The sequence below is a fragment of the Ursus arctos genome, unplaced genomic scaffold, assembly GCF_023065955.2.
Source record: "Ursus arctos isolate Adak ecotype North America unplaced genomic scaffold, UrsArc2.0 scaffold_18, whole genome shotgun sequence".
Taxonomy (NCBI): Eukaryota; Metazoa; Chordata; class Mammalia; order Carnivora; family Ursidae; genus Ursus; species Ursus arctos.
Window position 1 is genome coordinate 59,072,112 of NW_026622852.1, and position 60,948 is coordinate 59,133,059.

Here is a 60,948-nt window from a genome sequence, read left to right on the forward strand (position 1 = left end):
GTTTTCACGTATGAGATGCTTTCTCGACGCCAAGCGACTTTCCCCTGCATCCCGTTCCAGGCTTCTCCTCCGGGTGGGGCCTCGAGGTGGGGGGGTCTCATGTTCGCGCAGCCTGGCCCGAGCACCTGGGTTCCAGCACCGACCCCTCCAGGCCAGGCCCGCGTCCCCAGGTCCCTGCCACGTGTCCTTTCTCATGCCAAACCCCAGGGCTCCCGTGGCTGCGGCTTTTAGTCCCAACAGCTCCAAGGCCTGTCTGGGCTCTTGTTGCACATTTATTTTTCGGTCTGAATTTCGGAAACAATTTGTCACATTTTGAGAAATTGACCATGTGTGTTGATGGGAACTAATTGCCACTTTGTCTAGAGAATGGACTGCTGAGCTGTGGGGAGCACGACCTCCGCATCCCGCTAGAGATGGCTTTCAGCCAGTGTCCGGGTGCTGTGCAGGTCCCCCCCCCCCCCCCCGTGATCCCATCGGCTCCGTGGCAAGTGCAGCTCTGGGGGCTTGGGTCTGTGGCCACCACGAGCAGGAATTGCCTGAGACGCTTACACTGTTGTTCCTGCTCCTGGCTGGTGGGATGTGCTCAGGTGGGGCCCGGTCAGGAGATGCTTTCATTTGTTCTAATAGTTTTTCAATTGATTCTCTTGGGTTTTCTAGGTAAGTGGTTGTGCCGGCTGCACGCCATTAGACCTGCGTTTTTTTTCAGCATTTGCTCTTCTTGCTCTTTCCTTTGTCTCCGAGCTGGCCGGGACTCCCATCATGGCGGGCAGACCGGCGTCCCAGGTTGAGAGGGGACGGCTTGCTTGTTTGGCACAGGCACCACATTGGCCTCGATTTCTGGAAGATTCCTTTTGTTGTCGTTAATTAAGTTGGGGCTGTTTCTTCCTGTGTCTAACGTATCAGTGGATTTTGAATCTTAACAAATGTTTTTTTGTATCTGCCAACCTGATCCAAATGGATTTCCTCCTTGAATGGCTTAGTATAATGAAGTACGTTGTACTTTTTTAGGTAAACTCTATTTCATTGTGGTCATGGGGTGCTAACAGGCTACTGGATCCCATTTGCTAACGGTTTATTCGGGTAGTTCGTACTTAGAGCCTGAAGGGAGCCGGCCTAATGTCAGCGTTGGTTCTGTGCGGGTGTGATTTCAGGGACGGGTTTGGGCCAGCCTTGGTGAATAAGGAGAGAAGCTTCCTTTTCTTTCTGGGCTCTGAAGTGGTTTGACTGAGGGGGCAGAACTTGAGTGTAAAACCTTCGGGCCTGGTGCCTTCAGTGGGAGGAGCGGGTCTTTGACTCTTTCCCGTCGTCCTGCCGATCGACTCCTTGAGCACCAAGGGGGTGATGTGAGCAGGACAGAGAAGCAGAAACCCCCGACTCCCGGGGGTTCCCCTCACCGCCCGGAGGCAGCGAGCACATCTGCTGGTATACAGGAAGGCTTCGGCATCCGGCCAACCTGGCTTCCCACCCTGGGGGCCTCTTCCTAAGCTTCAGAACCTCAGTGAAGACCCTCCAGCTCCATGAGCCCGTGGGTCCTCATCTCAGATGATAGGCATAGCGAGTCCTGGCTCCGTGCAGTTGGTTTTCCGGACCCTGTGCCACCACCCCGCAGCGCGGCTGAGGCTCTTCCTCCACGGGGTTGGAGGCTCAGGGTACGTGGTGACGTGTGCACCAGACTGCTGACGGGGACTTCTCTTGCTGTGGGCCAGGCTGCACACTTCCATTACCATCCGTGGCCTCCCCAGCTGGATCCTACAGGTCAGCATCACAAATCCCAGTTCCCCAAGGGGCCTCTCGCTGACCTGGAGAGGGCAGGATGGGGGTTTGACCATCCCAGGAACACTTGGGGTCAGAGCCTTATCCACCGGCACTTGGCCAGATGCTGGCCAGCCAGCCCAGAATTAAACACTGATGCAGACTGAGCCGCCTTCTGCCAGGGGTTACCCTGAATGTCTCACACTCACCTCCTTTTTACCCCTTTACAATTAGCCCGGGAGTATGGAAGTCACCCTCACTTACGGATGAGGAAGCTGAGGCTCAGAGAGGGGTGGTGACTCCCCTGGGGCCACACAGCATGAACTGATGGGACAGGCCTGAACCACACTCGAGTCCTCAGGACCTTTGGCTGCTGCCTGGGCCTCATGCTTTTGTGCCCATGGGCCCTGAGGGTCCCCAGAAGGAGCAGGGACGCAGCCCACCCTGCCCGGGGGCTGGGGGACTGCTCTGCCCTGGCTCCAAGGGTTGGCAGGTCCCACGGAGGGGGCTCCATGTCTTGTCCTGAGGGAACATGAGGACTGGGCAGATGGATGCCTTCCTTGGGCCACCAGAACACACAGTTCTTGTAGAAATCAGCCATCGTTTGGTGCGGCCATCACAGGAGAAGTAAAGATAATGGGCATGGTCTTGGGCTTCCCAGCCTTCCTCCCCAGGTCCCTCAGGTCAGGCGGGGAGAGGGGAGTGGGAAGGGGGGTATACTCTGTGTCTGGGCAGCCAAGCCAGGGCCTTATTCCTGCCCCACCCAGACCACCTCAGCTTCGGCAGGGACAGGACAGCACGCCACTCCCGTGTGCCCGGAAGCTCTGAGGGACATGCGCCCTGGGGCTTAGGGAAAGGTCTCAACCAGACCCCGATGCCTTGGGAAGCAGGGCTCAGCCATGGGCACCTTTCCAGGAGACCCCAGGGGCCCCGGCCCTCAGCTAGCACAACAACCGGTCCCGGGCTTTCAGCTCTGTGGGGGGAACAGGGCAGGATGCCAGGAGGCCTCTGGGGTGTCTGTTCACTCCCTCGAGTGTCCAGCGTCACAGCGGCCCCTTCGGGGTTGAGGGGTAGCACACCCTTATCACCCACCCCAGGGTTGGGGGGCCAGGCCTCCCAACTCCTGGTGCACTTCCTGTCCCCCCCCCCCCCCTGCAGCAGAACTTCCACCCTCTGAGCTCTTCCATGGACCCTGCCAGTTCTGGGCCTTGAGGCTGGGAGAGAGAGAAAACCCAAAGCAGCTCAAACCGGGGACGGAATCAGGGGCAGCCATGCCTGGGGAGCCAGCAGTGTCTCGGGATTCTGCTATTGAAAGAGGCTTTCAGCAAGAGAGGGGCAAGACAGAGAAATTACAGCCCCCAGCCTCCGGCCACGTGGTCCTCCTGCTTGCCCGCACCTCCCCACAGCCCAGCCAGCTTGTGACTAAGGAAAAACATGCAGCCACACTGATGCAATTAGGAAAATGTTATTTTTCAAACGCTGCCAGATCCTCGGGGTTGACCTTGTAACCTGGGAAAATAGCACGTGGGCGTGTCAGGCCTGCGCCTGCCACTTGCAGCTTTGGCCTGGGACAGTCCTTGAGCAGCTCTGACGCCTGTGGGATGGGGATGCCGAGACCCCCCTGTTGCATGTCCAGGGGACAGGAAGCGTGGGACAGGCCCTCGCTGGGGGCTCAGGGAATGTGCCTGCCCCTCCGGGTTTGAGGAAGGAGAGGAGGGTTTCTAGGTGCCCACCCACCTGCCTGCCGCCTGGGTGGATCTTGTGCTCCAGGTGAGTGCCCCCCCCCCCACGGCCATTCCCAGCCTCCGGGCACAGCCTGCCCTCAGTTTTCCAGCTCAAGGAGCAGAGTGTGGTCAGCAGACTCCTGTGCCTGCCTGGAGGCCAAGTCCAGCTCCTGCGTCCTCCTGCTGCTCTCCTGCCCGTCAGGCTTTAGATTGGGGAACAGGCCTGCTAAAAGTGGAGGACACCATCCCCCAGCAACTTCTGCTCTCCCTGGAGCAACTTAGGAGGGGCCCAGGAGGCCCAGCCCAGAGCCCACCCACTCTAAAGGATCACAGTTGATGTGCTGCCCTCTTACGGGTCTTGGCTCTTAGAGGAGCCCGGTGAGAGTGAGCCTGGCAGGTGGAGGGTGCGAGCGGAGGATTCCTTCTTTCTCCCAAGCATCCCACCATGGGCTGTCTGGGAAGCAACACCAAGGCGTGACCTGGGGCTGGACTTACCTGGAAGGTCCGCTGATGCCAGAGGGCCAGGAATCCAGGTTGCTGGTTGAGGTCGGGAACCTGGGTCTCTGTTTGCACATCTGTGCCACGGAGATGAGTGTCCCCAAGGTATCCCATTAAGAGATGCACAGCTGCCCTGCAGGGGCCGGGACCACCCTGCTGCTATGGGGTTATGGGGCTCAAGGGGTGGCTAGTGACCCTCTCACCTGGAGAGCAGAGAGGGCTAATGTGCAGAGGGCTTTGGGGGCTGCTGCCCCAGAAGGCCAGGAGCCTGGAGGTGGCTCTGCTGACGCCTGCCCCCACTCGTATGATGGGTAAGTAGCCAAAACTCACTTTGATGTGGCAATGGGGACAGAAAAGGGGCAGGAGCCCTGGAAGACACATGTGTCTGAAAAAGCTACAGACCACCTGGGGACACCCCCCCCCCCCCGGTTTGCCTAGTCTGGCCCCAAAACCCCTGCTCCAGCACAACCAGGTCTCTTTAACTCAGGTGATGGGGCAGGGATCTCTGTGGTCTCAGAATCCTGCTGACACCACCAAGGGCTGCTCAGCCGGGGCCCAAAGAAACCCCCTGTCCCCCAGTGACACCCCCTCCTAGGTTCTGATCTGAGACAAACCACTTGGCCTCAGGGAGGACAAGGACAAGGACCTCTTCTTAAGTCCCCTGGTCAGGCACCCCCTCCCCAGGAGCCTGAGGGTCTAGGAGGAGGTTTTTGGGTCAAAGATGGGTGTTCTGGACCTGGAGGAAAGCTGAGCAGACAGCCTTAGCACCAAGGATTGTGGAGGGGGCCGCTGGGAGGGCTTCACGGCCCTGAATTGGCCTCGAGGAACCTCCCAGTGTCCTGGAGGTGCTTTGGAGTGAGCCCCAGGCGGGTGCCGGGCATCCAGTGGCCACAGGCCTGGCGGGCAGGGTGGGGCTGCTGGGGGCAGGCCAGAGGCTGTGGGAGCAGTCCAGGCCAGCGAGGGTGGAAAGGCTGTACCAGGTGACAGGAGCCTGCAGGAGGCGGGGCTGGGGAGGGAGGGGCCCTGGGGGGTGCAGGTGGGGTGGAGGGTGCTGCCCTGGATTGACCAGGCAGGGGTCTTTGGAAGGGGAGGGAGATGCAGAGGGAAGGGGCAGTGGGTGCAGGGAGGGGGAGGGCTGTGCATGGCTGACCCAGCTGGGGGGGGGGGGCGCAGATGTGCAGGTGGGGGCTGCGTGGGGCTGACCCGGCTCCAGCTTGGGGTGGAGGGGGTACTTGGGCAGATGCAAGCCTGGCCACTCTCCTCTGACCCCGCGGGCGGTGGTCTGCGGGAGACAGGGGTGGGGAGGTTGGGGGGTGGAGGGGGGTACTTGGGGTGCAGATAGGGAATGGGTCTCAGCTGACCCCGTCCGCGGGGTCTGCGGGAGGCGGGGCCGCGGGGGGGCGCGGTCGTGGCGCGGGCGCGGGCTGAGGGGGCGCTGGCGTGTGCCCGCAGGCAGCCCGGCGGCGGAGACGGCGGCCGCGGGGACGGCGTGCGCCCGGACACCGCCAGCTTCAGGATGAGCGACCTGGACACGGAGGTGCTGCCCTTGCCGCCGAGGTACCGCTTCCGGGACCTGCTGCTGGGAGACCAGTCTTTCCAGAACGACGACAGGTAGGGGCGGGGGTCGCCGCGTGCTCGGAGCTGTCCGCGGTGCTGAAGGCCGGTGCGCCGCCTGCTGCCCTTCAACTTTCCCGAGTTTCCCGGGCTTCCGGGCGGGGGAAGTTTCGGGTGGGGGCTGGGCGAGGGGGTGAAGCATCTTCCTTCCGGGAGGGGCCCTGGGGGATGGGACGGGAGCTCCGTGCTGGGGAGTCCTCCCAAAGACCGCTCCCGGGGCCTGGCCTCCCTGAGTGTGCACCCGGCCCCCAGCCCTGCTCGCAGCTCTGCTGTTTTGGGGGACAGGCCAGGGCTGGAAGCAAGCCGGTGGCGGAGCCGGGGAGTCTGGCTGAAGGCCCGTGTCCTCCAGACTCTGGCTGGGGCCATTTATTCTTAGCTGAGGGAGCGTCTTTCAAGCTTCTGTCGTGATTCCTTACGGAGGGTGACGATGTTCCCTCACCTCCGATTCTCCTGGCTTCCGGAGAAAAGCAAAATGAACTCGAGTCTTTCGGTAAGAGACCAGCAGAACCAGCTCTTGGGAATAATTCATATGCCAAGGGAGCTGGCAGGAAGCTGGAAGAAATGTTGCTTTTCTCTGCCTTTTCCCCAAATAGCTGCCTTGGGTAAACACCCGGCACTTAAGCTCTGTCAGCCTCAGGGGAGGTGCTGTTCCGCCCGCCAGCGAAGGGGAGCGCAGGGACTCACGCGGGGCCGGAGCCTGGGGGCTTGGGAAGGAGCTGGCTCTTGCCTTGTGTGCTGAGCGGCCCTCGGGCCCTGGGCACCTGCAGGTCCTTCCCCACCCAGCCCCGGACTGGCCAGGCCGAGGCCCAGTGTCCCCCCACAGCGCAGTCCTTCTGTCAGTCAGCACGTAGCCTCGCTGGTTGAAACTGTCGGGACGCAGACTGAGCCCTGGGGATGATCCTTTGCTGAAGCTGTAGTTGGGAAAAGTCACACTTGAGGACGAGGTGAGGTCCGTGTGCAGGGACCATGAGGAGCTGCCAAAGCTTATGGAAAGGGATTTAAGACAGCCGTGCCCACCGCCAGAAACAGAGCATCCTGCCAGACCCCATCAGGTCCGCTTGCGTGGGAATCGGAGAGCTGACAGTGTTTGCCCACTCACAGGCAAGGTTGCAAGTTCCGCAGAGGGCTTTCTGAAACCCTGCTTCCTCTTGTTGGACTGAGTGTTGTAGTAATAAGTAAGCCCCCACCCCACCCCGAGCACATGCCAGGGAAGAGCTTCACATCACTCTCTGTGGAGGCAGAGGCGGAGGGGTCAGGAGGACCCTGTGTGTGGCCGGGGCTCTCCTGCCCTCCTAGAACCCAGGGCAGGGCTGGGGGCTTTCCTGAGTCAAACCTGTGTGCTGAGCATTTTCTGAAGGCAGCACCAGCCTCTCAGCACCTACTCCCCTGGGACTCGGCTAAGTCTTGAGGGCAGCAGCCCCGGAGATTTTTCCAATGTGGACAGGAATGGCGTCTGTCACCCCGAGTAGGCCTGGGGCCTCTGGATGCGTCGATAAATGCCAGTGTCTGTGGATGATGTAATTAGAGCAACACATCTCTCCACTTCCAGGAGCAGATGACAGAGGTCTTCCCCCTGCTCACCCCAGAGAGGAGGCACGGGGCCTGGGTGGAAGTGGCTATCCCTTGGAGGCTCCAAGGGGCTCCGGGGTGGGGAGGGGGCTGCTGGTTTGCACATCTCCAGCCAGGTTCCAGGTGGTGCTGCCCTGCTGGCTTGGGGGCCGGAGGGGAGCCTGTGAGGCACAGTGCTTGCTGCCCAGGGTTCCAGGAGCAGCCAGCTGCGGGGACCAGGGAGGCCTGAGGAATAAGCCAGGTGGGGACCTAGAGGGGGCTTTTCCTCTACTACCAGGAGCCCAGTCAGAAGAGCTTCTCTGTTTTCAAACTTCTTTGGCTCAAGTGTGGCCTTCTCCCTCTCAGGAACCCGTCACGCTCACAGGCTGTGCTCCTAGGTCTTATTGGAGCCAGAAAGGCTGGAAACCAGGATGGTGTTCGGGGGCAGGGGTGGCTGAGATCACCTGAGACCCTCATCCCTAAGGACACACACATGGGGAGGCCCAGGCTGGGCTCTGAGCTGATACCCCAAGCTCAGGGAGGAGGAGCCAGGAGAAGCCTGGCTGTTGGAGGTCCCCTCCTGGATGCCTGTGACTTGGGCCTCTAGAGCCTCTCCCTGAGTCCCCTTCTCATCCTTAGTGCCTGTGCCCCCTCCCGCATCACTGATTCCTAAAGTGGAAGATGGAGGTGGGCTTCTGCCCGGCCTGACAGGACCCCTTATGCACATATAGAGACCTTGTAAGGATGTTTTGGGGGGCAGGGGGCTGGCATGGGGTCCTGGGGCTGCAGGCTGTCCCCATGCACCATGAGGCTGGGGGCTCTGGGGAACCCCACACACAATCAGCAGCATCATGGAGCCCTTTCCCTCCCCCCAGGCCTCCACCTGCAGCCCCTAGGCCCCAGGGCAGGCTCTGTGGGGTGAGCAGGGGTGCTGCTGCCCTGATCTTGGCAGGCTGTGAGTGGGCGGGCAGGGCTGTGGGCTTCCTGCTCTCCGGAGAAATAAAGCCACCAGCAGTGAGTCACTGCAGCCTCACTCGCTGTGGCCTCGGAGGGAGGGGCTCAACCCACATGGGCCAAAGAGCCTGCTTCGGCCTCTTGGGGGGGGGGGGGCAGGCGGGGGAGAAGGGTAGAACCAGAGCTCACAGATGTTCCAGGGAGCAGCTGAGGTCTCCGGGCAATCTCCATCACTGCCTGCGGGGCCAGGTCCGGGTCCTAGGGAGCAGGGCCCTCCTCAGAAGTGCACCTGCGCCCTGCAAGGAAGGCCTGGGGCTCAGGACTCCCCACCCCACCTCAGGACAGCTCACTGGCCCTGTGCCCAGGAGCCAAGGAGCAGCTCAAGGAGGCCCTGCCCCACCCCCTACCCCCACCCCCGTCCACAGCTGACCCTCCTGTGCACCTGGACACCTGAGCACGTGGCACCGTGGTCCTGGGAGCAGACTTAGGGATCTGAGTGTCTGCTTCACAGCTGGAGGCTGCAGGGCCCTGCCAGCTGTGAGCCCTCCTCCTGGAAGGGGTGATGTCAGTCACCCGCAGATGGCACTGTGATTTGACAGCGACACAGGTGGGGGCTTTCGTCATTGCAAGTTTCTCCACCTCCCCTCCTATAACACAGATGGAAGGCTTTCAGCCCTGCCCACCCCCCAAGCTCAGGAAGATGCAGATGGGCTCTGTGCCCTGAGGTACAGGGGGACACGGGGACACCACAGCCTTGTTCCCCACAAGGAGCAGAATTGTGGAAAAGCCTGGGGTGGGGAGAACCACAGGTGAGGACAAAGGGCCTGGCATGTGGCCACCTCCTGGCCTGCGTGCCCCTGACCACCTGCTTTCCACAGCTGCCTGCTGGGCCAGGACCCAGCCCAGTGGAGTGAGGGGGGGTGACAGCTGGAGGCGGTGTGAGGGTCGGCACCCTACCCTCTCCCCCAGGCATCTGAGTGGAGGACAGGTGGGCCCTGAGAAGCGTCCAGGGGTTAAGGCTCTCAGGGGCTCTGGGGTTTGGGGGGGGAGGCACCAGCCTGCTGCAGGAAGGACACAGAGGCCAGGCCTCTGGGGTCAGGATGCCACCCAGAAGGACCCCATTTGGCTGTTTGCCTTCACTCCTCTGAAAACAGAGGAGGAATCCTGCCTTGTTTCTCTGGAGTTGAGCAAAGCCAAATATTATTTCACACCACAAGCTGGGAAGCGGGAAGACAAGCAGTCCTGCGCTGCAGGAGCATGGGGGTGCCTCGAGGACAGACCCTGCCAGCCCTGCAGTGGGCGTAGCTGAGAGCCATGGCCCCTGGGGCAAGGACTCCTCAACTCGAGGCCCACTGGGGACCCTCAAATCTGGACTGCGTGCAGGGAGGAGCAGGCAGGGCCGGGGGGGGGGGGGAATCTCTGCAGGAGGTGTGCCCCTCCCCACAGCCCCTCCCCATCCGCTGAGCAGAAGGGGATTAGGGCCCCCAGCAGTAGGGGTTTCTCGGGACCAGTGCTGCCCTCAGGGCCACTCAGCTGTAACCGATAATAAGTGGACGTGGACATTACCAAGCCGAGGCGTAGCTCCGTGTGGCAGGGTTGGAACCACCCCAGGCTGTTTCCTCCACTGCTGCCCTGCCTCCCTCCCCAAGGCCCTTCCTCCATCTAGGGCTCCCGCAGACGTGGGAGGAGTAGCCTGGGAGGGCTGCAGGGTTCAGAGGGGGCCCCGTTCTTGCTCACTGGCACAGGACCCAGGACCCTCCCGAGAGCCAGAGAGGGCAAGCGCTGGCAGGGATCTCTCCTCTGCAGGGGTGCTCAGGGAAGAGTGAGGGCTGTGAGGGAAGCCACGGGGACAACAGGCTGGCTCAAGTCTTGCATGTGGGGGTTCCCCGCGGACTAATGAACACTGAGGGCCCTGTCACAGTAGAGGGTGACCGTGGACCGTGGACGTGCCCCCACCCATGCCAGCCAGGCCCACTGCTTCGCCCCGGGTCCTTCCTGCATGGGGCCGCTGGGCTCAGGCCTCCTGGGGGCCTGCCTTCTGTTCCATGTCATGACTCATGGGCAGGGCTGGGCTGGTGGCTCCATAGTAGGGTGGGACAAGGTGGGACCCCATCTCTGCCCCAGCCCCTTCTTGCCCTGCCCTGGCTGGCGACCTTTGTCCATTGCAAACCCTCAGGCCTCGGAGGATGCAGCGGCCGGGGAAATGGCCAGGGCCCAGGCTGGTGGGGCCTAGGCCAGGTTGGGGGTCTCTCACCACCTTCAGCTCATGCACAATAGGATTGGATGGTGCCTGGGCAGGGGCGACACGGGGCTAAAGCTAAACCCTCATCTCCCCCCGCAGAGACCCTGTTCAACCTACAGCAGCCACACCTGCTGAGTCTGTCACCCCCGGGCGGCTCTTTCTGCCCCCTGGACACCTGCCTGCTGTCCTTCTGATGGACTCCCAATCTCCCTCCCTCGTTCCCTGGCTCACACCCGAAATCCCTGAGCCCACCGCAGCTCTATCCTGCCTGAGCCCCAAGGCCCTTCTGCCCACATCCCCCCAGCCCCCACACACGGTCTGGGTGGTCTCTGGCTTTACGCCATCGGAGCGTGGCCAGGGTGCTAGCGTGTGGGCACCAAGAGCTGATGCTGGACGCCACGAGGCTGCTTCTCCGGGGATCTGTCTGTCTGGGCCTAGCTTCTGCACTGCCTATGTGATCGAATCAAGGAGAAGCCTGGGGTGGTGCCAGGTTCTGGCCGATTCCAAGAGCTTTAGGGAGATTTCAGGGAGTGAAGTTGTGATTTTTCCAGTCACCTTCCTGGTCCAGGGCTCATCACCTGCGTCTCCCCCACTGCACTGTGAGCGGGCCGGGGCTGTCTGCTTCTGTTCCCTGTGTCACCTGTGGTCCCTCACAGGGAGCAAGGGCCTGAAAGGTGGCCAGGGTGGGGCAGAGAGAAGGGCGGGTGACCCTCTGTGGAGTCTGGGCTCCTGGGGGCAGGTCGTGCCTTCCTCCAAGTGGGGGTTCTGGAGACGGGTTCTCCCCAGCCTGGGAAGGTGAGCAGCGGCAGAAGGAGAGTAAAGAGACAGCAGAGGGAGTAAAGGGACAGGAGAGGGAAGTGGAGGGGCACGAGTGCACCGAGATGGGTCAGCCGGGCTCCGGGACCCGCGTGTGCATTTGTGGACCCGGCGCACCACTCCGTCTTCTGGGAGCTGGGGGCGGGGGGGTTCAGTCCATGAGCTGGCATTCCTGGCCCTCCGCCCGTGCCCAGGAGGTGTCCGGGAGTCCCCCAGATGGGGAACTGGGTGTCCCCTGGGAGCCGTGCTCCCCACCCTGCCCCTGGGCTGTGCAGGGCAGCATGCGTCTTGGCCTCTAAGCTCGCATCTGGAGACTCACATGCGTGACTCAGAGTTCAGTCCCCCCCAAGTTAGTGCAAAGCAGGGCATGGACCCCCAGTGAGGGGGCAGCCAGCATCCTCCAGGGCCGCGAAAACCATGATTAGTGTTGGTTTCAATCGTAATTCCCTTTGGTGTCTGATGTGCGTCCCACGAGGTGCCGTTTAGCGCTGTAACCGCATCGTGGGTGGACCATGTCGCCTCGCGCTGTCTGGAACGCAGCGGGGTGCGGGCGTGTTCAGGCCAGGCCGCAGTCGGCTTGGGCTGCGTAACGAAACGCCGTAGACCAGGCTTAAACCACAGATGCTGATTTCTCAGAGTTCTGGCAGCTGAAGGTCCAAGGTCAGGGTGCCAGCACGCTGGGGTCCTGCTGACGGCCCCCTTCCCGGTTTACAGCCGCTTTCTCGTCCTGTCTTCCTGTGGTGGGTAGACAGAGGGAGCTCTGTGACCTTAGTGAACCCTAATCACCCCCCAGCGTCCCCCTCCTAACAGCACCACCCTGGGGGCTAGGGCTTCAACACATGAAGTTGGGGGGACGCATGCAGGCAGCCCACAGCAGGCTTGGGGGAACAAGGTAACACTACAAAAGAAATGGCAGGTAACCCTTCGTGGGATTAAGCTGTGCTTTGACTTCACATTCTTCAGGCTTCGAGGGCGTCCCAGGAGAGACTGGCGAGAGAGCGCCTGCGTGGAGCTTCCCGTGTCCCTCCAGCCTGGGCCTGCACATCGGGCTGAGCGGAGGCTGGCCCCTGCAGCAAAGGGACCTGTCCAGGGTCACCCAGCTAGTTGGGGGAGCTGCAGAGGAGCAGGGCTGCAGAAAGCACCCCAGACCCCTACAGTGCAGGGAAGGACCGCCCCCTCCACGAATGCATGCCTAATGGAGCCTGTGCACACGATCTTTTGGAAATATGGTCTCTGCAGCTGAGATTAAGGTAAAGCTCTCAAGGTGAGAGAATTCTAGGTTAGGGTGGGCACTGAGCCCCGTGACAGATATCCCTAGAACACAAGTGCAGAGGCTGCAGGGACGTGGCCACAAACCAGGAGCAGGGCCCAGGAACTAGGAGAGGCAGAAGGACCCTCCCCTGGGGCTTCCAGAGGGAATGTGGCTCTGCTCACACCTTGATTTCGGATTCCTAGCCTCAGAACTGACAGAAAATGAATTCCTGTTGTCTTAGGCCCCCCAGTTTGTGGCACGTTATGGCAGCCCCAGGACGCCGACACCCCCATCATGGGGTAAAGTGTGGCAGGGCAGGCGACCCAAGAAGCCAGGGACCCAGGGACCTAGGGACCCGGCGCCTGCCCCTATTCTCAGCACTAAGAGAGTTTCCAGCATGGGGTTGTGGAGGGCACCCTGGGCCTGCGAGGTGGTCCCTGCCCTTGTCAGGTGGGACCCTTGGCCCGCTGAAATTGGATGGAGTCTGTGAATAACGGGGCCGTCCTTTGGCTGGGGTGTTTTCCAGGGCGGGTCCTACATTGACGTTGAAAATATGCTTGTAAGCGGAAGCGCCGCCTCCCCCAGCCTGCGGGAACAATGGCTCCTGGCAGGGGAGGGGCTGTGGGGGCCCTGCGTCCGTCCTTTGTGACCCTGACCCCCACAAGAGCCCAGGAAGGAGTCTGCTCTGCAGGCAGGAAACACAGCTCCCATGTGGCAGCAGGGGGAAGGGAGAAGGCCTGCAGGTGGTAGGGAAGGTGTCTGCACTGGGCAGGGGCTGGGGCGTGGTGCAGGTGCATGGGGGGGTCTGAGAGGACAGACGTAGATGCCCCCAGCTCCTCTCCACAGCCGCGTGCTGGGCAGGGGCAACCCCCCCCCCCCCCCGCCAGCCTGGGGAGGCCCTGGCCAAACCCACCGCATCTCTGTCTTTTCTAGGGGCGGGAGTCTTTTCTGGGAGCTGAGCTGGCTGCACCCTCACCCCTGGGGGGCCCACATCCTGGCTCCTTCCCTCCTCCCTACCCGCATTCCAGCCTCCCTGGGGGGGGGGGGGCTGTGAGGCAAGGTCACCTGTGGGAAGGTCCGGCATCCAGCCCCTGGAGAGCCCCAGACCCTGCAGAGGCCTGCCCTGCCCCCGCCCTACGCAGTAACTAGCAGCCAGTTGTTTCTGTCTCCTTGTCTCTCTGTCTCTTCCTCTGCCTCTCTGGCCAGTCTATCCTTTGTTCTAGGGGCCTCTTCCAGAGCAATTACCGGGGCCCGGGAGCTGGGAGAAGGACCCCAGCCCTGAGTCCCCTTGTGGAGGGGGGCATGGCCAAGGACTCCAGCTGAGCCTGGCAGTGGCTCTAATGCCCGTGAGGGGAGATGTGGCCCCTGGCTGAGCAGCGCCCCCCACAGTGTCTGCATCCCCACACTCCAGCCCTGTCAAGGCGGGAGAGTACCCTGGTGGTCCTAAGTACTCTCACAAGTGTCCTCATGGGAAGGAGCAGAAAAACGTTAAAACGGTAAATTTCACTATGTATGTTTTACCACAATTTGAAAAAAGAGGGAGAGGCAGAGGGAGATTTTACACAGAGAAGCTCGTGTGAGGACGGAGCAGAGATCAGAGGGACGCGGCCACAAGCCAAGGGACACTGGAGCCTCTGGGGGGGACAGAGCCCTATGGTGCCTGAATTTCAGCCCAGCGGTACCGACTGCAGACTTTGGGGCTCAGAACTGGAGGGAATGGTCCCTGCTGCGGCAGCCACAGGACACTGGCACACTGGAACACACAGAATTATTGGGGGAGAGTGACCATCAGGAGAAATCACCCCGTTTCTGTCTGGGGTGGGCAAGTGCCCACTGTCGTGCACCCCAGGCGCCCGGGCCAGCCGCACGCTGGGAAGCGACTCTCCCGGAAGCACATTCCCAGTGGCCAGGGTTTGCTGGAGGGCGTGGAGGGGAGTGAGGGGCCGGCGGGGTCCGGGGAGGGGACCGGCAGCAGCCTGGCTGGGGGAGAGCTCACCCCTCGCGGCTGGTTTGCTCAGAACAGGAGTACCGTGTTCATCTGGTTATTAGGATTCACAGACTTGCCTAGATCCAGAGCGGCTCCCACCTGGGGTGGCCCCCCAAGATCTCCACGGTCCGTGGAGGTCCGCGCCCAGGTCCGTGACTACGATGAGATGTCACACCCAGGTTTACAGTGCCCAACACGGTGTCAGGGACCGAATTCATCTCTCCGAAAGTCATGTGCCGGGGTTCCAAGCTCTCAGAGCCTCAGAAGGTGACCTTGTGTGGAAGCAGGTTCATGACCGGTCATGAGGTGCCCACAAGATCGTCGAGGGGGCCCTGCTTCTACGTGACTGGGGCCCTTTGATAAAGGGGAATTTGGAGACAGACACAGAGAGGACATCCGTCTGCAAGGCGAGGAGGGAGCCTCAGAAGAACCGGCCCCGCCAGCACCGCAGCCCCAGACGTCTGGCCTCCAGAAGTGGACACCTACGTTCCCGTCGTCGTCGTGAGCCGCCCGGTCGGTGCTGCTTCCTCGCAGGCGGCAGAGGGGTGCTGCCTTCTAGTCAAGGTGACGAATCCGCGACCTTTGAGTTAATCAGGAGAGTGTCTCCTGGGCCCAGTCTAGTCGCAGGAGCCCTTTGAAAGCGGGACATTTTCTCTGGCGGGACGCAGAAGAGGGGGCGGTTTGGGGCCCCGGGGCCACAGGCACATGGCTCCTGGTGGTACAGATGGAGGGGCCGAGGAGCGAGGAGCCCTTGGGAACGGAGCGGATGGCAGCCAGCAGGAGCAGGGGCCCGTCCTACTGCCGCCCCGCCAGGGTCCGGATGAGCTACAGGCGAGAGCCCCGCCCCGCAGACAAGGCTGCAGCCTCGCGAGGCCCTTGAGGACAAACGGAGCCAGGCTACACTCGGTCATGCACCCGCAGCTCCGTGAGGGGTGACGGCCTCGCCTGCAGCAGCAAAGTCGGTGGTGACTTGTCACCCAGCAAAACAGCTGATACACGCGGCCTCTCTCCTGCGGGATGTCCCGCCGCCCACCTGTGCCTGGCTGCCTCTTCCAAGGCCCTTCAGCCTGTCCCTCCGCCTCCACTTTTCCTCACACGCTGTCTCCTGGGTCCGAAGGCCCGGTGGACTGAACGGGAAAGACTCGGGCAAGAGAACTTTTTAGGGGACACTGTGGTCGCTGCGTGGCCTCGTGCCCCGGTTGCCCATCCGCTGCCACGGCTGGGTTAGGGATGGCCGTGCAGCCCTGCTCCGAGCGGACACAGCCCCCGGCCCTGCAAGGACCCCGTGTGCATTCCAGGACCGCGGCCCCAGGAGCATCCTCGCGGGACCCTGCCACCTGCCTCATCTGCGTCTCGTCCCCGAGTGTTAGCCACGCTCTTCTGCAGGTGCTGCCTGTCCTCCGTCGAGGGGAGCCGGGCGCGCACCCTGACACGTAACTCCTGCTGAAAAGGCAGGAAAATGCGCGCCGTCCTTTCTCTGTGACCAGCAGTTTCTGGAGCGAGCAGCGCGTCCTGGCAGCCTCAGCCGTGACCACGCAGGGCTGCTTCTCTGACCCTCCTTGCGCGTACGAGGTGCTCACCCATGGAGTCACGTAGACTCAGCGGTGCCCCCCCCCGGCACGCCCGCATCCCAGTCCCCAGCACCTGGGGCACGTCCCCTCAGCTGGCCAGATGTGAGGAGGCGAAGGCTGTTGACGGGGGCTCCTGGATCATGGCAGCAGCCCCGTGGTGTCATCCGGTCCTCAGAGAACAGAGGGGGACTGAAGCAGAGGTCAGAGTGGCCTGAGGGTGGGACACTGAGAAGCTGGCAGCGGCGGGGGGACACCCTCCCCCAGGGCCTCCAGAAGGAACCAGCCCTGCCCGCACTTGGATTCTGGGACCGTGGGCCCCAGGACCGTGAGGTGGTGAATTCGTGGTGTTCCAAGCCACTAAATTTGGGGTGATTCGTCACAGCAGCGGCAGGAAGCCCCCACCGCGATTTAATCACTGCCCGCCCCGGAGGTCACCCGTCCCTGCTGGTCCGGCGAGAGCCTTTCCAGCTGGGACGGGTGCCTTCCTCCCGGTTTCTCTTCACTGTGGACGGTACCGTGAAGTTCATCATCTCACCTGTTCTTGAGGGCACGGTGCAGGCATCAGCGCATTCAGTTGTGCAGCCGTCCCCAGAATGCCTTCATCTTCCCAAACTAAACTATCCCCGGAAGACACTGTGCCCTCCCTCAGCCCAACCCCACCCTGCCCCCAGGTCTGTGGCTCCGAGTCCTCTGGGGCCTCCGGGGCACTTCCACTCATACAGAATCGGTCCCTCGGCACCGGGCTGACCTCACTCAGCACCGCATCCTCCGGATCCACCCACGTTGTAGCAGGTGTCGGGATTCCTTCCTTTCCAAGGCTCCGTGACATTCCACGGTGTGGACGGACCACGTCTTTCCATCCTTCTGCCGATGGACCCTTAGGCTGCTTCCACGTTCAGCTCTTGGGAGTCACGCTGCAGTGAACGTGGTGTGCAGCTATCTGTCGGAGACCCTGCTTTCCGCCCAGAGGTGGGGCTGCTGGACCGTAGGGTAATCTAGGTTAGTTTCCCGAGGAAGCTCCAGACCCTCCCACCGCGGCTGCAGCATCTCCCGTGCCCTGCAACAGGGTCCAGTCTCTCCGTGTCCGTGCCAGCACCTTCACTTCTGTGTGTTGGTAGCGGCCGTCCCAGTGAGCGAGGTGGGATCCCGTTGTAGATTTGATTCACACTCTCTAGGGCCTGGCGGCGTTGAGCACCTTTCCGTGGGCTCACTGGCCCAGGCAGCCCGGGCACCGCCCCAGCCAGGCCACAGCCACGGCCACCAGCACGCCCTCCAGTTCACCTCTCCCGATGTGGGGCTGTGGGTGAGGATCCCCAGGACCCCGCAGGCGCACACCAGTTTGGCTTCAGAGGGTGGAGGCAGGCGTCCGTCTGGGCGACCCTTGGCCTGTGCTCTGCCTGCCGCCCGGTCACTCAGCACTACCTTTCACAAAGCCTCTGCCTCTCCCTGGTTCAGGAGGCTCCTGGGCCAGCCCTCCCACCTGCCCTCCCCCCTGTGGATGTCCCACCTGCAGGCCTCACCTGCTCCCAGGTGTCTCTCCAGCCCAGCCGCCCACGGCGTGCCAGGCGTGGGCACCCAGCCCCCCACGAGACAGTGTCGGGCACGCCCTTGAAGGATGTCCAGAACGGATCTGGAAACCCACCCCATCTCCTGTCCTCCTCCTGACATCCTCCTGTCCTCCCCGTCTCGGGGCGTCACCGCCCACCCATTCCCTCAGCCCCGTGGATTCCCCCGCCATCCAGTCCTCCAGAAGCCTGGCTACTTCCACCTGTCCTCTCCTCCTCTGCCCGGCCCAGCCCCTCTTGGCACAGAAATGCAGAGTGACCACCCCCTCCGCAGGGCTGCTCTTGTGGTGGGAGTGAAGCAGCGTTTGCAGTGCTTGAGAAAAGGGAGACTGCTCTTTTCGTCCACCCCTCCCGCGGCGGCAGCCATGGGGCTCGAGCTCGTCCGACCCCGGTGGGAGCGGGCCGTTTGGGTCACTCCTCGCGGTGCGCCACGACCAGGGAACGCGGTGCCCCGGGCTGCTGCCCCATGCCGGGGGTCCCTCCTCCGCGTACGGGAGACAGGGACCGTATGCTGAACTGGATGATCATTTTCAAAATAAATCAAACCTTACATAAGTGCTGCAGCGGGCCAGCTGGAAGGGCCTCTGCCACCCACTCCAGACGGAACAGCGCTGACAGTTGCTTGGTGGTCCTTCCGTGCACATCAGCCAACGGTTTCTGTTAGGTCACGCCTTATAAAACATTGGAAAAACCTTCCCTCATCAGCTGACTCTCATCCAGGGCCTCGGAAGCTGTCGCTACGTGAGGACCCACGGCCCTCTCACAGTCCAGGACAGGAGAAAGCACAGCAGCTGTGGCAGACGCGGCAGACGGGCCAGATGTGTGGGCTTCCCTGCTGCGGACCGGACGCGTTGGCCGGCCTGTGCACGTACAGGTGGGCGCCACGTGCCACCATCGCTCAGGGGCCACGAGCTCGTGTCCTGTCTGTGGGTGAAAACGCATCCCAGGGAGCCCTGCGGCTTCCTGCACCTCCCGGGGTGGCCGGGCGAGCGTCCCTGCCGTCCAGCCCTGCTCTGTTATTGACCGACACGCGGGGAGCCTTGGCATTGCCCAGGGGCCGGCTCCACAGAGCCCAGTGCTCAGTGGGTGCAGCCACTCCGTGTCGCTCCACAGGAAGGGTGACAAGGGGCCGCCATCTCCTCACCCCCTCCCCCCAGGGGCAGGCAGAGGGCTTCGCCCACATAAACACCTCGTTCCTTTAGGGCAGAGTCCTGACAGGGAACTCGGTCCAGGGAGATGCTGGGGGGTTGCTGAGACCACTGAATGGTTCTGCACCTGACTTTCCTGCCTCTCTGGGGAGGGGCCAGGCAGGGCTGGGAGTTCTGAGGCCCACCTTCCTCCTGCAGACTTTCTGTAAGCCAGACAAGCTGGGGCCTTGGGTCTGGGTGTCCGGGTTTGCGCACGTCGGGAAGGCCTGGAGCCGCCGGCCACGGTGGAGCACGGCCGTGCACCTAAACACCGCCTGCCCCCAGCGGGGCTCCAGCCAGAGCCTAGGTGCCCCCAGCACCAACACCTGCCCGCTGCTCCCTGCCTGAGCCACTCACCTGCCGGCCCCTTGCTCTGTGTCTCCCTGCCTGCCTCCTGGGGAAGCCACCTCCTACCTCAGGGCCTCATCTCCCCACTTTGCAAAACCGAAGTCGGCCGTCTCCTGTCTCCTCGGGTTCCTGTTCGCTGAGCTGACCAGAGCCGTCCCCAGCAGGGCATCGGGCGCAGACAGGGCTCCACAAAGCAACTGCTCTGTCTGACGCAGGGCTCTTGTGCCTGGCACAGAGCTGAGCCTAGCGTATGGGCACCCCGCGGTGAGTGTCCCCATGGACTCCCCGGTAGCCCTGGGAGGTGGGGAATGGGGGGATGGACAGACAGAGCGCGCGTTTCCCACCTGGCTGGGGTGGACCCACCCGACCTGACCAGGCACCAGGGGTGGGGCCTGGAAGGTGGGCACAGCTCCTGGCAGGCCATCCGGAGCCCCACCTGGGTCCCCGGGACCCTCAGGCCGCGTGGGACTTGGGCGCACGACCGAGCACCAACGCTCCCTGGGCTCCAGCGGCTCCTGCCTGCGGAGGTGAGTGGCCGAGAGCCACCAGCTGTCGCCGCGCCACTACTGCTCCCCTCCCCCAGCGCCGCCGTGACTGTCGTGATTCTTACTACTACTTCCGTTACAAGGCGGCCCTGGCCGCTGGGCGCCGAGACCCTCCCTCCCGCCCGGGGCTCCTCCGCTCGGGGAGAGAAGGGGCCCGCGAGTCCACCCGCCTCCCTCCCGCCCCGCAGCGCCCCCCACCCGGCCGGGCCGATCCACTGCGGCGGCGGCGCGGGGAGCGCGGGGCGGGGCGCGGAGATGGGAGCACCGCCCCCGCCGCCTCCCGCCCGTGCGCTCCCGCAGGATGGCGCGGGCCAAGCTGCCGCGCTCGCCGTCCGAGGGCAAGGCGGGCCCGGGGGGTGCCCCGGCCGGCGCCTCGGCGCCGGAGGAGCCGCACGGGCTCAGCCCGCTGCTGCCGGCCCGCGGCGGGGGCTCCGTGGGCAGCGACGTGGGCCAGAGGTAAGGGCGCGCGCCCGGGGACCCCGGGTGCCGCCGGCAGGGGCTTTGCTTCTAACGCTCGCATCCCGCACGGGCTCCGCTGGGCTGCACCTGCGGAGTCGCCTACAGCCCGGGAAGGGGGGATGGCCCGGTTCCCCCCCTCGGAACCCTCACCCAGGCGCCCGGAGCCTGTGCTTCCCTCCCCCCCAACTCCCTCCTGCTCTCAGTAGCTTGTACCGTGGGCCTGCAGGTAAGACTGGGGAGGGGAGAAGGAAGAAAGGACCCAGACACTGTGCCAGGTGGCTCGGTGACCCCTGCCCGGCCCTGGCCCACTGAGCCCACACTCCTGTTGGTTCCAGCGTCCGCATCCCCACTTCAGAGGCGGGCAGCATGAGGCCCAGGGAGGTTGGGGGCCTGGCGGAAGGCTGCACAGCAGATTGGAGCTGAGACACAGTCAGGTCTCAGGTTCCCTGGGGACAAGTGCCCAGAGCTTGTGGCACCAGGGTGCAGGAGGCCCATCTCCTGGGGAGGGGGCCCGCCTGGGGAGGGGGCATCACTGGCCCTTTTCTGGCTCCTCTGAGGACAGGGTTGGACACAGCACCCCATTTCACGGATGAGGACACTGAGGCTCTGTCTGCAGCATTAGTACTTAGCTAGCATCTTCTCAGTGCACGGAGCCCTTCTATATGCTGCGGGGGGAACGGAGATGAATCAGACCCACCCTGGTGTGGGCACACATCGTGGGCACAGAATCCTGTGTCTGGCAGAGAGGTGCAGGCTGGGCCTGGGTGAGGAGAGCGGGGGCTCCCAGGGCTGCTGGCCTTCAGGGAGGGACCCCAGCAGGTGGGCAGGGGCCCTCCAGGCAGAGGCAGCAGCCAGGGCCGAAGCCCGGGGGTGGGGGTGCCAGGCCTCCTTGAGGTTGTGGCGGAGGTTGGCAGGGACTTGGCCTGGCAGATGGCAGGATCAGGGATGCCTAGGGAGCCTCTCCCCTGCCCCTCCTGCCTGGCTACAGACTGTCCAGGCCCCTCCCTGCCTTCACACCCCATTTCTGGCTCCTCAAATCATCCCCATTCCCCGGAGCAGACTGCTAAGGCTAGAGATTAAGTGCCTCTAAGAGGCCTCGGAGCAGCTAACGGGCAGCCTGGGTGGGAAGGAAGCAAGTGCTGGCCAAGGCCCTGAGGACAGATGTCTCTCCTCTCCTTCCGCCTCTTGGACGCTGTGGGGGGCAGTGATTCCAGAGGCTCTGGTTACAGCCAGTCCAGCCCCTGCAAGAGATTGGCTCCCCTTGCTGTCCCTGTTCCTGCAGGGACGCAGAGATGGCAGGCAGGTCCTGCCCAGGCTGCATCTGAGCCTGCAGTGCAGAATGGGAGCTGAGATGGCAAGGCCACCTCCTCCGGGAAGCCCTCTCCCATCCCCGCACTCTCCTGCCCCCAGTTCTGTGCTGGCGCTTACATGGGTGACTTGCTCTGTCCCCAGCAAGTACAGGGTCCTCATCGGCCTCCTTCCGCAGAGCAAAGGGAACAGTCTGTAGCTACACGGTATTAGGGCCTGGAGCCCTGCAGCCTTGTGTCTCCAGACGTTAGGTGCATGGCACGGAGTTTATTCTGGACAGGAGCAGAGAGTGCCCACAACAGGTGCTGGGTGGCTCGCTCTTCCCAGGTGCTGTGGCAGGTCAAGCACGCTGACCCGGAAGGACAGACAGGGCAGGAGAGGAAAGGCCTGATTACTGGGAAACTGCACCCCCAGGGTTTGGGTTCTGCACCGAAGGAGGGGCTCACTGGTCCATCCTTGGAGGGGACACCTGGGTGGGTACCCTGGAAGGCATCATGGCAGCCCCAGTGAGAAGGAAAAGGCTACAGAAAGATCTAGGAGGGAGAATCCGGGGATCTGGGGGTTGTGAGGAGTGGGAGCGGGGTGTGGGGGGCACTCCGTCGACGGCTGAGTTTGGGGTACCTGGAAGCACAGCCAGGAGAACACCAGCGGGCAGGGCCCAGGCTGGCCAGTGGGACCCTCCTGTGAGTGCGGGTGCCCTGGGGGGGAGGGGAGGAGCCGAAGGCCAGAGGCCAGGATGGAGCTCAGGTCCTGTGTGAGGCGATAGGTGGAGGCCAGGGGGTCCCCAAGCAGAAAGAGAGGAAGAGGTGTCCCCAGGGAGGAGGGGGAACAGGAAGGCCTGGGCGGAGCAGTCATGCGCTTGGCCATCCAGCTGTCTGTGCCCCGCCATTGAGAGTTGCAGGGGAGGGGACATCCTCGCAGGGGTCTCCCTCAGAGCTGGGCTGACAGGCAGGCTTTGGGGGTACAGTGCAGGAATCCAGCTGCTTGCGGGCGGGGGCCCTGGGGAGGCGGGGCCAGGGAGGTGGGCCTGGTGAGGGGGGCCTGAGGGGGGCGGGGTCGGAACAGGTCGGGGTGCTCCTGGCAGGTTCGAATCCCGTGAGCCCCAGGAGGGGGCTGCACTGCGTGGCCACTGGGTGCAGTCCGTCCCTCGTGGCTGCATCTCTGACCACTGAGGATGGGCCTGGAGGGGCAGGCAGGGCCCATCCCTGCTTGCAGGACCGTGGGAGCTCCTGTGAACTGTGGGGCTGAGGAGGGAAGAGGAGCAAGGACTGCAGGAAACACCTTTCACTCTGCACTCCCGAGCCAGGCGCTCCCCGGGTGCTACAAGCCCAGCACGGAGCCTCCACATCTTGGGGTGTTTGGGGCTCCAATGTGGTCCTGCTTTCCTGCTGTTCTTCCCAGGACCCCGTGTGTTTGCCATGACCCCAAGCCTGCCTTCACGGTCCAACAGCAGCAGGCAGAAGCCCCTCCCCCACAAGTCCACTCGCCCTTCTCCCCTTTATGTGGCCCCCGTGCTCCTCCAGGAGCCCTGCCACTCCCCACATGCCCCCCAGCACCCCCGACCCGCTCTCCGTGAGTTCCTGGCTCCACCACAACGGCTGTGGCCCTGCCAGGCTCCTGCCACCCTCTGGTGCAGCTGTCACCCCAGCTCAGGGCCTGGGGCAGTGCCTGGGCCAACGAAAGGACAAACATGTTTGTCCAAAGCAGACAAACATGCAGAATCTGCCAGAAGCTCCCTGTGACTCCATGCTGAGCCCTGGTGAAGCCCTGGTTTCCCCTGCTCCGTGTGGAGCCCAGCCCCCCAGCACACCCCGTCCAGACCTCGTTCCCTGGAGTGTCCTGCCTCCCTGCCTTGCCCACCCAAGCACCAGGAGCTGCAGGCTGGGGCACTAGGAGGGGAGCCTGCCCACCCAGAGGGCCCTGCCCAGGGAGCGGGTGGATGTGTGCCTGTGGCCTGGCCCAGGGTGAGGGGCTGCCCCAGCCCTACAGGCCGGCTCCTTCCTCCCTGCCCGTGGCCTTGGGAAGGCAGAGGTCCTCTCTGAACCTGTGCTTTCTCTTCTGGAACATGGTTGCTTTGAGGATTAAGAGAGGGCCTGAAGTCTTCCAGATGGACACATCATCAGCAAAGAGTAGACTTTCTGCACACACACACCCCCGCCAGCCCCCCAGCGGCCAGCGCCCTGAGCCCCATAGCTCCCACCAGCCTGTCCCTCCCAGCACCCCCTCCAGCCCAGGCCCAGCCATCTCGGTGTCTGCTGCATGTGGCCAGGCAGGCAGAACCCTAGGGCCGGTGGTCCAAAGGGCAGCAGCTGTGATTGCTGGTCAGTGGAGGGGGCACACCTGGGCACCCCCTAAGAAGCATCAGCACCCAGCCTCGACCTGTCCTCTCACTGGGAAGTCAAGATGCAGGGCTGGTGGGCTCTGTGGCCAGGCCCGGAGACAGCAGGGGAGCAGAGGGGAGGTGGGCAGACTTGAGACCAGGGAGCCCTGGCTGTCCCGTCTTGTGTGGGAACTGGCCCTTGCCCCATCAGCTTCCCGGGTGGAAAGTGGGGCCTTTCCTTGGAGCCGGGGTCGTGGTGCCTGGGGCAGGCTTGGCGGGAGCAGGGACAGTGAGAGCTCACCAAACAGGCTGATCCTTTCCTAATTCCTGGGCTGAAGGCGGATGGCCTTGGCCTTGGCCTTGGGTGGGATCCAGCCTGGGCAGGGGGCACGTGTGCCAGCTGCTGCCTGCGCTGTGCTGCTTTCTCGGGAACCAGGGGAGCCAGATGCGGTCACTGCCCCACTGCGGGCTGCCTCCCGTGGACACCTCTGCCTGCCTGGGGGCTCCGCGGGTCTGGACGGGGGGAGCAAGCACATGGGTGCGCCCCCACTTCCCTCGCACCTGCCCAGAGTCTCTTTGAGAGTCCGTGCTCCCGCCCGGTCCAGGAGTCCAGGCCCTCGGTCCATCCATCTTCCGTGTTGACGTGACCACCTGTGTCTGTCCCTAGGCTTCCTGTGGAAGATGTCAGTCTGGACTCCTCCCTGTCTCAGTAAGTGCTTGCAAGGAGGGGGCCGAAGCAGGGACAGACGAGCGTCCTTGCACCCGCAGCGGACCTGGGAGTGGAGGCGGGGACTCAGGCCCTGCGCTTCTGGGGGAGACCCCAGGCAGGAGCAGGCCCGAGGCGGCACCGGCCACCACCTCCCTGCACCAACAGAACTGCGGGCCTGGGGGCTGAAGCTGAGGCTGAGCACGGGACAGCAGGCAGTCCCCGGGGAGGAGCCCTGCAGTGGGAAACAGGGCTGTCCAAGGCAGCCACCCACAGTGGTGGCCACTGCCCTTGGGAGTGGCCAGACAGTGGGAATCGGGACCCCCTTACGGGGACAGGCATGCAGATGACTGCTGGGACCCTCAGCAGCCTCAGCCGGCCTGGGTGACACGTGCAGGGCCAGGCCGCCGGGCACTCGGCTCTTCTGGGCTTCAGTTCAGATCTAGGTCTAGTGGAGGGTGGCTTTGAGGCCGGGAGACCAGAGTCCTCCTCAGAGGAGCCACAGCCCACCCAGGCCCCCAGCGTTCAGTGTGGCCGCCAAGTGGGACCTGATTTCACTCGCTGACATTGTCGGCAGCGACGCCGCCCCCTCTGGGCTTCCGGCTGCTGACCCGGCTCCCTGCAGCCTGAGACTTGGGGCTGGGATTCTCCCGTCAGGAGTGTGGGAGCCGGGAGGCTGGGCCGGCCCAGGCCCTGTGGTGCGGTGGGTCACGGGCGGGGTGGAAGGTCCCTCCATCGCCCGCAGGGCTCCTCCCGGCACCCCAGGCTCCCCGGGAGGATGTGGACAGTGCAGGCTCCCGAAGGGCCGAGGCTGCAGGTCCTGCCCCCCCAGCATTGTCCCTGGTAGAGCAGACACCACGGACCCACGGAGGCCCACGGAGGCTCTCCTAGCGCCCCCTCCCCCAGCCGAGGGCGCCCGGACAAGGGCCCTCTCTGACACGCGTGCAGCAGGTCCCAGGCGGGACTGCCCTGTGGGGAATGCCCAGGCCGAGCTCATCTGCTGGTTCAAGAAGCCACTGTCCACCTGCTCTTCCTCCGTTCCCCCGGCTGCCCTGCTCCTCCAGGTTCCCGACCCGGCGATGCCCCCGGCAGCGGGCAGGCGCTAGAGGAAAGCCTTTCAGCCCGCTCTCCAGCCACCCTTTGAGGTGGATCCCGAGCCACCCTGATGAGGGTCGGGGTGCGGGGGGACGTGGCTGCCAGCCCCCCATGGGCGAGTCTGCAGGCTTGGGGCTGGGAGTGGTGGGGACACAGCAGCCTTGGTTCCCACGCCACCAACCGCGGTGCCCCGCCGCCCCGCAGTCTTCCCAGCAGGGCTTCTTGCCCGCACGCCTCAGGAAGTGCCCATGCGCGGGGGTGGGGCCAGCCACACGTCTGTCCTGCTCTGGGTCCCTGGGCTGCTCACAAGCTCTGCCCTTTCTCAGAATAGCTGGCCGCAGGGTTGGCAGGTAGGCCTGGGCCCTGCCCTTTCTTTGGCCCGTCGGTCTGTGGGTTCCGGCGCAGAGGACAGCACACCGCAGCAGACCAAGGGAAGCGGGCAGTCGGATCTCGGCCCCATGTGAGTGCACGGCTGTTGTGGCCACGCGGGTGGGCCTGGCCTGTGGCCGTGTGCTTCATGTCTGGCCACCCTCCCCTCAGGCCGACCGCGGGGCCCAGGCCATCTGTGCCTGAGCTGCCTGCCAGGATTCCCTGGAAGGCCTGCTTCCGGGGCCTGCCTGTTGGCCCACCGGTCAGCCTGCTGGTCATCAGGGAGATGGACGACCCCCAGCCTCCCCCCGCCTGGCTCATCACTGGGCAGCCACCCTTGCCTGGCGGGTCCTGTCCTGGCATCGGGTAGGGGAGGTTTGAGCTGCTTTGCCGGTGAAAGGGGGTCTCCTTGGTTCCACTCCAGCATGGGCAAGATGGTGGGGCCCAGGCAGGTGGTGGGCCTCGCTCAAACAGAAGCCAGGTGGGGATGGGGCAGAGCCAGGTGGGGACTGACCTTCCACCCCAAACATTCAAGAGTCCCTGGTCCCGTGGGGAGCCCAGGGCCCCCAGTGCCTGTGAGCCACTGGGTGATGTGGTCCCGCCTTGCTGGACCTTCCTTTCTGTGCATGGAGGGATGAGTCAGCCTGGAGCCCTCTGAGGGGCCCCATGGCAGGACTCAGTGAGGTGGCTTTTGTCTGCTCGGCCTGGACCCCTACCGTCACCAGCCTGAGAGCTGCTCAAGTCTGAGGGCAGACGAGCCAGGGCTAAGGACTCTTCCCAGGGATGGGGCCTAGGTTTGGCCCGTCCGGGCCTCGGGGCTGGTGGTCTGACCCCAGGTGGTAAGCCAAGGGCTGTCTGAGCCGCAGGCTCCCCACAGCCTCTGGGCCCCAGACCAGGCCTATCCGCTCCTACCTTAGACCTTCTTCCTGGGCCCCTGGCAGCATGCCCAGCCCTCCCCTCCAGGCCTCCTGCCGAGAACGGACCCTGGCCTGTGCGCTCGGGCACTGTTCGCTGGCCCTGGATGCTGACCCTGAGCCCCGAGGCCACAGCACTGTGTGTGCGTTCCCAGGTCCCTTCTCCCAGCCCTCCCTCGGGCGGCTTCCTGTGAGCCTGGTCACCCACCCCATCTCAGGGCCTTGAGCTGCAGCTGGACCAGCCATCGGGGGAGGGGCGGCCCCAGCCAGGTCACGCCCCCGCCCACGGAGGGCATCAGCCACACGCCATCTACAGCCACACACGTGATTTATGGCCCGGGGCCCATCTTTCCAGGGCGGTGTGAGCGACAGAGCAGGCCACTGGGGGGACCCAGAATCAGATCAGCCCTGATCACTGGCACCATCCGAGCTGGTAGGTGCCAGGCCCCAGGCCCCGCACTCAGTCCTCCATCCGGGAGCGAGCGGTCAGCCAGACCCCAGGGAGAAGCCTGAGATGCAGAGACAGCAGGTAAAGTCTCCCCCGGCCTGGCACCCTCAAGACGCCGGGGCAGACGGGCCTTTCGCTGTTCGTTCCCCAGCTAAGGCCGGGGCTCAGACCTGTGCTGGGGCCATGGAGCAGCCGGGCCACGAGGACGAGGGCCTCTGCCAGGCCAGACCGTCTGTGACCCCGGCCCCCTTGCTTCTTCCCACGAGCTCGCCGAGCCTGCAGCCAGGCCCAGCCTGTGCCGTGAATCTGGGGCTGCGGGGTCTGGGTGGCTCTGGAAGGCGTTTCCTCCTGCGTCAGCCCGGCGCCCCTTTGGGCCTAATTACACTCATCACCTTACCTGTACCTCAGGATAAATGGACGGTTTGTCATTTGCTCTCGTGACGGTGCCAGAAGTGGGCAGCCACGGCTCATGAAAAATTAAACGTGAGGGAGGATTTCTGATGCTCCCTGGCCCTGCAGGCTCCATCCACATGGCCACGTCCGCCAGCCCTTCTTGCCTCATCGCAGGCCACTGACCACTGACCACCGACCGCCTTGGGGCGCTGTCCCGATGGGTGTCTGCAGCTGCCCCCACAAGGGGACAAAGGCTGGCTGAGGAGTGACTAGGGTTCCACTTCTGGGGAGCAGGGGAAGGGCCAGGGGCCTTGGAAGCGAAGGTGTGTGGGGCCCGACCAGCCCCAGGTCAGTAGTCCTGACCCCATGGGCCTGGGCAGTGGAGGGGGACTGGGAAAGGCTCCCATGCAGCAAGGGGCTGGCGGAAAGTGGGGGCAGGGGGCAAGGTTGGGTTAGGGTTGGGAGTGCCGGGGAAGGAGCTAGGGGTCCCTGGGTTTTCCCAACAGAGAGAGCAGGAAGGAGCTAGGGACTCTGGCCTCTGGCCCTTTGTGTCACCTGCTGGGATCCAGCCTTCCAGCGGGAACAGGCAGGGGAGGCAGGAGTGGTGGGACCCCTGGAAGGGAGTGGAGCCCTGCGGAACAGGGGCTCTCAGAGGCATAGAGGGTGGCCCCGGGGAGGTGGGTCTGAGGTCCGACGTGGGGGAGGGGCTGGTCCTGCTTGGTCTAGGGAGCAACACCCTGAGGGGCGCTGTCGGAGGGCAGCGGGGGGATCAGAGGAGAGCTGGGGTTTCGAAGTCACCTTGCACAAGAGGGCCAGATGAGCATTGAGGGGGACCTGTGACCAGCCCTGGGGCATTGCACATTCAGAGCTGGGAGGGGGGATAGCCAAGGAGTCTGGGGGAGAGGGAGATGACCAGAGCGGGTGGGGGCGGGAGGGCAGCATGGTCAGTGCCCTGGGAGGCTGAGGAGGAAGGAGCCCGAGGGCTGCCAGGGAGGGCCTTGCTGGCCAGGTAAGGGCCCTGCCAGGGGACAAGCCTGAGTGGATGGCCTAGGTGGGGTTGGGGACACCTCTGTGTTGAGGCTTTGCCGTGGCAGGACCAGAGTGGCAGGGAGGGTCTGCTCCTGAGCTGGGTGCTCTGGGGCCCCGGGGAGTCCCTTGGGCTCACGGAGTTGAATCCGTCCCCTGACCTGAGCAGACTGGGCCCAGGCCCAGCAAGGCTTGTCTGACCAACTCCCCAAAGAGACCGTCAGGCCCCCGACCCAGCTCCAGGTGGCACGTACAGCGGAAGGTGGGATTCAGGTTCCAAAAGAAGCCCAGAGAGCAGGGGGTGCTCCGAGGAGAGAGGAAAGGAGCCTGTGCTGGGGTACAGGGCATGTGCTGGGGTACAGGGCGCGTGCTGGGGCACAGGGCGCGCTGGGGTACAGGGCGCGTGCTGGGGTACAAGGTGCACTGGGGTAGAGGGCGTGTGCTGGGGTACGGGGCGTGTGCTGGGGTACGGGGCACGCTGGGGTACGGGGCACGCTGGGGTACAGGGCATGTGCTGGGGTACAGGGCACACTGGGGTACAGGGCATGTGCTGGGGTACAAGGCGCACTGGGGTAGAGGGCGTGTGCTGGGGTACGGGGCATGTGCTGGGGTACAGGGCACGCTGGGGTACAGGGGGCACGCCGGGGTACAGGGCGCACTGGGGTACAGGGCATGTGCTGGGGTACAAGGCGCGCTGGGGTAGAGGGCGTGTGCTGGGGTACCACGGGGTACATTGGCAGCTGGCTCTGGGTTTGGACCCCACTGGTCTGTGGGAGGCTCTTCCTGCTGCTCGGCTCCGAGAGTCCAGGGTGTGGCTGGGTGACCGCCCTGCACCAGGACGCAAGAGTAGAGAGGGGCCCATGCCACCCCTGCGTCCTCTGGGGCCTTTCTTGAGCCCTGTGGCCAGCAGAGGCCACTGTGGCCAGGGCCAAGGACCCCAGCCTGGAGCAGGTCAGGGAGGTGCCAGCGGCCTGCCCGAGGCCCCTCCCTAGGGCCCACCACCAGGGCAGGTCCGGATGGCCACCACGGCTATGTCACGTACCCTGCCCAGAACAGGCTTTGGGGAATGAGGACTGTTGCAGACGCTTCCTGGAGACGGGGCAGCCAGCCCCAGGCTGAGCACCCCAGGCCGAGCAGCCCCGTGAGCTGTCAGGGTGAGAGCAGTGCTGGTTTCTGCCTCAGTGGGAGCCAGAGCCTCGGTTCACAGCCCCCCCACCACATGTCAGAGCCCCCTGCCCTGGTGGACGATGGCCGGGAGGCCCGGGGGAGGACAGCCCTACTGGCCACAGGAGCCCTGGGTCCAGAACCACCCTCTGCCGGTCCTGCTTGCTGTCAACACCAGAGTTTCCATTCTGGGAGCCCCGAGCCCCCAGCAGGCCAGCATGCTGGGCACAGCGGCCACAGGAGGCCCCTGACTGAGGCCAGGAGACTGCCGGGCAGTGGCCCATTGCCTCAGGCTCCATGTTACTCCCCGGGGACCAGATGGCCCTTCCCCAGGGCGACTCCCTCACTGGCGTGCTGGGTGGGCTGTGGTCTGTCCCAGGGTGCTGGGCGTCTGGGCAGGACTCGGAGCATGTGGGCGTTTGCCAGGTGTTCGGTGAGCCTGAGGGACAGAGCACAACCCGGGCTGGAGGGGCCCAAGGCGGGCCTGACGGCGAGTGCAGGGAAGGTCACATCTTGCTGGCCCCCTGTCTGACCATCCTACAGGCTACAGTGAGTCTCAGGGCACAGCCACCAGGGGCCATCAGACAGAGCAACTATCAGCTTCCAGGACATTCTATATAGATGAGCTGGCAGGTTTTGAGCCCATGCTGAGGGCCACGCAGGGAGTATTTAACCCGGGCGGCTGGCTGCCTGTGACAGTCAAGGCTGGGGGCCCAAGGGTGTTCACCTCCAGGGGCCCTGGTGCTGAGCGGGTGGCCTCTGACTGTCCCCCAGCTGTGCCCAGCGGCTTTGCAAGGGTGGGCGGGCAGGTCTGCCAGGACCACGCCAGCGCATTGGTCACTCTGGCGGGGGGAGGGGGGTGCACTCCTCATCCCACCACCGCCTTCTGTCTGTCTGCTGGGCTCCTGCCGTGTGGGAGTAGCTGGTCTGGCCCTGCTCAAGCCCCCACTGGCCAGAGCTCCCCATGCTCCTCTCCCCTCCCTCCCCAGGGTCCAGGTGGAGTTCTACGTCAATGAGAACACCTTCAAGGAGCGGCTCAAGCTGTTCTTCATCAAAAACCAGAGATCCAGTGAGCGGGGGGCCTGTTGAGGGGGGGCCTGCAGCGGGGGGGGGGAGCTATGTCAGGGGGCCTGCGTGGGGCAGGGGTCGGGCACAGGAGGAGCTATGTCAGTGAGCGGTGGGCACAGGGCAGGGTGGGAAGGCCCCTGGTCTCAGCTTCAAGCCACCTTCTCCCCAGTGGGAGATGGGACCCGGAAACTGTGGGGATCCTGCCCCCCTGCTGGACACCAGGCTGGGCTTGGGGCCCTCCTACCCACACCCCGCAAGGTTCCCTGGTCCCCTCCGTGCAACCCCACTCCTCCCCCGACAGGTTCCCTCCACCTGCTTTCCCAGCAGGAGCTTGGCCACCTCGGACCCTTCCTGGGATGCAGGATGGGGCATGCAGGTGGTACCCGCCAGGTCCTAGTCCATCAGCGTGCCCCCCAGACCCCCACCCTCCTGTTCCCAGGAGCGAGTGGCGTGGAGAGCCGTCTGCACCCCATCTGTAAGGCGGGACAGGGGTGGAGGCTCTCAGAGGCTGGCCCAGCAGCAGCCCCTGACGGTGCAGAACAGTCCCTCAGTCCCTGGGGGCAGCCTAGTCGGGGGGCTCCGGGTGCGCAGGCGGAGCTGTTGGCAGGGACCGCAGTGGGACTCCGGTGGCCCAGGAGCACTGACATGGCCCGTCCGCTGCAGGCCTGAGGATCCGGCTGTTCAACTTCTCCCTCAAGCTGCTCACCTGCTTGCTGTACATCGTGCGCGTGCTGCTGGACGACCCGGCCCTGGGGATTGGATGGTGGGTGACCCGGCTTCTCCCAGCAGCTTGCCGGGACAGAGGCTGATGGGGTCAGCACGGGGCATGTGCCCGGCCCCTGGCCTGGCCCTCAAGGAGTCCTTTCCCAATGTCCTCCCCTGCGGAGCCGGGCCCGGGGTGCTGCCCTCGGAGTCCTGCCGACCAACGGGCTCAGCTCGGGGAGAAGGGCGCCCTGGCGTGGACTGTGGCTGGGTGTGCGTCCAGTGGTGCATGGGAGGGGCTCAGCGAGTGGCTCTGTGCTGCCTTCAGGGGAGGGGGCAGGATACAAGCCAGGCAGGGCCTCTTGGTTCCTTTCTCGGGGCTGCTCGTGGTCCCACCTGCCCCTCCTGGACCGCTCACTGGCATGGAGCACGCGCGGCCCACCTTCAGGTCTGAGTTGTCTCGCAGCTCACAAGTACGGGGGAATCGGCCACGACCCCTCTCGCTGCGCGGTCTTCCTGCTACCGTTTCTGCTCGTCGTCCCCGTGGGAAGCACACCTTTCTTCCCAACGGGCTGGTGGAGTCTTCTCTCTGTGCCTGTGTCTGGCAGTCTGTGGGACACCTTGGCGTGGCCCCTTCTCTCCCACACCGGACCAGGGAGAACATGGCCTTGGAAGATTACACCCATTCCCCTCCACTGTCTCTGGGCTTCCGATGCCTGGGCGTGTGGTTCTGGACGAGCCTGTCTCCCGTTTCTCCTCTTGTGCAACTTCCTTAGCTTACCTGCAGCCGGCTCAATCTTTCCGCATCGTGCTTTAATTTCTGAGAGTTCCTTCTTGCTTCAGGCAGGCACTGCTTTCCCGCTTTTCCTGAGGTGACGTCTGTAACCCGGATTCTTTCTTATGGTTTTTTCTTTGGCTCAGTCTCTGCTTCTCCTGAGCTCACGCGGAGTGAGTGTCCTTAGCTGCTCACACTAAGAGTGGGCACTCGGATGCTGAGGGCCCTACCGTCAGGTCGGGCAGTCTGGTCATCACTGCCATCTGGGTGAACGGGCTCCCTCCTCAGGGCAGATTTTTCCCGCCTCTTCCCTGAGGGTAAAGCATGGCCACTGGGCTCCCAGGCCGAGCCCGGGAGGAAGCTGGGGCCTAAGGACAGTGCAAGTTGCACTTAACCCCCTGCGTGCAGCTGGGCCTGGTGTCCCCAAGCCAGACATTCTTTCACCCTCGCTTAAGACCCCTCCTGTCTTCATCCCGGGTGGGGTTGCACAGATTCAGCCATGGTGGTTTGAGAAGGAAAACTGGGGACTCTGCCTTTCAAGCCACTTTCCTGAGTTCATCCCACCTTCTCCCATTCCCAGAGGCTCTTGAGACATCTGGTTCCACAACCCTACAGGGACCACGTCTATCATAGTCATTGCCCAGTGCCTAGCACATGGATGGGCAGGGGGGAGGGCAAATGGATGGAAGAGGGGCCTGGTGGAGGTATGGGTAGAATGGGTGGATAGGTGGGTGGATGGATAAATTATGAAAGAGTGCATGGTGGATGAATGGTTTATTGGATAGAAAGTAGATGGTGAGTGAATTGGTGGATGGATGGATGGTGGATGGATGGATGGTGGATGGATGGATGGTTGGATGGATGGATGGATGGATGGTCAGTGGTGGATGAATGGATGGTGGGTACATGGGTGGATGGATAGATGCCATGTGGGTGGTAGATGAATGGTTGGATGGATGGATGGATAGATGGATGGGTAGATGGATGGATGGATGAACAGATAGATGGATGGTGGATGAATGGTTGGATGGATGGTAGGCGGATGGATGGATGGATGGATGGATGGTGGATAGATGAATGGATGGTAGGTGGATGGATGGATGGTAGATGGTGGGTGGTTGGGAGGACAGCCAGCCACGTCTGTGAGCATTGATTTTGCAACAGTAGCCCCAGTAAGGCTCAAGGGAAGTGGGTCAGTTGGAAGAAAAGGAGGAGGGAGCTGCCTATAACCACTGGGGCTCTGTGAGAGTGAGTTCCCCTTGGTCAGTGACCCTGGAGTTGGTTACATCGTGGGGCAGAATGAGCAGGTCTTCCATGCCCCTACCACCTTCCCAGGGGCTGGGCATCCAGCTGGTGTAGAGGCTTGTTCTTGGGAGTGACTCAGGACATGCGTCTCGGAGTCAGCACCTCTGGGTGGGAGCTCAGCTTTCCTTCCCTATCTCTCACGCATCGTCCAGCCTTGTTTGCGGGCACTGAATGCTCTGCAGTCCATCTCCGACCACACCCAACCCTCCCCATCAACCTCCTGTCAGACCAGGCAGAATCCCCAACTCTTCCCTGGGCTCTACCTTTCCTGTCCCAGCATGGCGTGCTTTCCCACCCTGCCTGCCTGGGGGTCTGTGGGGTGGGGGCAGGCTGCCTCTTAGCCTGTCTGAGATTCAGGGAGCTGGCCCTGGGTGGGGTGGGTGGTCACCCACTGTGCTTCCTGAGCCCATGGCAACCTTGGGAAGCGTCTCTCCGGAGGCTCAGCTGGGCCAGCTCTGTCTCTCCACACAGCTGGGGCTGCCCGAAGCAGAATTACACCTTCAACGGCTCCTCGTCCGAGATCAATTGGTGAGTTCCTCGGCCAGCTCCGGGCCCCTGCCCTGGCCCGGCCCCTCGGGATGGATGTGCAGCCTGGGCGCTGGGATGATGCCGGGCTGTCCGCGCAGAGCACCTGAGGTCTCAGGGGTGGTGTTAAAATTCTAGATGTCACCACATGTGACTTGACTGAGCAGCCCCCCCACTCCAGCTCAGCCCGCAGACCATGGGTGGGGACGGGGGCAGCAGGGAAGGCCTCAGTCAGTCGTGGCTGCCCCTCCTGTGGGTGAGGAGAGCCATGTCCCTGGCAGGCAGTGGAAGTGGCCCCAGAGCGACCACGATGCCCGGTCCAGAGTTTAGGAATCCCTCGGGCCTCGGCCACCTCCTGGATGGAGGGGCTTCTGGTTTCTGGCCTCACTTAATTCGTCCCCAGCACCCAGAGCCCCTGTGCAGACAGCCCTGTCCTTGTGACCACCAGCGTTCCGACAGACCCTGCCCCCTCCCCCATTGGCCTGCACCTCCCGGGAACCCGGAGTCCAGCTGGGGAGGAAGGGAGCCCCGGGCTCAGTCTGCACTCGCCCCAGGGAGCCCGTCCAGGGTGAAGGACCCCACTGAGCCTGCAGCCCTGCCCCATGCCCCCCAGCTTCAGGTCTGGCCTCCTTTCCTGGGGAGCCTCCCCTCCCCCTCCTGTTCTTGTTCCCTCCGGGGGCAAGGCTCATGCCCTCCATCCTCCCAAGAAGCGGCTTGGGGTCAGCAGAGGCCTGGGGGGCTGAGGGACAACAGCCCGAGGCTCACCTCCCTCCCTCCCCAGGGCGCCCATCCTTTGGGTGGAAAGAAAGATGACTCTGTGGGCGATCCAGGTGAGTGGGGGGCATGGCTCTGGGTGGGCCCTGCTCCCCCCAGCCCCACTCAGGCTCCGCCCCTCCTAGGTCATCGTGGCCATAATAAGCTTCCTGGAGACGATGCTTCTTATTTACCTCAGCTACAAAGTGAGTGCCCCCACCTGGCCTGACCCTCCGTCACCCCACCCCGCTCCCCGACCCCCACCCCGCTCCCCGACCCCGCACCCCGCTCCCCGACCCCCACCCTGCTCCCCGACCCCCCACGCCGCTCCCGGACCCCCACCCCCGCTCCCCGACCCCGCACCCCGCTCCCCGACCCCCACCCCGCTCCCCGACCCCCACCCCGCTCCCCGACCCCCCACCTGGCCTGACCCTCCGTCACCCTACCCCGCTCCCCGACCCCCACCCCGCTCCCCGACCCCCCACCCCGCTCCCCGACCCCCCACCTGGCCTGACCCTCCGTCAACCCCCACCCCACTCCCCGACCCCGCACACCGCTCCCCGACCCCCTGGCTGGCTTGTCCCCCCCCCCGCACCCCGCTCCCGGACCCCAACCTCCACCCCGCACCCCACTCACCGACCCCCACCCCGCTTCCCGACCCCCACCCCGCTCCCCGACCCCCTGGCTGGCTTTTTCCCCCGCACCCCACTCCCGGACCCCAACCTTCACCCCGCACCCCACTCCCCGACGCCCACCCCGCTCCCCAACCCCCACCCCGCTCCCCAACCCCCTGGCTGGCCTGTCTTTCTCTTCCTGCCCCACGGCCCCCAGGGCAACATCTGGGAGCAGATCTTCCGTGTCTCTTTCATCCTGGAGATGATCAACACGCTACCCTTCATCGTCACGGTGGGTGAGCAGCTGGCGGAGGAGGGGGGTGCCCCCAGCCCCAGCCCCCTGACCCGTCTCCTCCACAGATATTCTGGGCGCCCCTGAGGAACCTGTTCATCCCCGTGTTCCTGAACTGCTGGCTGGCCAAGCACGCCCTGGAAAACATGATCGTAAGCCCGGTAGCTCCCGTCCCCCTGGCCTGGGTGCTGAGCCCCCCAGGACGCCCCCGGCCTGGCGGGGAGCTGGCCACCATCCCTCGGTGCCCCAGGAGGCCGGGGTGATGAGCAGAAGCGTGCTATCTCTGTCACCGCGGAAGGCCCGTGCGTCTGGGCCCTTCCGTCTCTGTCCTGACCGGGACTGACCTCGGCCTCGGTGCTGCGGAGGGAGTTCAGCCCAGAGCTTTGCCTGAGCCCAGGAGACAAGTGGCTGCGGGGAGGAGGGGCGAGAGCAAATGGGCCACAGAGACCAGGTCCACGGACAGACCCTCTGTTGAGTGTCTGGCCAAGATCCCTTTGCAGAGCTGTCAGCAGGCAGCCTGACACGGGTTTCCCCCAGGGTGGCCGTCCCCTCCGAGCCCAGGCCCCCTGGTCTCACCCCCATCCTAACTAAAGCCCGGGCTTTCCAGTCCTGTGCCCCCAGTGCTGCCCCCCCCCCGGGAGGGAGGCGAGAGGGGTCTGCAGAGAGCTGAGGGCTGAGGGCAGGTGCCCCGCAGTGGGGCCTGGGATACCGGTACGCCTCCCCTCTCTCGCTTGGTCATGAGCCCTGGGATGTGCTGCCAGAAGGGCCCCGGCTCCGTGGCGGGTCCGAGGCTCTGGCCCTGACAGCCCCGCGTCCCGCAGAATGACTTCCACCGTGCCATCCTGCGCACGCAGTCGGCCATGTTCAACCAGGTCCTCATACTCTTCTGCACCCTGCTGTGCCTGGTGTTCACGGGGTGAGTGCGCCCCGCAGGGAGTCCCACCAGCCCCTCGCCTTGCTGTCCAGAGCCCTGGGGGGCGGCTCAGAGCCCACACTCCCAGGCGGCGGGGGCCCGAGGCCAGCTTCTCTAGGAGAGGCCGGGGACTGGCCCTGCCCGGTGCTGGGGAAGCTGGTCACCACCTCCTGTCCCCCAGGCAAGGATGCGGGGCAGGCACCGAGGCCTGGGAAGGAGAGAAGGAGGGCCATGTGCTTCCTGCCTCCCCTCCGCCACGCCCTCCCAACACACCCAGAGCTCCATAGAGCAGGACCCGCGTCCGTAGGGCCGGAGAGCTCTGGGTGACTCGGCCTGCTCTCTCCCGGCCCCCGGCCCCCTGGGGGAGGGTCTCTGAGCCCCTCTCTGTGCTGAGCACCCCATGGTGTGTGCTGTGGGCCCCCTAGGCCCTGCCAGCAACACTTTCTGTCTGGGGACTGGGACTCGGGGCCACAGGCGTGGGAAGCAGGGCTGTCCTGCTCCGGGCCTAGGAGGGGCTGGGCAAGCCCCACACCCCGTCTGGCCTCCTGGGTGAGGAGGGGGCTCAGAGGTGAGGTGGCACGTGGGGGTCACAGCTGGGCACGCCCACCCCCACTGGCCCCCCAGGCCCACATTCAACCAGTGCAGTCCCGCCTCCACCCTCGAGGCACGTTTTCCAGGGGCCTCGAAAGAGCCGTGCGCTGGAAACGGAACATCGGGGGAAATCCGAAGGGCTGGGTTGTGCGGGCTCTGGCAGACCGGGGGAAGCACCCGGAGCCCACAGGGACTGAGCCGGACTCAGGACCGCGTGTGGGGTGGGGGTCCCCCTGCCAGTGACGGGGCACCTGGGCCGGCAGAGCCGCGGCCCCGCCCACGGCCCTCTGACCGCCGGCATCTCCAGGACCTGTGGCATCCAGCACCTGGAGCGGGCGGGCGAGAACTTGTCCCTGCTCACGGCTTTCTACTTCTGCATCGTCACCTTCTCCACCGTGGGCTACGGCGACGTGACGCCCAAGATCTGGCCGTCCCAGCTGCTGGTGGTCGTCATGATCTGCGTGGCGCTGGTGGTGCTGCCACTGCAGGTGCGCCTGCGGCCCCGCGCCCCGCACAGGAACAAGCAGCCAGGGGCCAGGGCTGACGGAGACCTCAGGGGGCTGGGAGGGGGTGACCCCTTCGCCGCGGGCCCTGCGGGGTGGCCGGGGGCCTGGGGCTGGTGAGGCCACGGCCAGCGGGGCGAGGAGCCAGGGGCGGCATTCTGGATGGGGCACTGCGGTCTGTTGGTGGCGACGGGGCGGGTGGGGAGGGGGGGAGGCTCGGGATCAAGGCTGCGGCAAGCTCAGGGCTGGAGCAGCTGCCTGCCCCCTCCTGGAAGGTGGAAGGGGGTTGTCCCCGCTTCCTCCCCGTGTCCTTCCCGGTTAGCGCCCTCGGACAAGAGCAAAGACAGCGGCCTGCCCGCCGCATCCCCCTCCCGGAAGGTGGCAGTGGCCACCGCTGACCACACTCGCCATACATCCGCGGGCAGCCGCCAGGGGGCTTCACACGGCACAAATGTTCGTCCCCCATCTGGAGGCCAGAGTCTGAGTCCGGGGTGTCGGCAGGGCTGGATCCTTCTGGAGACCCCGAGGGAGGCTCCCTTTCACGCCCTGCCTGCTTCCGGAGCCCTGGGGATCCCTGGCCTCCCCCGGCTTGTGGCTGCATCCCTCCCATCCCTGCCCCCGTCCTCACGTGCCTCCTCCCTGTGTGTCCCTCTGCGTCCTCTGCCCTCCTTTTAGGGGCACTAGACATTGGAGGAGGCCCACCCCAATCCCGCCTGACCTCGCCTTAACTAATCACACCTGCAAAGACCCTGTTTCCACATAAGGTCCCACGGGGAGGTTCCGAGTGGACATGAATCTTAGGGGACACGGTTGAACCTGGCACGGTCAGGTCCCTTAGGCCCCGGCTCGGCCCCAGGAGGCAGACCCCACCGTGCCATCTTGTCGAGGAGGAGGCTGAGGCCCGGCGCCCATGGCACACAGCCCCCACCCTGCACAGGGGACCCCCTGGGGTCCCAGGCCCCTCTGGTGGTGAAGCCGGTCCTGTGCTTCAGGGCCACGGGTCTTGTCCCCGGATCCTAGCAGACGCGCCATAAATTCATTGAAATGATCCCATTTCGGCGAGAGACTAGGTGCCTCCAGCACGGGTGAGCCCGCGGAAGGGTGGCGGCTGCCGCAGCCGCTGCCGCTGCCAGAGGCTGCATTAAACCGCGGGCCTCGGAGCGGGAGGGGGAACAGCTGGAGACGGGGCCGCCCGCACCCTGGCGGCTCCGCGGAGCCCTGCTCCCTTCCCTGGGCCACTTGTATCCGTCCTTTTCCTAATTTGAAGGACTCATGATACACAGCTGGCGTCCAGGAGGCATGGGTGGGGTGGGTGGGACCCCACGGGTACCGAAAGTGCCCTTCCGCGCCGGGGTCTGGATTTTTGACTCTGCCTGAGAACTTCCTGACACCTCCAGGCTTCTCCAAAAGGAATCTTGGGGGCTGACGGCGACCCCAAGGTCTCATCATCACTTGCATGTTGGGAGTGCAGACTTGGGCATCGCGTCACGGTCACTTGGGCTCTGTTGTGCCCCTCGGGTGGCTCCCCCCCCCCCCCCGCCGCGGGTCCTGCTCTCTGCTGTGGGGGGAGGGGGGCTCCGCGTGAGCGGCTCCCACAAGGGCAAGCACCCTTGCCCGCGCGGCCCCGAGCCCCGGGCCACCTGGGACGCAGCCGCTCTCCCCGGCAGTTCGAGGAGCTGGTCTACCTGTGGATGGAGCGTCAGAAGTCGGGGGGCAACTACAGCCGCCACCGGGCGCAGACGGAGAAGCACGTGATCTTGTGCGTCAGCTCCCTCAAGATCGACCTCCTCATGGACTTCCTGAACGAGTTTTACGCGCACCCCCGGCTCCAGGTGAGGCGCACCACGGGGGGTCCGCCCCGCCCTCCCGCCCCCCCCCCCCGCGCGGACACGGGGCCTGGGGGTGACGTGGCCGGACTGAGCCCGGGCCCCCTGCAGGACTATTACGTGGTCATCCTGTGTCCTACCGAGATGGACATCCAGGTCCGCAGGGTCCTGCAGATCCCCCTGTGGTCCCAGCGGGTCATCTACCTCCAGGGCTCCGCGCTCAAGGACCAGGACCTCATGCGAGCCAAGTGAGCGCCAGCCCGGCGGTGGGGGGGGCCCTGAGCCTGTCTGGGCGGGGTCCGAGGGTGGGAGGGTCAGCGGGGCGGCCGGCAGCTCTGGCTCTGTGCCCGCTGCCCGCCCGGGGCCAGCCAGGCCCCACGCTGACACTGCGTCAGAGCACCAGGGCGTGCCCAGCCCCCCGTCCTCCCGTGCCCCGGGGTCAGCCTGCCACAACTCCCATCCCCCACTGCTCTGGCATCTGGGAGATGCGTCAGGTCCAGGAGTGGCTCCAGGTGGAGCCAAGACCTGGGCTGTGGGCAAGGTTTCTTTTAAAGACTTGCTGACAGAGTGACTTGAGGTAAGAAGACTAAGTTGTTAGATGGAACTTTCCAGAATGTGCCCGTGCCTGTTCTGGGATATGCCAGGAGACCCCCTCATCACACCTTCATTCCAGGGATCTCGGCTCTTCCTTTGTGATGGAATGTGGGTTGTACAGGCCAAGGGGAAGCAGGAGACTGGACAGCCGGGGTGCCCACCTCTTGAGCCCTGGGTCCCACTGTCCCACCTGTAACGTTTCAGAAAGGAATCCAGCTTGGAGGTGGCGGGGCTCAGGGGGCCCAGCCTCTCCTGTGACCCAGCACCCAGCTCCAGGCCAAGGGGCTGGGAGAGGCAGAGGTCTGGCAGGGACAAGCGATGAGCTAGGGTGGACAGGAGGGACCAGGCCTCCCTGCTCTGGGGTGTGAGTCGTTCCTCGGTGCCCCTGCAGCCAAGAGGCTCTCAAGGGTGGGAGAGGAGAGCAGAACAGGTCATCCAGGTCCCCAGACCTTGGGAGGGACAGGCCGGCAAGTGGGCAGTGTCCAGCCTCTCTGCCACCACACGCTCCCCCCCATTCTGTACCCCAGCCCAGCCCTGGCTTAATGAGGTCATAGAGAATGGGTCCCCCACGAGCTGGTCAGTGTCCTGATGCCAGGTCATGAGCTCAGATCGAGGTGGGGTCTCGACGGGCCCACCCCTTCCAGCCTCTGCCCTGAGCCCCTGACGTCTGAGATGGGAGCGTGGCCGGTCCAGGCAGCGCTCAGCCCTGGTGCTTTGCAGGATGGACAACGGGGAGGCCTGCTTTATCCTCAGCAGCCGCAACGAAGTGGACCGCACGGCGGCGGTGAGTGCGCCGGCCCCCAGCCCCGGGCCAGAGCAGGAGGACCCTGCTGCCGCCCCCCAGCACTGACCCCGCCTCCCCCCAGGACCACCAGACCATCCTGCGTGCCTGGGCCGTGAAGGACTTCGCGCCCAACTGCCCCCTCTACGTCCAGATTCTCAAGCCCGAGAACAAGTTCCACGTCAAGTTTGCAGGTACGTGGCGCCCGTGGGTGTGCCCCCAGGTGAGTGGCCCTTTGCCAGCTGGGGCGGAGGAAGGGCTGGAGCACCCGCCAGCTCGCGGAGGCCTAGCGGGGGACACAGCTGAGTGCGCTCAGCAGGCGTGGGGCGCGGAGCCCACGGGGAGGGCGCTGGGCGGGGGGCGCCTGCTCTGGGGGCAGCGAGGCCTGGGCGGCCACCCGGCCCCTCCCGCCGCAGACCACGTGGTGTGTGAGGAGGAGTGCAAGTACGCCATGCTGGCCCTCAACTGCATCTGTCCCGCCACGTCCACGCTCATCACGCTGCTGGTGCACACGTCCCGTGGCCAGTGAGTGCGGGGGGTGGGGCAGGGAGCGGCCAGGGTGGTGCCGGGAGAGCCCTGGGTTTGGGGGAGAAGGTGCGTCTGATTCGCCGCAACCGGGCTGGGGGGACCCGCACAGCGCTGGAGGCTGTCTTTTCTCCTGGAGACCAGGCCGGGGGTCCCCAGGTGCAGGTCCTCGGCGGCTCGTGCAGCCCGGGCAGGGACCGGGCAGGGGTCGAGAGCCCGCAGGCCACCCCCGAGGCTCAGCTGCGCAGGGCCGCCCCACCCGGCGTCCCTCCGCCCCCCCCCCCCCCCGTGACGCCGCGGCCGCCTGTGCAGGGAAGGCCAGGAGTCCCCGGAGCAGTGGCAGCGCATGTACGGCCGCTGCTCGGGCAACGAGGTGTACCACGTGCGCATGGGGGACAGCAAGTTCTTCCGCGAGTACGAGGGCAAGAGCTTCACCTACGCCGCCTTCCACGCGCACAAAAAGTACGCGCCCCGGCGGGAGGGCGGGGGCTGGGGAAGCGGGTCTGCTCGCCACGTGGCCGCCAACAGCCCCTGAGGCCGCGCCCGCGCAGGTACGGCGTGTGCCTCATCGGGCTGAAGCGCGGGGACGACAAGAGCATCCTGCTGAACCCGGGGCCCCGGCACAGCCTGGCGGCCTCGGACACCTGCTTCTACATCAACGTCACCAAGGAGGAGAACTCCGCCTTCATCGTCAAGCAGGAGGAGAAGCAGGAGAAGAAGGGCTTCTCGGGGCAGGGTCTGTACGACGGGTCCTCCCGCCTGCCCATGCACAGCATCGTGGCCTCCGTGGGTGAGGCGCGGCATGGGCGCCCCTGCGTCTCCGGGTCCCCATCTGTCCCCACCTTCCTGCAGCGCCCTCGTGGGCACTGGTGTCTTGGTGCCTGGGGGAGGGGGTGCCCCGCGCCGGGGGTCCCGCCTGCGATCCGGCAACCAGCCGCCCCCGGGAGAGCCTGGGGAGGAGCCGCCAGCTGAGGTCAGCTGCTCTGTTCCAGGGACAGTGGCCATGGACCTCCAGAACACAGAGTGCCTGCCGGCACAGAGTGGCGGGGGCAGCGGGGGCGGCAAGCTCGCGCTGCCCACAGAGAACGGCTCGGGCAGCCGGCGGCCCAGCATCGCACCCGTCCTGGAGCTGGCGGACAGCTCAGCCCTGCTGCCCTGCGACCTGCTGAGTGACCCGTCGGAGGACGAGATGACGCCGTCGGACGATGAGGGGCTGTCTGTGGTGGAGTGAGTGCCGTGTGCCAGGACAAAAGCTTTCGATGGCGGGTGGGGGGGACAGAGACAGGCCTGTGGGCTGTGGCCAGCGCGTGGGGAGGGAAATATCCCCGTGGGTTTCACGGGAGACCGTGTTCGGCAAATGGAATCTTCTGGGGACTCCGCACAGATGTGAAAGCCGCCTGCCCCCTCGTCCCCCCTCCGCCTCGCACCCTGGGCCGCCACACCGCGGCGCCCGGCCTGCTCAGCAGGGCTGGCGGTCCTCTGAGCGTTGTCTGTGGAGGTCACAGACAGGGGAGCCCTTTATGAGGCACCATCCAGGCCTGGAGACCCCTGGCCATCTGGAGCCCTCCTCCTGCCCTGGCCTGTGTCTGGCCACTTGGCCTTGGCTGGGACATACAGGCGGCCCCCTGATACCAACACCATGGCCAGGTGCCCGGGCTCCCCCAGCGAGGCTGTGGTCACTGCCCCCTCTGCTCCCGGCCTCCGTATGGCTCCCAGATGAAGCAGATGGGCCTTAAAGCGGGACTGGTCTGAGATCCAGGGGGCTGCCCGGGGCTGCTGGACACCCGGGGCAGGGGGTGTGGCTGGCCGCTGAGGCCGTGTCCCTTAAGCCAACTGGAGACAGAGCAGAAGGCCGTCCGCTTCCCGCGCTGCTGCTTGGGCCGGGCTGTGGCCGCCCCCGTGTGGGGTGCCCTGGGTGCTGCTGGGGAGACCAGCCCAGCCCCGAGCAGCCAGCAGAGAGGGGCCGAGGGCCGGGGTCTGCCCACTGGCTGGGGTGCTGGGGGCTTCAGGGAGGACGCGACCCTGGGGCTATGGCCGTGATTCCAGGCCCCGTGTAAGCTCGTGTGTGTGTCCACATGTGTGTAGTGCGTGTGTGTGCGTGATGCGTGATTCTCACCTCAGAGCCCTCCTTCCGCCACACTCAGTCCGCGGGGTCTGGCGCCTCCGTGTGGCCGCCAGGGGAACAGCCCTGCGGCGCTCTGGGGCCCGGGACCAGGGCTGGGTGGGGGGGCAGGCGGGCTGGGTGGGGGGCAGGCGGGCTGGGGCGGAGCTGCAGGGGCCCAGCAGGGCGGACAGGTGGGCTCCTGTCTCCCACGCCAGGTACGTGAAGGGCTACCCGCCCAACTCGCCCTACATCGGCAGCTCCCCCACCCTGTGCCACCTTCTGCCTGTGAAGGCCCCGTTCTGCTGCCTGCGGCTGGACAAGGTGGGTGGCGCCCCTGCGCGCTGCGTGACTTGCGTTTCGAGGTAACTGCAAGTTTCTGGAAAAGCTAAAAGAAAGAAATCCTGGGCCTTTGCCCAGACTCACTGCATTTGCTCTCGTCCTCCGTAGACGTGCGTCCGTTTCAGAGGCGCGTTTTTCCCAGACCACCTGACAGCAGGTGGAGCCCCCTTCCCCACACCCCTGCCTGCTTCACGGGAGCAAGGAGGCACTCAGCTCCCCGTCCGGTCCACCGGCCGCTCAGAGCGCGCCCCTTGTCCCGCAGCCCTCAGTGCCCTGCACACAGCGGGTTCCCCGTCAGGACAGGTCCACGCCGCACACTGCACGTAGCTGTCCCATCCCTGTCTTGCTCGGCTCTCGGCCCTGGCATCTGGAGGCGTGGACGGTGCTTCGGTGGCACCTGCCTGGGGGGGGGGGCATGAGCTCACTCGTGAGAAGACTCCACATGTGCGCCTGGGGCCCGATCTCCGAATGTGACACGTATACTTGGAGGCACGCGACATCCGTGTGCCACATCCCTTGGGGTGCTCATGTGGGTCACGTGGCACACGTGGCTCACCCAGGTTCCTCCGTTTTTGCCTTTGTGGTTAGTGAGTCTTTTGTGGGGAGATGTGGTGGGAGAGCTGGGGGTCTCGTCCCAGATTACTTTTGTTTCGGTTTGTTGGTGTCCTGCCGTGAGGAAGCACGTTTCCCTCTGCATCTGCCCGTTCACACGTAGGCTCAGATTCCTCTTTGGTTCAGGGCTTATAACCACTCTTACTCCTGTGGTATTGCCATTCGTGGCCGATCGTTACCGATTTTGAGGCTCGGACTTTCCCGTCTGGCAAGGGGAAGCCCTTCAGGCTGGCTGGGGCGGGCCGTGTCCCTGTCGTCCCTGGAACACTTCTACGGCGCCCCGCCCCGTCGTGCACCTGCCCTGCTCCAGTCCAGGAACCATTTCTGCAGGGAGCCCTGCTGCTCTCTCGGTGCAACATGGTGTTGAAGACACCACGTTCTGGGCATGGGGTGCGCTCACGGCTCCTGGGGTGTCACTGCATCTGGGCCTTAGCGGACAGAGCTGGAACACACACGCACACGCACACACACACATACGACACGCACGGCACGGATCTCCTTTCTGCATCTGCTAAGACACAGGCTCGCACGGCACCTCCCTCCCCTCCCTGACGTGGCCGTCCCCCACCGCAGCCCCCGCTCGCCACTCTGCCCCGCGGCGGTCTGACGTGGAGCCGCCGAATGCGGGGTGGACGGGTCTGCTGGGGCCTGTGGTTCCTATGGGGCTGCCGCAGGCCGTGAAGGGACCAGGGCCAGCAACTGGCGACCACATGCCTGCGGGCGCCCTTCAGTGAGGGGCCCCCGGGGAGCCAGCGTCGCCACGGTGGCCAACTTCGTGTGAAAGTCAATAAAGGGAAACCCCACGGAGACGGGGGAGCTCCTCCCACCCGCCATCAAGCGCAGACCCCGCGGGAGGAGACTGGCCAGCCGCGGGGCAGCCAGTGGGAGGCCAGCACACCCGCCCCCGGTGGACCTTAGTTTAGAAGAGCCCCTCCCGACTCATCCCTTGTCCGAACTGGCCCCGGCTTGCTCCCGATCGTAATTCTCTCTTCTTGCCGGCGAGCCCAGTTTTGGCTGGTAGAATAGCTGGCGGTTCCATTTCCAAGGTTAACGGTCGACCCCGGCTCTCGGCAGGGCTGCAAGCACAACAGCTACGAAGACGCCAAGGCCTACGGCTTCAAGAACAGACTGATCATCGTCTCGGCGGAGACGGCGGGCAACGGGCTGTACAACTTCATCGTGCCCCTGCGCGCCTACTACCGACCCCGCAAGGAGCTCAACCCCATCGTGCTGCTGCTGGACAACAGGTGAGGCCCCGCTCGCAGACACCCCGGCTCCTCGCCTGCTCTGTGCCCAGGCCCCCGGTCCTCGGGAGCACCCTACCCTCTCTTCCTCTCTCACGGTTTCTCCTGTTCCCCACACTGTGACTGACAGCTGGCCCCAGCACCTCAACCGCCAGAGCCCAGGGTCCCACCTGGCGAGCCCCCACCCCCCAGAGCCCAGGGTCCCACCTGGGCGAGCCCCCTCCCACCCCCAGAGCCCAGGGTCCCACCTGGGCGAGCCCCCACCACCCCCAGAGCCCAGGGTCCCACCTGGCGAGCCCCCACCCCCCAGAGCCCAGGGTCCCACCTGGGCGAGCCCCCTCCCACCCCCAGAGCCCAGGGTCCCACCTGGGCGAGCCCCCACCACCCCCAGAGCCCAGGGTCCCACCTGGCGAGCCCCCACCCCCCAGAGCCCAGGGTCCCACCTGGGCGAGCCCCCTCCCACCCCCAGAGCCCAGGGTCCCACCTGGAGAGCCCCCACCACCCCCAGAGCCCAGGGTCCCACCTGGGCGAGCCCCCACCACCCCCAGAGCCCAGGGTCCCACCTGGGCGAGCCCCCTCCCACCCCCAGAGCCCAGGGTCCCACCTGGGCGAGCCCCCACCGCCCTCAGAGCCCAGGGTCTCACTTGGTCAAGCCCCCCTCGTCAGGCCATGGTTCTCCCTCAGGCAAAATAAAGAACCGCCCCATGGGTCTCTAAAGGCCACCCGGGTCTGATGTGCCACGGTCCTGGGGGACCCCTGCTCCACCCAGCCCTGCTCACCCAGGGCAGGGCCCAAGCTGGGCACAGGGGGCGAGTGGCAGAGCAGGACGGGCACCCCCAGGACCTGCTCTCCCCACAGGCCGGACCACCACTTCCTGGAGGCCATCTGCTGCTTCCCCATGGTCTACTACATGGAGGGCTCCGTGGACAAGTAAGGGGCCGGGCCGCCTCGCCTTCTCCCCACCGAGCCCACGGCGGCTTAGCAGAAGGCCCCTCCCCGCCCCGCCCCTCCTCCAGAGTCTCTCTCTCCCCGAGCGTGGGGAGGCCAGGAGGTCGGGGGGAGGGCAAGGTGCACCCAGAGGGAGCTCCCGGGACCCCCGAGCTGGCCGTCGGCGACCCCTGCACCCGCTTGCCGCCCGCAGCCTGGACAGCTTGCTGCAGTGCGGCATTATCTACGCGGACAACCTGGTCGTGGTGGACAAGGAGAGCACGATGAGTGCGGAGGAGGACTACATGGCAGACGCCAAGACCATCGTCAACGTGCAGACCATGTTCCGGTGAGCCAGGGGCTCGCACCCAGGGCAGACGCAGCAGGACCAGGCTGGGTCCCAAGCAGCCCCCCAGCCATCGGGGAGCCCACCCTGAGCCCCCTGACATCCACGACCAGGGCACCCTGCCCCAAGCACCCCCAATATCTGTGACCATGGGACCCCACCCTGAGCCCCCTAATCCATTACCAGGGGACCCGCCCTGAGCCCTTCCTCCCCCATCCGTGATCGGGGGATCCTGCCCTGAGCCCCCGGTGCCCCGTCCGTGATCGGGGGACCCGCCCTGAGCCCCCGCTGCCCCGTCCGTGATCGGGGGACCCGCCCTGAGCCCCCGCTGCCCCGTCCGTGATCGGGGGACCCGCCCTGAGCCCCGGTTGCCCCGTCCGTGATCGGGGGACCCGCCCTGAGCCCCCGCTGCCCCGTCCGTGATCGGGGGACCTGCCCTGAGCCCCCGCTGCCCCGTCCGTGATCGGGGGACCCGCCCTGAGCCCCGGTTGCCCCGTCCGTGATCGGGGGACCCGCCCTGAGCCCCCGCTGCCCCGTCCGTGATCGGGGGACCCGCCCTGAGCCCCCGCTGCCCCGTCCGTGATCGGGGGACCCGCCCTGAGCCCCCGCTGCCCCGTCCGTGATCGGGGGACCCGCCCTGAGCCCCCGCCGCCCCGTCCGTGATCGGGGGACCCGCCCTGAGCCCCCGCTGCCCTGCAGGCTCTTCCCCAGCTTGAGCATCACCACGGAGCTCACCCACCCTTCCAACATGCGGTTCATGCAGTTCCGTGCAAAGGACAGCTACTCTCTGGCTCTTTCCAAGCTGGAAAAGGTGAGCAGTTGCACCCGACCTCCCCCTGCCCGACGTGCCGAGCTGTCAGGGTCCGGAGCTTGAAGGGAATGGGCCAGGGGGCTCTTGAGGCTCAGGGGCCACGGGAGGCCAAGGCGCCTGCTCCCCTCTGGCCAGAGGGGGTCGGAGATGGGGACTCAGCTCCCGCATGAGGCTCCTATGTCACCCGGAGCCTTTAGGGGCACTGGCCAGAGGCAGACACGGTCCCCCTGATGGCCGGGTCCAGGCCTGGCCGTGCCTGGGGCGGAGCTGCCTGCCGTGTCCATAAATACCAGCTTCGGGGACACTAACTACCCACTTCCCGCGCCTCAGGCATTATGCCCAAACCTGAATCGTGACCCGTCTCAACCTTCTGGTGGGTGCACACAAAGGACTGGGGGTCAGACAGGGGAGGAGATCGCTTGGGGTCACACAGTGAAGGGGTGCAGAGTGGGGATCCACCATTGGGTCCTGGGGGCTCCAGGAAGGGCGTCTGCTGGCATTGGTGCGGAGCTCCGGGGCATAGGGACCGGGGACACGGGCCCTGGTGACGTCGCCCCTGCTCAGGCCACTGGCAGCACCACTCCACGGCGAGGGGCGGGGCGTGTGCTGGGGCGGGGGCGAGACCGGGGAGCGGGTGAGCTGCCGAAAAGAAGGCTGGCGGCAGCAAGCACGTCCTGTGAGCCCCGTGCCCCAGGGAGCAGACGGCCGGCCTCCCCAGGGAGCAGACGGCAGCCTCAGTGGCATCGGCGCTGACCCTGGAGCTGCCGTGCACCCAAGCCAGGCCGGGCCATCCACACCGGACAGAGGGGACAAACGCGGGAGCTTCGCCCTGGCCCCGGGGGGGGGGGGGTGTGGAAGTGCGTCCCGCCCAGCGGGGGGTCAAGAGGCCAGTGGGGATCCTGGCGCTCCGCTTGCCAGAGGGACAAGTAGAAGCCGGACAGGTGGCCTCCAGGCCCTCGGAGACAGAGGAGCTCCTGCTCGGCGCAGCGGCAGAGGGACGTCGGGCACCCGGCCCGGCCCTCCCTGCAGGGGGTTCTGCCGGCCCCTTTGACCCCGGGCAGCAGCCTGTGGACTGAGCGTCCTTCCTCGGAATGACTGGAGCATGACTGGAGCGCGCCGGGTTCCGAGTCCAAACGCTGGGGCTGCTGCTCGGACGTGAGCAGGAGTCTGGGGGTCTGGGAATCTTCCAAGCGGCTGGTCCCGGCCCTCACTCCAGCTTCCCCGCGGACACGCAGTCCCTCAGCGGCCTCCCGCGCCGCCTGTTGGAGGAGCCGGGCTTCGAGGCAGGCCGCGCCCCCGCTCCCCCGCCTTCTGTGGCCGACGTCCCCCGAGGACCCCCCCTTACTGTGCAGCATCACTTCCTGTAGCAGGCGCACCCGCCGCCCAGCTCAGGACAGTGAACCCTGACGTGTGGCTCCGTGGTCAGGGCCCGCACAGAAGGGAGGACGCCAGCGCGTGCAACCACAGGACGCTGCCTCAAGGAGCAGCTCGGGCTCCTCGGGACAGACGTGGGCTGGGGGCCCCAGGCGGGGCCCCGGGCGGCGGAGAGGGAGGGCCGCAGAGCTGTGGGGTGCACCCGCCCTCAGAGATGCTCGGAGCCAGCGTCCCACCGCCCCCCGCGGGTCCCGGGCTTGGAGGCCACGGGGGCCTTGTCTTCTGACTTGCCCTGGGGTCCCCCGTGGGTCTCTGCCACCCAGGCACGCCCTGGCTCCCGACGGCTTGGACAGATGGCCCAGCCACGACGTCCCCCCACAGGAGCAGCTGGGCTCATTCCCTGAAAGAATTAATGGCAGTTTATTTTTATAAAAGCATGTGTGTTTTCCACCTCAAGGAACATTGAGATGATGAACACGTGTTTTGAAATGGTGACCCAAGTTGCCATGGCATCCGCCGGCCACAGAGCCGTGTAGAGAGAGGACCCGGCAGAAGGATGGCCGGGGAAGGTGGGACCTCGCTGTGCAGACCCCCCCACCGTGTTCTGGCTGCTTGTCCCCCCGCGGGGCTGCCCGTCCAGTCCGGCCTCCAGCCCAGGCTCTGCCGGCAGGAGGGACTCACGCACACCTGTTCCCGAGCCTCGCCGTCACCGGCGCGCTGGGGCTCTGAACAAAGCCCTCGGGTCCTTCCAGCGCCAGGCACAGAATCTGCAGGGTCTCCTGCAGCCCGAGAACGTGGGCCCCGTGTTCGAAACGCCGGGGAGTCCTGTTAAAGCTGCCCAAGCGCCATGCCTCCCCCGCCGTCCGCAGCCTCCGCAGTCCGCTTCCTCCTCGGTTCGCCGGTGCCGCTCAGGGAAGGAAAGCGCCCTTTGCAAGGACTCGCGGGGTCCACCGCGCACCGGAGACCCGCACGCAGACGCGCCCACCGGGCTGGGGTCTGCGGAGCCGCGCAGCGTGTGCCGCATCCGGACACGTCTCAGTTCACCGGACGGGGCGCCGCCGCCAAAACCCGCCTCACGGCTTCGCGCCCCGATGCCCACACCCTGCCGCCCTCGGGCGGGAAAGGGCACCAGGTGGCCCCCGGGCCTTCTGTGTCCTTTGTCTGCCTTCTGCCTTTGAAGCAAGTCTGGTCCCGCGAGAAGGGGGCGCCTCCCAGCCGTCAGTAGCAGACGAACCAGGGCGCTGAGGACAATGGCCCCGAAGACGTCCACATCCGACTCACCAGGGCCCGGACGGAGTGCGGTGCACAGTCAAGGGACCATGTAGACCGGAGAGGGTCCCGCAGGGCCCAGCATCCTCACCGGGGACCTGCCAGCAGGGAGGCGGAGGGTCAGAGGTCAGCAGATGCGCTGCTAACTGTGGGGCAGGAGTGAGCCAGGAGCGGAGGGACGTGGTCAGCTTCCACAAACAAAACAGGAAGAAAGGACTGTCGCCTTGCGCCGCCAGAAGGAGCGCGGCCCGGCCGGAGCCTTGATCCCACCCCGTGAAATCCACGTTGGGCTTCCGAGTGCGGAGCCTTGCGAGGGTGGGGCTGTGTTCCCGCTGCAGGGCTGTGGTGACTTATTCCTGCAGCTGCAGGAAACTTCCAGGTCCCTGGAGCTCGGTGCTCACGGAGCACCGTGCACGCCTCGGGGGAACAGGGAGGCAGGGACAGCACACGCGTTGCCATGGCTTCTGTGTCCCCGGGCTCCACCATCCCGTCCGACTTCACTTAAAAACACAAGCTCAAGGATAAAACCACTGAGATGTTCTCGAATTTTGGGATGGCGAGAGCGGCGCATTGAAGCAAGCATGGGGTGCCACGGGACTGTGCGGGTCCCACGCCCGGTGCCACGGGACTGTGCGGGTCCCACGCCCGGTGCCACGGGACTGTGCGGGTCCCACGCCCGGCTCGGGGGGGCAGACCCCCATTCCTGAGCTCTGGGCTCGAGTGCGTCTGGGCGGGGACACGAGCCAGGTGCTGGGGCCCGAGGCCGGCCGTCGGCTGGTGCTCGCACGCCCTGCACCGCGTGGGCCGCCGCGGCGCGCGCTCCCGCCTGAGTCCCGCTTTCCTGCAGAGGGAACGGGAGAACGGCTCCAACCTGGCCTTCATGTTCCGCCTGCCGTTTGCCGCCGGCCGCGTCTTCAGCATCAGCATGTTGGACACGCTGCTCTACCAGGTCAGCGGGGGCGGGGGGCGGGGGCGGGGGACGCAGTGGGAGCCCCAGTCTCCTCCCCACCTCCAGCCGACAGCCCGGTTCTGAGTGTCCCTCCCTGGGTCCGCCCCTCGCGTCCCCGGCCCTTTTCCTCCCAGGAAGGCACTGCCCTGGGCTCCGCTCCCGGCAGCCTCTGGGCCTCCGATCTCCGAGGCCAGCCGGGCTTCCCAGTGGGAGGCTGCGGGCGCCCGGCGGGCGTGTGAGGGGACCCGGCCTGTCCCCGGGTGCCCCCGCCTCACTGCGGCCTCCCTCTCTGGCCAGTCCTTCGTGAAGGACTACATGATCTCCATCACCAGGCTGCTGCTGGGCCTCGACACCACGCCAGGCTCTGGCTACCTGTGCGCCGTGAGTGACGGGGAGGCCGGGCGGGCACGCCGTGGTCGGGCTGTGTGCGGCCGGCCCCGCTCAGGGCCGCCGCTCGCTCTAGATGAAAATCACGGAGGAGGACCTGTGGATTCGCACATACGGCCGGCTCTTCCAGAAGCTCTGCTCCTCCAGCGCCGAGATTCCCATCGGCATCTACAGGACCCAGTGCCACGTCTTCTCGACCTCGGAGGTTCGGGCCAGGGTCTCCGGAGGACGCGCTCGCGCCCGAGCAGCCCGCAGGCTGCCTGTGTAACTCGTGCCGCTGCCATGTTTCATTCTGGGCACCCGGGCCTTTGCTGTCCGGCCTCTCTGGGGTCAGGTTCATGTGCCCTCCACACGTGGTTGGGTGGCTGGGACCCCCAAGTGGGGCCGGGGAGCTCGAGGATGAGGGGCCCTGTGCTGCCAGCTAGAGCCACAGGGGGCAGCCTGCCACATGGGTCCCCAGCCCTCGAGGGGCTCAGGCGGGATCTGTGGCTGCGGCGGGGGCGGAGTCACCCACAGGCACCCAGGCTGCCCCTGGTTTCCTTTGCAGCCCCACGACCTCAGAGCCCAGGTGAGTGGCCCTGTGGGCCTCCCATCAAGCTGTGCTGACGGGTGCAGAGTCCCACCTGAACTCCCCCGCCCCAGGCCTGGGGGTCACGGGGCCCTGGGCAATGGCAGGGTCAGGGAGTGTGTCCCTAGGATGGCTCAGCCATGGCACAGCTCCAGGAGGGCCCCTGGGGAACCAGGTTCCTCCGGCCCCATGTGCTCTGTGCACGTCCCGCTGCGGCCCCCTCCCTACTGGTCTGGCCCGACCCCATGCCCCCAGCCTCTTGGGGTGCTGCCCAGGTGGGAGTCCCATGTCCCCACTGAGCCACGGGCACTCCCGTCTACCGCACTGTCCGTCCCCGCTCTCCGAGATGGGGAGATTGAGGCTCGCGAAGGGGTGGCCTTCCGTGGCAAAATCAGAACAGGAAGGGCCCAGGTGGGAGCCATGGGAACAGGGCCCAGAGAGGTGGAAGGAGCTGCCCTCGTCCCCCCACCAAAGGCCAACGGACCTGGAGGCTGGCGGTTTGGGGCTCAGGAGGAAGGCTTGGGGCTGGCACCCCCCGGCCCCGGCTGGAGGAGGGAGGCACTCAGGCCCCTGGGCCCTGGGGTCCCCCTCCCCATCACCCTCCCGCCTTGGCCAGTCCCAGATCTCGGTGAGCGTGGAGGACTGCCAGGACACGCAGGAAACGAGGGGGCCCTGGGGCGCACGGGCGGGCACCGGCGGCGGCAGCAGCAGCACCCACGGCCGGCACGCGGCTGGCGGGGACCCAGCCGAGCACCCGCTGCTGCGGCGCAAGAGCCTGCAGTGGGCCCGCAAGCTGAGCCGCAAGGGCCCCAAGCCCGCGGGGAAGGCGGCGGCCGCCGAGTGGGCCAGCCAGCAGCGGCTCAGCCTGTACCGGCGCTCCGAGCGGCAGGAGCTCTCCGAGCTGGTCAAGAACCGCATGAAGCACCTGGGGCTGCCCACCACCGGCTACGGTAAGGGCCCGGGCAGCGCCGCCTGCCCCCACCACCCAGGGCCTCCGCTCTGCCCGCCACCCCCGCGAGGCCCGTTGGAGCCCCTCTGGAGCGAGGATCCCCCAGAACTGGCCCGGAGCCCCGCAGGGAGGGCTCACCCTCAGCGCTCTGGGGCCTCAGTTTCCCCACCTGTAAAACAAAGCACTAGATTGAGCTGACTGAGCCCAGCGTGTGGATGTCACGGGAGCCGTGGCCATGGGGCCGGGCGGGCGGGGCAGGGCTCCCCCAAAGCCAAGGACACAGTCCTCGCGTGGGGACAGATCAGAAACGCAGGGGTGCATCGTGTGGAGAACGGGAATGTGGCGGGGGGAACCCACAGCCCCCTGGCCTTCCCAGCAGCCAGAGCGTACGGGGCACGTCGGGGGGCAGCTGGACCAGGGGCCACATCGAGCCCCGAGGCCGCTCCTGAGACAGTCACCCGTTTCTACTGCTTTGTGGCTGCGCCCCCAGACCTGGGCCGCCCCCTTCTCCCTGGGGCTTATTCTGGGGAAAAGCTCATGACCTTGACCAAGGGCAGACCCGGGGAAGTGACGCTCTTTCTCACACGGCTCTGGAGGTGCTGCCTCTGTCGTGGGGCTGAAGGGGAGCCCGGGCTCCCGGCCGCGACCCGTCTGCACCCACAACCGGCACTGGGTCAAGCCTCTGGCGGGTCGGGTTCCGTCTCAGGGACTCTGCCTGTGACTTGGGCTTGGCTGTCCCCCCGCGGGCACGGGCTCTCCCCACCCCGCTTCCTGCCATGCTGCCTGGCTCAAGGGCCCTAGCGCCCCCCCTCCAGGTGGGACCAGAGGCTCGAGTCTGGGGGCCAGCCACGCCCCCACCATGCCGAGGCTGCAGGGTTCACCTCTGCGCCCTCCGTGTCCCTGCCCCTCGGCGGCGTGCATCCGGCCCCATGCCAGGAGCGGCAGGTAGATCCCAGCCTGCCGACCTCAGAGCTGGCACCTGCCCCACGTTCCCTCAACCTCTGCACCCCCCCACCCTCCCCAGAGCTTGGCAGAGAAGGAGCCCACGCTGCCGGTGACAGACTTGCTTCCCAGATGGCTGGTGCTGGCCCCTGCCGGTCCCCGAGTGCACGGCCTGCCGCGCGGCTGGCTGCCCCGCCCGCTGTGCCGGCCGCCGCACGCTGCTTGCTGACCTCTCTCTCTCTCTGTTTCTGTCTGTCCCTCTTCCTGTGTGTTCCGTAGAGGATGTAGCAAATTTAACAGCCAGTGATGTCATGAATCGGGTAAACCTGGGATATTTGCAAGGTAATTCTGCTCCGGCGGACTTCGGCTGCCACACGAGGGGGCATGCCAACCGTGGTCGACGGGCCGCCCAGGGCCCGCCCCAGCCAGGCAGGCGGACAGGACAGTAGACAGGAGAGGGTCCCTGCAGGCAGGGGCTCCCGTGTTCCCAGGTCGCCCCCATGCGGGGCCCGGACACCCTCCTCCTGTGCGTGTGGAGGACGGGACTGACCCCGGGAAGGCGTGTGGTCTGTGCCGGCAGCCTGACGGCCACCGCACAGCTCTCGGGGCTCCCCCAGTCCTGCTCCATGTGTTCTGAGGATCAGCCCCGCGTCCGTGTCTGCCCTGACAGCACTGCTGGCTGTCGGCCTGCAGCTGACCCGAGATGCCGGGGACCCTGAGCCCACCCAGCTCCAGGGCAGCATCCAGACGGATGGTTCTGAGCCTGGCTTGCATGCACCCATGCACACACACACACACACAGTGGAGCCTGGTGAGGCCTGGGCCGGCGGCTGGGGAACTGGGGTGGGCTCTGCCCTGGGCCTTTGTGGGCCGCGTGAGTCAGGCGGACCAGCAGGAGCTTCAAGAGGGGGTCTCCCTCTCCAGCTGAGACAAAGCCTGTCCGTACTCCTTTCTCATTCGGGGCTCAGGTTTCTTCCAAGCAGATGCCCCCACAGCCCCCAGATCTGCCCTGAGACCCCAACAGAAGTCAGAGCAGCATTCAGGCCACAGGTCCTGCTGCCAGGACCCCTTCCTCCCCTGGGAGCTCCTCGAGGCCCTAGAGAAAGCTCAGAGCTCACACCCCCGGCGCCTGGGGGCAGCCCCCCCATCCAGGGCTGACCCCAGAGGGGACGGTTCTCCTGGGCCAGGAGCCGTCTGGGGCAGACCCAGGCCCCAGAGTGAAAACCTCGGGGGCTCACAGTCCGGGGGTGCTGTTGGGGGCTGGCCCGTCGGGGCCCGTACCGGCAAGGCCTCTCCTGGGTTCTTAAGCTTTTCCTTAACCTGAAAGCCGGGATTGCGTTCACGAAAGACCCATGGGGCCAGCACAGATCCAAGTCCGGCAGCTTCCATGAACAGGGTGGCTGCGTCGCCCCCTCCCTGCGCCCAGCCGCACCCTTGCTTCCCGCTGGGGCTGAGGGCCCCCCACATGTGGACGTTGGGAAGTTCCTGAGGCCAGATGAAAACCAGAGGAGAGGGAAGCCCATTAGCCAGGCCCCCCGGGGAGGGCACCATCCCGCAGGCAGCCCCCTGAAAGCGCAGCGGTCACCTTCACCCCTGCTCGCCGTCACCCTTGAGGGAGGTGGCTCAGGCTGGGTCAGGTGGGGGGCTGGGGGGAGGTGAGTGCAGACCCCAGGGCATGGGGCAGGGAGGGGAGTGGAAGCACCTGGTCTGCAGGGTCCTGGGAAGGCCTGGATAGTAGAGGTGCAGGGATGGGGGCAGGGTCAGGTGACACCTCCTTCGGTCATTTGCCAGGAGAGCCATTGTCAGCCCCCTCCCCATCCCAGAGTGCAGTGGTTACAGTAAGCTGACCTGTCCTGGGGAAACTGAGGTCAGCGGCTCATGACCAAGCACCCCCCAGGCCCTGGCGCTACAGCTGGGGCCCCACCCCCCACCTGCCCACCTCGCAGCCCAGCACCCCAGATGCACAAAGCCAGGCCTGGCTCAGTCCAGTCCCAGGCCCCGCTGGCTTCAGGAAGACCCTGATCGTCCAGCTCAGGGGCAGAGGTGGGGGCCCAGGCTGGGTGGGGAGGGCCCCACGAGGCAAGTGTCAGCAAGTGAGATTGGGTGCCTGGCTGCCCAGCCACGGAGGGTGGCGCGTGTGCCCTGGGGGGAACTGGCTGCTGGCTCCGGCCCCAACACCAGCCCCATGCTCTGTGCCCCGACCCAGCGTATCTCTCAGTATGGCCGCTCCGCTGATGCCTGCGATTGGGGGTCGACAAGACCCACCTCCTTCTCCACCCGCAGCACCCCCGTATGCTCCATGAGGCCCACCCCAGAGACGCACGCAGGGCTCGGGGCTAGGAGGTGCGCCTCCCTGCAAGGTCACCAATGGAGCCCCCCTGCCCGGTGGCTGGCAGCTGCCCCCAAGGGGCCCAACACGGGTTGTGGGAAGAGAGCAGAAAGAGCCCTGGTCACCAGGCAGCCATTCCGGGAGTGGACACAGAGGCCGGCACCAAGGGACCGCCCAAGGGTCTGCTCGTGTCTGCTGGTCCCCCAGGGCCCAGCCTGTGCCCCCGCCTGCCGCCCAGGAAGCTGCTGTGCCCGACCCGTCACTGCAGGGGGCGGGTTCAGCTCCGAACCGCTCGGCCCCCAGCCTCGCCAGACAGCTGGCTGCTTCTCCCGCTTTGCAGAGTCCCTTTCTCGGCAGCCTGGCCAGTACAGTACTGCTGATAGGGGACGGTGCAGGGAGAAGGAAATGACGAGGGCTGGGGCACAGGCCACCAGGGCTAGGCTCCTCTGGAGGGCCACCCCCTTGATGGCCGCCCCGGGTCAGAAGGTGCCTTTAGACCTTGCCACATGGGTAAACTGAGGTCATGAGCCATTCGTTGCTCTGCTAGCGAACACAAGGCCTCTGCCAGCCCCGCGCGTGGCCACGAGGACATCTGTGATGGGACCACCGCTTCTCCAGAACCGGTTCTCCCCACTGCGGGCTGTGTCCCCACAGCCAGCCATGCACCAGAGACCAGGCTGTCCCCGTGGAAACCGAAGGGTCCCTCCTCTGGGAAGGGGGCTGGGGGGCCTGGGGGGGCCCTGTGGGCTGACGCCATGGAGCAGGTTGTGGGCAACAGGACATATGTCCAAAGCAGAGGGCGAGGAAGCGGCGAGGGAGGCCGGCCAGGGGAGGCAGGAGGGCTGGGACAGGGGTGTGTGCGGGCGCACGCGGGGCTTTGCGGGCAGCAGGTGTGCCCGAGGCCGCCACATTGGAGGTGCTGGCTGCCCAGGGTGTGGGTGGCCGACCCCTGCCCGTGCCGGGCCCGCGGCAGGGACCCCGTCAGGCAGGGCCAGCCCTGCGGGGTTCAGGCGGGACGTCTGGAAAGGCTAGGGAGATCCTGGGGCTGGGCCAGAGCCCCCGGCTCGTCCGGCGCAGCAGAGCGGAGGGGGCGGCGGCTGAGCAGTGACCGCCACGGGGCCCGTCTCCTTTGCAGACGAGATGAACGACCAGCAGAACACGTTATCCTACGTCCTCATCAACCCCCCGCCTGACACGAGGCTGGAGCCCAACGACATCGTGTAAGTACCACGTCCACAGGCGAGCAGACGCCGCGCCCCACACCGAGCACCGGCCTGGGCGGAGGGCAGTGTCCAGGGCTGTCCCGCCGCCCCCGCAGGTACCTCATCCGCTCCGACCCCCTGGCCCACGTGGCCAGCAGCGCGCAGAGCCAGAAGAGCAGCTGCAGCCACAGGCTGGCCTCCTGCAACCCCGAGACTCGCGACGAGACGCAGCTCTGAGCCAGGCCTGCGAGGAGCCCAGCCGCCGGGGCCCACGGGCCCCCACCCTCACGTCGGCATGCATTGCGCTGCATGGAGCACCGGGACCCCGCCGCGCCTGCCGGGACCCTGCCACGCCGGCACGGCCCCCGCTGCCACGTGGGCCTGGCCCACCCCGGACGGCAGCCCTCACCGCGGCTGAGGGGGGAGCGTGCCCCCGGACACCAGGAGACGCGGGCGGGGAGGCCTTTTTTAACCTGTTTTTACAAACCTGTATAGTCCGCGTCCCTACACAATGTACCGCAACTCGTGACCGGGTCTGGCTGAGGTGGACGGAGGACCGTGTGGGCCCATGGCTGTGCTGCAGGGGGAGGCAGGGGTGCATGGGGACGGGAGGGAACCGAACCCCCGACAGCCGTACACACTCGGACACACAGCTCACGTGGAAGCCGTGTTTCCACGGCCGTGTACCGATGGCCCGCTCACGGGGCTGTGCTTGGCCACACGATTGTGAGGGTCTGGCCCAGAGTCGGGCCCTGAGGGGCTCCCCTGCTGGCGAGCGCTCCAGCACCCTGCGGCGGATGGGAGAGGGGAGCCGTAAACACAAGGAAGTCAGCTGCCTGGCCTGGAGCCCCCCCACCCTGAGGCTGGGCCTGCTCGGAGTGCGTGGAGGGGGGCGGGCTGCCTCGAGACCCCCCGAGGGATCCCGCCGACATACAAGGGTTTCTGCGACCGAGGACTTCATGGCCAAGAACGAGACGTCCTTCCCCTCCGTGTTTATGTGAACGACTGCGGCCCCGTGTCTGTGGGCGTCGGGCAGGGCAGGTGCGTTTCCATGGGCCGCTCGACGCCCGTTAGCACCCGACCAGAAGCACAACTCACCCTGGGCTGCTGGCCCAGGTTCTCCTCTGCAAGGGAAGGACCCAGCGGTGGCCATCCATGACCCGCCGCTGGGCTTCCTTTGTGACTGTGTGTGGCAGGTGTTGCAAGGCCAATGCTGGGACCTTCTATTAAATGAATGCTTTCTGCAAATATGCGGCTTGCTTATAAGGCATTCCCTCCATGGCCTCGTGGTCTAGGCCTGGGCCCAGCCCCTCACCAGCCACCCAATTCCAGCAGTGAGACACACGTGCTGTGACTCCCACCCCACCCGGACCCCACAAGCCCCTGTCCCGAGGAAGCGCTGCAGGCCTGGGCCTCCATGGACATCTGCATGCTGGCAGCTGGGAAGCATGGCTGGGGCGGGGGCTCCCTGGGGCGGGCACGGGGACCCCAGGCCCTGCCAGAGTCCCGTGCACTTGTGTGCTGGGCTCCTGAGACCAGCAGGTGTTGGGGGCAGGAGGGCAGGGCTGCCCCAGGGGGGCCTGCATCAGCACAAAGCCGTCCACGTTCATTTCGGAGCGGGGGCCCTCGTTCACAGAGCCCCAAGAAGCTGGGTGAAAGGGAAGGGTCAACAAGCCTCTAGACAGCGGCAGAGATGCCTACCCTGAAGGAGGGTGTGGCCCGGCCACACGTCCAGCTCACCCCCTACGCCCGGCCTGCCCGGGCCTCCTGCCCTCGGGGAACTTGCAAGCCCTTGGTGCAGCCACGGGGCCGGGGCCAGTGAGGAAGGGGCTGCTGAGTGGGTGGGGGTCCCAGGGCCCTGCACAGGGTCCTGCCAGTGAGCATCCCCCCCACACCATCACCCCAACAGCAGAAGGGGCCCTGCGGAGCAGAAGGGGAGAGGACCCTCCCCACCACTGGGACCAGTGATGCTTGGGTGACCAGGATGGGGCATGGGGATGCCTGAGGACGACAGGGCTGGTGGCGTGAACACTGGGAGGGGGCACCCCCGGGACAGGCGAGAAGCTTCTCCACGTTTCCTGGCAAGAGTCTTCAGACACAAGTAGAAACTTCTGGTTCCTAATCTGACAGGACACTGCTCAGACAGGAGCCCCAAAAGGTGCCGGGCGGGCGAGGGGAAGGCACCAGCCGGGGGGTGCGGGGGGGGGGGTGTGCCCTGCAAAGTGGCGGCAGAGGTGGCAGACACCACAAACTGCAGAGCAACCCCCAAAACGTCTCCAAAGTCCAAGTGACATGCTCAGAGATGAAAGGATGCAGCACCGTGGAAAACGCCACGAGAACCACAGAAGGGAGAGAGCAGGATCACGAAACAAAGACAAGGCCACGGGCAGAACAGCAACGAGCAGGCAGGTTAACCCACAGACGTACGTGGGAAGAGGAGCCCCCAAATTAGCAAGAGCAGCGAGCTGTGTCCGCAGGAGGAGCTCGCGAACTGGCCCGGGCTCCACAGAAGCACCAAGGCGGGCAGCCTCGCTCCACCCGGTGCACACCCCAGCGCTCTCCCTGCGGGGCTCAAGCTGGACTCAGCATTCTGGAAAGCGGCACAGGCGCGGGTCTCAACTGGCGGGCTGGGCAGGGCTGTGGGTCCAAGAAGAAGGCTGCCGCGCGCCAGGCGGGACCTGACAGCAGGCAGGCTGGACACACACGGAGGTCTACGGTCCGGGGTGGCCGGGGGGCCGCTCCAAGTCCAGGACCTCAGCCTGCCCACCTGGGGCTAGGGCTGGGGGAGCAGCCAGCTGGCCAGAACCACCTTCACCCCCAGTGAGGTCGGCAGGAGCTTGGGGACACCCCAGAGTGGGGGTCTCCAGCCCAAGACTCTGTCCCCCAAGGGAGCTGGGTCGTGGGCCCTGCCACGTGTCTGCCACGTGAGCACACAGCATCTCTAGCACCTTCCGCCTTGCCCTGGCTGCAGAGCACTGAGCTGGAGACAAATGACCCCATCACGTCTGGCCTGACCGCCCTGGG

The 60,948-nt window shown here is 65.7% G+C and overlaps 1 protein-coding gene across 6 annotated transcripts; it reads left to right on the forward strand.

Annotated features, from left to right (window-relative positions):
- The first annotated feature begins 5,439 nt into the window (after positions 1-5,439).
- KCNT1 (potassium sodium-activated channel subfamily T member 1) lies at positions 5,440-59,174 on the forward strand. 6 transcript variants are annotated; one of them, XM_048223451.2, is made up of 32 exons: positions 5,440-5,585; positions 24,358-24,399; positions 30,795-30,874; positions 31,537-31,636; positions 34,127-34,183; positions 34,962-35,010; positions 35,080-35,139; positions 35,765-35,839; positions 35,908-35,991; positions 36,661-36,755; positions 37,651-37,831; positions 39,514-39,678; positions 39,784-39,920; positions 40,987-41,050; positions 41,133-41,241; positions 41,464-41,572; positions 41,885-42,034; positions 42,124-42,362; positions 42,565-42,799; positions 43,892-43,997; positions 45,702-45,874; positions 46,730-46,801; positions 47,013-47,147; positions 47,844-47,955; positions 51,446-51,547; positions 51,845-51,928; positions 52,011-52,139; positions 52,482-52,502; positions 53,119-53,452; positions 54,673-54,735; positions 57,858-57,942; positions 58,041-59,174. In XM_048223451.2, the coding sequence occupies exons 1-32, from the start codon at positions 5,491-5,493 to the stop codon at positions 58,159-58,161; spliced, it is 3,663 nt and encodes a 1,220-aa protein (XP_048079408.1). In that variant the 5' UTR covers positions 5,440-5,490; the 3' UTR covers positions 58,162-59,174. The 6 variants fall into 6 exon arrangements, with proteins under 6 accessions (XP_048079408.1, XP_057169818.1, XP_048079406.1 ...); XM_048223449.2 differs by lacking the exons at positions 5,440-5,585; positions 24,358-24,399 and adding an exon at positions 25,822-25,951; XM_057313835.1 differs by lacking the exons at positions 24,358-24,399; positions 54,673-54,735.
- Positions 59,175-60,948: the final 1,774 nt, after the last annotated feature.

Excerpts from the sequence above, each read along its gene's own strand:
- KCNT1 (XM_048223446.2), top strand. Across the intron at positions 37,832-39,513 it reads TGGTGGTGCTGCCACTGCAG|TTCGAGGAGCTGGTCTACCT; the intron begins GTGCGCCTGCGG and ends TCTCCCCGGCAG. Across the intron at positions 41,573-41,884 it reads GTGCACACGTCCCGTGGCCA|GGAAGGCCAGGAGTCCCCGG; the intron begins GTGAGTGCGGGG and ends CCGCCTGTGCAG.